The sequence below is a fragment of the Apodemus sylvaticus genome, chromosome 1 (genome assembly GCF_947179515.1).
Source record: "Apodemus sylvaticus chromosome 1, mApoSyl1.1, whole genome shotgun sequence".
NCBI lineage: Eukaryota > Metazoa > Chordata > Mammalia > Rodentia > Muridae > Apodemus > Apodemus sylvaticus.
Genome location: NC_067472.1, coordinates 3,759,866 through 3,831,796, shown reverse-complemented (window position 1 = coordinate 3,831,796; position 71,931 = coordinate 3,759,866). Strand labels below are relative to the sequence as shown.

At 45.1% G+C, this 71,931-nt stretch overlaps 1 protein-coding gene across 2 annotated transcripts; it reads left to right on the top strand.

Moving 5' to 3' along the window:
- Positions 1-34,524: 34,524 nt before the first annotated feature.
- Trub1 (TruB pseudouridine synthase family member 1) lies at positions 34,525-69,899 on the top strand. Of its 2 annotated transcripts, XM_052182713.1 has the most exons (8): positions 34,525-34,792; positions 39,779-39,877; positions 45,120-45,175; positions 53,272-53,353; positions 64,574-64,646; positions 66,101-66,240; positions 68,277-68,333; positions 69,030-69,899. In XM_052182713.1, exons 1-8 carry the CDS (start codon positions 34,543-34,545, stop codon positions 69,290-69,292), a joined length of 1,020 nt encoding a protein of 339 aa, XP_052038673.1. In that variant the 5' UTR covers positions 34,525-34,542; the 3' UTR covers positions 69,293-69,899. The 2 variants fall into 2 exon arrangements, with proteins under 2 accessions (XP_052038673.1, XP_052038681.1); XM_052182721.1 differs by lacking the exon at positions 68,277-68,333.
- Positions 69,900-71,931: the final 2,032 nt, after the last annotated feature.

Genomic DNA, 71,931 nt, shown 5'->3' with positions numbered 1-71,931 from the left:
TTTTTCACTCATTGAATTTGCTTGTGGGGTCTAAGAATCCTTAAATCCGAGTTCTGAATATATATATTCAGGTGTATACATATATATATACACACACATTTTTATGTGATTATTGCAGATTCTGGAGTACTAGTTTAAATGAAAGGAGTTTTGGAAAATGCATGTGACATGTTGGCCAGTGCTCACCTAAGGTAACTATCTATTCAAATATTGTAGTTTGGGGGGGACTACAGGCTCACCTACAGGATTGGTAAGACACTGAGCCCTTTGCCATTAAAAGTTGTCTCAAACTGAGCCTAGCTTCAGGCAGGAAGGCTGTGGAGAAAACTTAGTGGGTGAAGCATTCGCTGCACAGGCACGAGGACCTGAGTTCAGATTCCAGCCCACACGGACTGGGTAAAGACGCCGACCACCAGAGGGCGCTGGCTGACTAGACTCGCCGAATAGGCAAGCTCTGGGTCCAAGTGAGAGGTCCTACCTCAGAACATAAAGTAGACAGCAATTGCATTGACCTCAAACCTCCATACACACACAGGCTTACATGAACATGCATGTGTGCATACATGAAAACGTATGCTCACATGTAGGCATATGCTCATATACATGTGCAGAAGAAATCATTGTCCTCATGTCGCGTTTTGCTGCCGTTCTTTGTGTCGAGGAGGGTGGGCGGGTGCTATCAGAACCTGACCTGAGGAAAATCGCCCCTCCCGCATCAGCCTTCAGTCCTGCTCCTGCAGGTCACTCCGGGGTCCCTCACTCTGAGTCTCCCAATTCCCTATGGTCTTTCCCCATGGTCTCACATGACTACCAAGCATTGTCATAAGATGGCAACTTCCAGTCCAGCATCTTTGCCTCCCTTTTCTCTGTATCACTTCCTCTCTTTGGGAGGAGGGGACACTTTTAATCTTTTAATGTGACTGTGTCACTGGCCTTTCCAGCCTCGGGAATGAAGTTGATCTCAGATTGAATCGTAAATGAATTCCTAATGGATCAGAGCAGAGATTATCGCGTACTCAAAGGGCCCAAATGGCTCCTTGGGCAGCAAAAACGGATGAGCCAGACGGAAGATACAAACATGTGTCTACAGAACGGGGCCGGGGATTTCTTGTCAGACGTAGACCAACAGAGCCATGTATTGCTGAGCAGGGGTGGAGGCCCATCTGACAGCCTTCTTAGGAGCTGCCGCCGACTGGACAAGCTATCAGTGCCACCCGTCCCCATAGCTGCTTCCCTTCTCTCCATCAGCTGTCTAACACAGCTGCCTGCCCATGTTGCTTGTCTGTGCCGGGAAGATGCACGGCTTGTGTGAACAACGAACCTTCTGGAGGTCTTGTGATTGTTTTTTTAATATTGAAAATGTATAAGCAAGCACCTTGGCTATACAATGGTATGAGGCAAACTGCACAAATCCATCACCTCTGGGAACCCCAGAGGTGCCTGAGGCTGGTATAGAATGGATATCCCAATGGAACTGGTCCACAGTGATCCATTGCGGACGATAGGTAGAGATATTGTAATGATAGCTGTCACGTGGTCAGTAATTACAGAAAGTGAAAACTTCTCAGTACTATGGGTTGAACTGTTTTCTTCCTGTAAGATGTATTGAAACCATATATACACTCAACTTGTAGTCTCTCTCCATTTTGTAAATATAGTCATCAAAGGAGTTAGTCAAGCTAAAATGGAGTCACATTTGCATAAGGTGGGCTCACAATCCAACGTGACTGTGTCCCTGTAACAAGTGAGAAGTGTGAACAGACACTGGGAGGAGATGCCATGCAAAGATGGGGGCGTGATTGGAGTGATGTCGCAACCCAGGAAACAGCTAGGACTGTCAGAGTCTAGAACAGGCAATGAAGAATCCTTCCCTACAGACCCCAGAGGGACACAGCTTCTGAGACCTCGATTTGAACTTCTATCCTCCAGAACAAGTGCCTGGTTTGTGGCATTTCTTATAGCTGCTCTAGAAAGCTCATATGCATCCTTATGAAGACGTGGTCAAATGGTCCCACACTGCAGTGTATCATACCTGTAGTTAGATCGCAAAGGGATGGATGAGGAGGAGAATTGCTGTCAGTGAACAAGAAGTCCTACCCTCAGTATATCTGGGCTGCTGTAACAAAATACCTTAGACTTGGCAATGTGTAAACAAAATAAAATTGGGCTTGCGGTTCTTGGGTCTGTGGAGTGTAAGAGCAAGGCGTCAGCAGACTCAGAACTTACTGAAGGTCCACTCCTTATAGACCAGCTTCCGCGCCCTCACATGGGCAAAGGACTTTTATAAAGACACTAATCCCAGTCTATCCCTCCTAGGACTCACCTCTGGCCCCTAACGACAGAGTGTGACTTCACTGTGCCAACAGCAGAGAACGCCTTTAGAATATCGAATTGAAGTCTCAGAGCATAGAACCCACCCATATTTCTAGTTACCATGCTCAAATGAGAAAATCAAACAAGAAATCAATACTCTAAGTGTAATACCTTTCTAGTTTTCCCTTTAATTAAGTAATACTATTTAATTAATACTAAAGTCTTTGATAGTAACAGAGAGTGAAGCTGAGAGGGAGGGTGGCAGTGAGGGTTGAGTGCTGGGGAAATTATTGCATCCTGTAGTTTGTCTTGGAGAACAATGTCTAGAGCAAAGCAGAGAGAGGGAGAGGGAGGAGAGGGAGGAGAGGGAAAGGGAGGAGAGGGAGAGAGGAGGGAGGGAGAGGGGAGAGAAGAGAGAAGGAGGGGGGAGAGGGAGAGGGAGGGAGGGAGATATGACAGTCCTACTGCCTTCTTCTCGTGAGCCTCCTCAGAGTTGTGGAACTCTGTCCCCCAGGCACGACATGGTTACTGCCCTCTTGAACACAAACAGCTGTGGTTACTACACGTAACCCTCACAAGATTTGGACCCACATCCCCTTGGGGAAATGGGGAGGGTTCCTGAGTCAGGGGCATGAGGCTCCTTCCATCCTTGAGTAGAGTTGAGAGCTGTGGGAGGTGGAGCTGCATCGTAAGGGCACATGCTCCAGTAACTTAAGCCGTCACTTTGATCTGACATTGGCGCCCTGTCTGAGGAGAGCAGATGCCCCAGGAAAAGCAATGCCACATTTGGCGGTCAAACTGGAGCACAACAAAACCAGAGATGAATTTGGGAGAAGTGTCATCACCTCAGCCATGGACGACGAGACGTGCTGAGTGGTGTGGAGGGGTACACCGCCTCAGCGATGAGATCCACATATGACACAGGGATATGACACATATCCCCAGCCTAATTGACAGACTATAGAACATACTGAAACCTTGGAACGCAGCAAGAACTAGACAGGAGAGGAAGCAGGCTGTGACGGCAGTTGTGTGGCCAGTGCTGTTGGCTCTATGATTCGCACACCAGGCCCAGCTATCTGCCCCAAAAGACTTGCCTGCTTAAGGGAGGACTTAGAAGAGAAGGACACACAGGCGCTGCTTGCTGTGCTGTGGCTGTGTTGGCTTCTGGGTTGGCAGAAAGTCTGGGAGGAAGAGAGGGCAAAGTATAAGCATGTGTTGCTTCTCCTCATGCCTGGTGTGGGACGGACGCAAGAGTCCATATTAAATCTGTGAAGTAGTTCTTTCTAGGACCCCAAACCTTGGAACCCATGGAGGAGTAAGACAGATGTGAGGAGAGAGTGAGGCAGATGTGATTTCCGACACCCCTCAGGGCTGACCTTTAATATGGAGGGAAGGAAAATCCATGGCACAGTATGCAGGCAAGCTTTAATAACCCACAGGAAACTGATCAAACTGAAGGCTCTTTTTGTTTTGTGTTATTTTGGATTTTTATGTTTTTATTTTATTTGTTTTGAGACAGGGTCTCACTATGCAGCCCGGCTCTCTTGAAACTCAGAGATCTTCCTGCCTCTGCCTCCCAAGTGCTGGGACTAAAGGCGTGTGCCACACTATACCCAGTAGGCAATATGTGTATAGGTCAAAGGACAGCCTGTGAAAGCTGGTCCTCTCCTTGTACCTTGTGGGTCTTGGGGATTGAACTTGGGTCACTAGCCTTGGCAGCAAGCGCTATTACCAGCTGAGCCATCTCACAGGTCCAGGAAAGCACTTTCAACAAGACATCAGAGAGCCTCTCACAGCCTTGTCTGTGAGTCTGTGGGTCATGGGGGTCGGGGGTCGCTCTGAGCACTGCACTTCAAAGTGGAGAGGGTGAGTAATATAACTCTGCCTCCTGGAGACAAGAGCTGCTTCATTTGAGACGCCGTGAGAGAAGTCTGTCCATGACACACTGACTCAGAAGCTGTTGTGGATGCTTGGTCATCACTGGCTCAGGTCCTCACCAGTGTCAGGGACAGGAGGGTGATGGAGGAGGCACATGAATAAATCAGGAAACTACACACAAGAAGGGTGATGTCTGATGGCAGGCCTCACTGGTCCCGAGGACTGGAGATCTAAGAAAGACGTTGGTTTGGAAGAACCCTTGGGGCTGATATGAGAACTCAGCGGCTTTCTCGAGCTCCATGGTGGGACCTGATCTTTGTGAAGCAGAAAAGGTTCTGGCAGATCTGAATGACAGACTAGCATGTAAATTGGGTTTTTGAAATGCTAATACAGTAAAAGAGGATGTGTTCTTATGTGTGTATGCAGGCACGAGTGACACAGCTTGCAGGAGGAGGCTAGGGGACAATTTTGGATGAGGGTCTTTGCTCTCTACCTTATCTGAACTGGGGCCTCTTGGTTGTTGGCCCCTGTGTGGACCAAACTACCTGCCCATCAGGTTTCCAGGCACTCTCCTGTCTCAACTCCCGATCTTTGCCACAGAGTGCTGGTATTAAGGGCATGCTGATGTGCCCAGCTTAATGTAGGTTAGGGAGATTTAAAGGCAGATCACACTTGAACAAAAACTACCCACTGAGCCATCACCCAGCCCAGTCCAAATATCTTTATTTACCAAGTCTCACCCACATATATAAACTATGTTGTCCCAACCCACAGGACAGTCAGCAGGGTCCCCAGACCACCTAGGAGAAGGCGAGAGACAAGAGATATGAGAGACAGACAGTAAGACAGTATTCTGATCAAGCTATCAAATTTTATTTTTTTCACAAGGCAATATAAAGGCAACCAAGCAGGTGTAAGGAGGGGCAAATGGGGAAGTCATTGTATTTGGGGAACAATCTCAGGGGGCTAGCATCATTTCTCAGGAACAGTTTCTCAGAATTGTCTCTCAGAATCTCAGGGAAGAGTTGGCAAGTGCTGTAGGAACTTGGCATCATAATTCGATCATGAGGAGGTGAAGGGGAAAGGAGTTGCTATGTAACCTAACTATAGGTGAGCTTTGTTTGTTTGTGCCCACTTGGGTGAGTTCTGCATGTACTGACCATCTAGATTACTTGGCTAATCTTTAAACTAGTACATTTCCTTCTAAAAGCAGCCTAGAGAAAGCAGGCTAGAAACGGCTGAGAGGAGAGGGTTTTGAGATCTATGTGAGAACAGCTCCTAGCACTATGTAACTGTTCTATTACTCAAGCCAGACATCTAGCATCATTCATGATTTTTTTTCTTCTCTTCAATCCTTACTCCCACATATTAGACAACTCCACAAAAAGGCTAAAGAGAAAGCTCCATCAGTAAAGTGTTTGGTTACTCCTGGTTAGTATTTTTGGTCAACTTCGTGTGAACCAGAGTCATCTGGGAAGGGGAACCTCAGTCAGGAAAATGCCTCCATCAGACTCCTCTCAGTAAATCTGTAAGGCATTATGTTAATTAGTGATTGATGTGGGAGGGCCCAGCCCATTGTGGGTGGTGCCAGCTCTGGGCTAAGGTTATATAAGAAAACAGACTGAGCAGGCCGCGGAGCGTGAGCCAGTAAGAAGTGTTCCTCTGAGGCTTCAGTTCCTGTCTCCAGGTTCCTGCCCTGACTTCCCTTCATGATGAACTCTGATTAAAATGTAAGCCAAATACCCCCCCTCCCCACCATTTACCTGTGATCATGGTATTTTTTTCCACAGCAACAGATAAAACTAGGATAACGTGTAAGCGTGAAACACCAGAACTCACATGAAGAACTGGGTACAGAGGTGTGTACCTGTAATCCTATCACTGAAGAGAGGGGCATGGGTGGATACCCAGCTCTACCCATGTCCCTCAACAGACAGTCACGAAGAGAATGTGGGCCTGGAGAGGTGGATGGCTCAGTGGTTAAGAACATTGGCTGTTCTTCCAAAGGACCTAGGTTCAAGTCCCAGCACCCACATGGCAGTTCATGGCTGTCTATAACTCCAGTTCCAGGGGATCTGACACCCTCACACACAGGATGCAAACAGTCAGAACACTATTAAATAAAACATTACAAAATTAGAGAGAGAGAGAGAGAGAGAGAGAGAGACAGAGACAGAGACAGAGAGAGAGAGAGAAGGAGGAGGAGGAAGAAGAGGAGGAGGAGGAGGATGCCCTACAGTAGGCTCTCATGGAGGTACTTTCTCAGTAGAGGCTTCCTCCTTTCTGACAACTCTAGCTTGTAGCAAATTGACATAAAACTGTCCAATACAGATGACATCAATCAGGGACTTCCAAGGTCATAGGAGCATTAACTAAACTCTCTACTGTCTATTGGCTGTATCTTGGGGTAGAAATTCTAGAAGATCACTTGAGTATTGGTCCTAATTTTCTGGCTAGCCTGTTGTTAGCATGCATATGTTCTTTATCAGTTCAGGTAGTGCTTTAGAGTTTCTATTGCTGCAATGAAACACCATGACCAAAAAGCATGTTGGGAAGCAAGGGTTTATTTGGCTTACATGTCTACATTGTAGTCCATTATTGAAGAAATCCACAACAGAAACACAAATTGGGTAGTAACCTGGAGGCAGGAGCTCATGCAGAGGCCATGGAGGGTGCTGCTTATGGGCTTGCTCTTCATGGCTTGCTCAGCATGCTTTCTTACAGAGCCCATGACCACCAGGCCAGGGGTGGCACCACACACAGTGGTTGAGTCCCCCTCATCAATTGCTAATTAAGAAAATGCCCTATAGCCAGATCTTACAAAGGTATTTTCACAGTTGAGGCTCCCTCCTCTCTGATGACTCTTGCATTTGTCAAGTTGCCGCAGAATTAGCCAGTACAGGTGGAAGCCCCACCCCTGCAGTGCTAGCCCTCAGTTGTGCATCTGCCAAAGCAACTCAGGGAAGAGGAGGGGGAATCTGGCTTGGCACTGGTCACAAGCAGTTTGCTCTATTCTAGCTTCCCGTAAACGGATCTGTTATTTCCATTTGAGTTCTGAGACTCTACTTCCAGAGATTTAGGGGAAGTTTGTAACCAGAGTGCTCCCTTAAGCCTTCAAATAATCAAAGTGACCAGCGTGACCAGATAATCCTATTTGTTATATGTTTACAAAAAGCCAAGTTACAAAGTAGCAACACAAAGAACTCACTGCAACTTTCTCCCTTTAGTTTTCAAACTGCTTACTTTGGGCTGAGAGCAACCGTGGCTAGTTGAGTAGGGTCTGACAGGTGTCAGCTTCTACTCTGGAAGAGGTAATCAATTCAGTACACTGCCTCCTTTGCCTCATTTTAGAAAGAAGAGGGGGTAAACTCATGAATACAAGCTGAATTGTTTGAGAGGCCCCAGAAATGGGCACAGTTGCTACATGGTTTGCTACATGACAAGGGCTGGTTCGTTGATACAGTTAAAAATTCTGTAGGAGTCATGGTAATACTTTGTTGCTGCTTTTCACTGTTGTCTTTCTCTGGCAGATGGAGTTGCTGGGAGAAAAGGGCTCAGATGGCAAAGTTCTTGTTGACTATAAGGAGAGATTTAACCTTCCTTTGTACTGAGGCGTGTCCAACTGTGCAAGGAACATTCTAGCTGAGTCATTCTATAATCATTGCTGCCACAGGCTTAGATTACTCGATAACTGTAAAACCAGTGGAATATTTATGAAAATCTGTGCTCGAAATCCATACGGTGAGAGTTTAAAAATAATATCATATATTTAGATGGCTTAGGTGTGCACGAATATTGAGTTAAAGATATTATCTTGATTCTAGGAGTTATAGATTAATATTTCATGCAGCAACTTGCCTTCACATTTCAGAAAATGATGTGAATATAATGTTTCTTGTCAGGAGCCTCAAGTTGGAATTTCACAATGAGGTTTAGTTGCTGAGGCCTTAAACTATAAGGGCCGGCACTCTGAAGGAAAGTGGATGTTTCAGCCACAAAAATTGATTAAAGAGAAATTTCTGAGAAGGAAACCTATTGATAGAAATGATGTAGTCGAAGATTTAAAAAATGTGGGCAAGGGACTTTTTAATGTTCTCAGCCTACATGATTAATACTCGAGAGCCAAATTTAGAGACATTCCACCCAGAAAGAATTATGTTATCCAATTTCTGCTTGCCTAAGTAGCAAGCTCATTAAAAATGAATGAAGTAATCAGGCAATCTCTATGTGTGTGCATGTGCATATCGTTAATGTTTCACGAGACAGCAGTAGGAGAAACTAATGGTACAGTACCTAGGATACACCAAGGCTGCTGTAATTCCACAAGAAATAAATGGACTTCAAAAACAAAGCCACTTGATAACCTTCCAGTAAACACAGGCTGGACACAGAAAAGGTAAAGGTGTCTTAAGACATATCCACTACAGTTTTAAAAACATGAAATAAAATAGGGACATTCTCAGCTCACTTTGATACAATGAGACAAACTTAAATATGACTTTTGGGGTCTTGGGTCTCAAAGAAGTGATTGTACTGTTGTAAAAAGTTTGTTGAAGTTTGGTCTATTGCTATGTGATGTGTTTATAAAAAGATAAAGGGGGGGATATGTTCTATGGAGGTGTGGGGAAAGGGGGTGCCTTGGCAGGCCCATGCTGAGGCCTCCCTTCCCTCTGAGGGACCAGACACACGATGGTATAGTATAGAATAGAGTTTATTCAGGGCATGGGGAGGGGAGTTAAGAGGGTAGTAGAGGCAGAGAAAGGGGGGGGGGAGAAGAGAGAGAGAGAGAGAGAGAGAGAGAGAGAGAGAGAGAGAGAGAGAGAGAGAGAGTAGGCTGGTCATGAGCACATGGAGAGAAAGGGGGAAAGGGAATGGGGAGAGTGCAGGAGCAGGAAGGGAAGAGCAAGAAAGCAAGGAGGGGCAAGAAGCCCCTTTTGTAGTGACAGGGCCAGAAAGCCAGATAAGTGTGGGGCAGAGCTTACACAGAAGGCTAGCACTATGTACTGTAATGCTAAATTCTTTAAGGAAGGTCTAGGCCTTAGAGAGACTCCTCTTGTTGACAAGCTTTTGTTGTGCAAACCTTATTCCTTGAGTTAAAACTATTGGTTAAATAAAAGGAGTGACAGCCTCTTAGGGAGGGATTAGAGGTAGGTGGGTTTGGAGGAGGAGCAGCGATTGAGAGGAGAAGGAGGAGGAATAGGAAGAGAAAGGAAGTCTCCATGAGGAGACAACAGACCCATGAGCATGTGTGTGTGTGTGTGTGGGGGGGGGGGGGGTACAGCATTTTGGAGGTAGCTAGGCCAGCAGTTAGAGCGTAGACTGGGGGCTAGGTCTCCCCCCCCCCCCGCCCCACACACACACAATGATTGTCCAAGCCAAATAAAATAACCATAGTTGGTGTCTCATTTATTTGAAAGTTAGTCTGGGATAAACTTAAATTGCTTGAACTATACATGTTCAAGCGGCCAGATCTTCCCTCCTAAGTTCTGCTTGAGGAGAGCCCTGCCTCTCAACAGCAGCGGTTGCCTTTCAGTCTGCTTAAATCTCCACTGGGAGCAGCATCTTCTGTGCATCTCAGGGTGTTTAGCAGCCACCACCCACTGGATGCCAGTATTGGCGCCTACCTAGTCTTGGCAACCTCTCCACATTAGCCAGTGTCTCCTGGCCTTTCTACCCCATGCTGCTGAAAGGTGTTACCCCATTACAACAAGTACCACGAGGATACGAATGGTCCATTTCTGGTCGGACGAAGGACCTTCCCACAACATAAAACACAAGGATTAACTTGCAATTATTTGGTCAATTTAGACTTCGCAGACAATTAAACTAGTTAATTCGGATCAGAATTTCTTCTTTGGGATTTGACTTATCAGGACCAGAATCTAAATTAACTCAATTAGTGAACCAGCTGCGAAACCAGTTGCTTTGATTCCTAATGTGAAGTTTGTAGTTCAGGAAGACCTCAAGTGCAATAGTCAGGTCTGACAAAACAGAAGGGGCAATGTCATCTGCTAAATGGTGTTTCACACACACACACACACACACACACACACACACACACACACACACACAGCACACACACACACACCAAGATCCCTTCCTACTGGCTCTGATTTGGACATGTTCTGTTCACTTGATGGTGAACCGTGCCACATTTAGAGTCAGATAAAACTGTTCAGACTCTGCACTTACCATCTCCCCCTGCAGAGGTGTGGGGCAGGAGACTTGTGTTAAAGCAATGGACGAGGAGGGACGCTCTGGTTTTCAATGCATGATGAGCCTTTGTGAGTCATTTAAAATCCAAACCGGGGCTGTGTTCGAATGTTTTGCATGCACGAGTCCTTTTATTCTGTGTCCAGCATCATATAAACCAGGCAAGGTGCTGCATGCACACCTTAACCCCACAAGATCAGGAGGGGGAGGACTTGGAACCAGGAGTTCAAGGCCATCCTCACCTATGTAAAGAGTTCAGTGTCAGCCTAGGCTAAATGAGAGCCTGTCTCAACCAACCAACCAACCAACCAAACAAACTGATACAAATTATAAAAATACCCACTCCTCCATAACATCCTTGAGCCTCTGTGTGGGAGCCATTTACTACTGAGGATTCTGCTATTTGCTGCCAAATGAATCTTAATTTTCTTTTCTTTTTGTTTCTTTCTTTTTCTTTTCTTTTTTTTCTTTTCTTTTCTTTTTTTTTTTTTTGTGGTTTTTTGGATTTGGTTTTTTGAGACAGGGTTACTCTGTATAGCCCTGGCTGTCCTGGAACTCACTCTGTAGACCAGGCTTGCCTCAAACTCAGAAATCTGCCTGCCTCTGTCTCCCAGAGTGCTGGGACTACAGGCGTGTGCCACCGCCACCCGGCTGAATCTTAACTTTCGAATGAAGTAAGAATTTGCGATGGAAGACAAGATGGCTGGCTGGTTGCCTCCACAATATCTGTTGTCCTCTCTTTGTAAAAATTCTTGGTTATGCCTTTGGTAGCAATTGGCCTCGTTTTGTAGCTACCTTTGAAGCTACAGCTGATCTGAGGTGTGACTAAGAATGGATGAGATCTCTCTCTAACAGGCCACTCACTCAGCCAGGGTGAGATGTAAAGGGTAGAACTCCAGCCATCATCCTTGAGTCTAAGTGACTTTTGAAATGGAAACTGCATGGGAAAGAAAGTAGATAGAACACCTGGGCGCAGAGGCTGTACCTGCGATGCCAACACCGGCATAGGCAGGAGGAATGGAGTTCAAGACCAGCTTTGGTGATACAGTGCATTCAAGATGCACTTGAGCTGGTGAGACCCTATCTCAGAAAAACACAGGCAGGAAAGAGAGAGGAGGGGAGGGAGGGAGAAAAGGAGGGAGGGAGAGAAAAGAAAGAAAGGAAGAGAGGGAAAGAAGGCAAGAAGGAAGGAAAGAGGGAAGAGAGGGAGGGAAAGAAGGAAAGAAGGAAAGAGGAGGGAGGGTGGGAGAGAAGGAAAGGAAAAGGAGGTAGGGAGGAAGAAGGAAGGAGAAAAGAAGGAAGGGAAGGAGAGAGGGAGGGCAAAGAAGGGAGGCAAAAAGAGAAACAGCAGCAGGAAGGAAGGAAGGAAGAAAGGAAGTGAAGGAAGGAAGTGGAGTCTTCCAAATGCCTCTCTACATGTTCCTGTTCTTGGTTAATGCAATATTCTTTGGAATTACTAATATATGCCACCAAACACCATTGTGATTGCTTTGGTTCCTAACAGACATTTGTAACAGATCTTTCTAAAAGAAATTAAGATGGGGATAGAAATTTTACCTCTTAGAAAACAGCTTTTTTAAAATTTAGAATTGCCACTTAGCTATTTAAGGATTTATTTTTATTTCATGTGTATGAGTGTTTGCCTGCCTGCATGTATGCACACCATGTGCATGCCTAGTGTCTGCAGAGGTCAGAAGAGGGTGTTGGGTTCCTTAAAACTGGAGTCACAGGCAGTTGTGAGCACCCAGTGCTCCTAACTCCCGAGCTATGTCCCAACATCCCCCCACATTTAGTTATTTTAAAAGATCAAAGAACTACTCAAATTGTATTTAATAATTCAACTTTTTAAAAATTATTTATTTTATGTATATGAGTTCACTGTAGCTGTCTTCAGACACTCCAGAAGAGAACATCAGATCCCATTACAGATGGTTGTGAGCCACCATGTGATTGCTGGGAATTGAACTCGTGACCTCTGGAAGAGCAGTCAGTGCTCTCAATCGCTGAACCAACTCTCCAGCCCCATATACATATATGCATATATATATTATTAAATTTATTTATTTATTCACTTTACAATCCAATATCAGCCCTTCCTCTCCTCCAAGTAGCCCACCCCTCAAGCCTCCCCCCATTCTACTTTCTCCTCCTCTTGTGAGAAGCTCCCCTCTGGGTGTCACCTCCACTAGCCCCACCCCCTCCACCCCTCACATCAAGCCGTTGGGGGGTTTGGTGTATCCTCTCCCACTGAGGACGGAGAAGGCGGTCCATTTAGGGGCACAGGATCCACAGACAGGCAGGGAGGCAGGCAACAGCCTCAGAGACAGCCAGCCCCTGCCCCAGTTGTTGGGGGACCCACATGAAGACCAAGCTACACACCTGCTACATATGTGTGTGGGGTCCTAGGTCCAGCCCATGCTTGCTCTTTGGTTGGTGGATCAGTCTTTGGGAGCCCCCAAGGGTCCAGGTTAATTTACAACTTTTTATTTATTACTATAATTATCCTAATTTTTTTAAATGACTGGAAAAAAAAAAACAAGAAATAAAAACCATCATGACACTTGTCACTGTGTATGCAGGAGTGCCCAGGAAGGAGATGAAAACTAGGTCACAGAATGTATTCAGCCTCTACATGTCTACTGAGCACAAGCCCTGCTAGAGACATGTGTGTGTGTGTGTGTGTGTGCGTGTAAGAGAGAGAGAGAGAGAGAGAGAGAGAGAGAGAGAGGCACAGGCCCTTCCATACCCTACATTTGTAGAACAAAATCATATTTATTAGCAGAAAATTATTTTAAAAATATAAATCCAACAAAAAGAAAACATAAAATACAAATAACCTATTGCGGGAAGCTAGCTAAGATACTAAATTTTTATCACATATGATTTTTATTTTCTTGTTCATACTTTTCATACTTCCTATACATCTTTTAGTTTGGAAAAAAATCACTCTATAATTTTTCTGTTATTGAAAAAGTAATTGTTGCAAGCAAGGAATTTAGAGGACAGCTGTGGACTCTCTTGGCTGGCTTCCTGCGGCTTTCTCATGACCACTGCGTAGCTTCCACTGACCACGCAGCTCCAGTCACAGGTCCGAAACAGCAGCACACATTCTAAGGACGGGTCAGAGATCCCTCCCTCTCGGTCACTGACTTGTTAGGTCTGCCTTAGGACCATCTCTGTGTGGCTTATTCCTCATGCCACCCTGTTGCACATCGTGAGCAAGAAGCGTGCTTTGGGTTGTTATCAGTTACGTGGACCTTAGTGTAAAGGAGGAGTTCACGAGACACCTGATGCAGCGGTTCTCAACCGTCCGTATGCTGTGACCCTTTAATACTGTTCCTCATGCTGCGGTGACCCCCCAACCATAAAATTATTTCTGTTGCTGCCTCATAATGAATTTTGCTAGTGTTATGAAATTTAATGTAAATGTGCGATATGCACGATGATCTTAGGAGACCCCCTAGAAAGGGGTCATCAGATGCCAAAGGACGCATGACCCCCAGGTCCAGAACCTTTGGCTTAATGCATATAGCTCTAGCAAGCCTGCTGAACTCACATAAAAACCGGAGAGAACATATCTCCAAGTGTGCGCTCTGGCATGCACAGGCACACACCCTATAATAATGATAAATATATTTTTTTTAAGAGTTCAAAACTGAAAGCTCAAATAAAAAACTTTATGGGGGCATGAGAAGCAAAAGGGCAGACACCCTTGAAATTGAAGGACGTGGATGTCAGCCTTGGCGAGAAACAGCCGAATCTCACCTGCGCAGACGGCCTTGCCTGCATCAAGACAGACCCCTATGAGGCAGACAGACGCAGGATAGTTCAGTACCACAAGGCTCCCATTCATTTTGGTTTACGAATGCGCGTAACAGGCCCCGCTACCAGCCTCAAAACAGCTTCCCTTGAATCCACGGATAAAACACACACACACAGTTGTTCAATTTCAACTTGCCTTTTGACACAATTGCTGGATGCTACTTATTTCCCCCTTGGAAAAGCGCCCCTTATCTCCACACCTTTCCACCGGCCCTAAACTCTAGTTGCTCAGTTAGATCTAGTCCCTGCTAAATATTCCTGACCACAGGCCTGTAGGAGCCGCCTGGGTGGCCACTCCATTTTGAGATATAGCATGTCTGGTCACCTTTTCACCATCAGAAGCATAGCAAACTCTGCTGTCCTCCTCTCCTTTCCTTCCTCTCTTGCCCCTAGGGACCTGGAAGCCCCGCCTATCCCTTCTATGCAGTAATTGACCCACAGCTTCTTTACTGACAGATCAATTGGGGAACAGGACTTTAGCATTAGACCTGCTAATTAGACAAACACACCTTAGATCCCCTCTCCCCTCCCCCCTCATCGTGCTACAGATACCATCCCTCAACGGTATTATGAATATCCCCTCCCTGGCAACAGTCAAATCTAGTTTCTATCCCAGTGTACAAAGGCATGAAGACTAGGAAGGCAGAACTCGGGTGTGTGTAGATAGAGGTGAAAGTGTACCCTCTAACCGATTGGCTCATCATCTTATGCAAAACTGGATGTGCATGTGATTAAAATTGGAAGGGATATGTACAGCCAAAAAATGATGATATAACCTAAACTACTTTTACTAAAGTAAAAACCACCCAAAGTAAGCTTCTTCGCGGTAACCAGTTCCCTCGCCTCTCGGAGCCCATGAAAGGCAACTCCAGACAGTGCTCAGTGCTCTTGAACGATCTCATACATGTTAAATCTCCACAGCGTCCCTCTTTAATCTGCCCTATCACATTGTTCAAATTACCTTGCTGCTTTTGAGAATCTGTGTGAACCATTATTTTCAGTTCTTTGGACGAGAGGTCAAGAACCCGAGACATCCAGCCAACCTCGGGACACAAGCACGGTGCTGTTGTGGTATGCTAGAGCAGCGATCCAGCAGCTGAGGCCTCGCTGTGTAAAACACGGGGAGAGAAAGGATATGCGGTCGGGTTATGTGACAGACGATGAGAAATCACACTGAACATGCCCCTGTTTTGAAATCTTGCATCAGAACCAGAGGTCAGGAGAGGGTGGGTCACCAGGGACCCACTCAGAGTGACTGGACATCTCCGGTTACTACAAAATGAAAAGTGACCTTGGGACAGAGCTTACTTCAGCAATTTAAGGAGTACATCTGGGACTCATCACAGTTTGGATGCAGAGCCAAATTCTGTCCAAGGTTTTTATGACGGACTCAGGATGAATTGTATGCATGTATGTCTGTGTGGGCCCTAATCTCTTTCTCTGTCACTGACAAAGGAGGATGACTGACTGTAGGGGACATTTTCTCTCTCTCATGTCTTGCCAGAACTTGGGAAGATTCATTTCCCGCCCAGAATAACCAGTTGTTTACATTGCTAATTCTTTGAAAGCTCTTGAAGTGCTACATTTCATTGTATTCCAGGACTTTCTTCTTCCCTTCTTAATTAGGGAGATTACTACTTGAAAAATGAGCGTGTTTTTATTGCAAGGGGAATTATAATAAATCTTATAAATTTAAACTAGGAATCAAAGTCCCACTGAGTTGGGAGGAAATCAAAGGACTATAAAATCTCTCTCATTCATTCTCCCCTGGGCAGTCTGATGCTTCTAATGTCAGCCTCAGCCTGCATTCTTGTCATAATGGGCTGAACTCTGCAGCCATCAGAACAAAACATTGCTAATGATATATGCAGTGCCCACAGTTACAAATATTTAATGTGTCATGCGGGAGAAGATTGTTACTAAACACCTTGGAGTCTATCAACTTCCAGGACTGAACATCTTAGAAGGTTGTATCCAATTAAAGAATTAATTTCTCAGAACTCCCAACTAAAAGGTGATGGGAAACTTCCAGAACTCAATATGATAGAAATTAGAATTTTATATAAAAATGAGAACCGGTTCCTTTGTGCAATTGTAAACCTGCATATTTTCTTTTACTCCTTCCTAGAAATAAAAGAGAATTACTTCAGAGAGCAGTGGTCATTATCAATTCTATCCAGAGAAATAATTACCATACTAAGTATTCTCATAGCATGGGGCACAGTGTTGTGATTGGGTGAATTGTTTTTGTTTGTTTGTTTTATTTTCAAGATAGGGTTTCACTGTATAGCCTGGGATGTCCTGAAATTCACTCTGTAGACCAGGCTGGCCTCAAACTCAGAAATCTGCCTGCCTTTGGCTTCCAAGTGCTGGGATTAAAGGCATGTGCCACCAGTGCCTGGCTGGGTGAATGTTTTACTTCAACCTCAGCAAAAAGATGAAACTATTCTCTTACTGGAAGTACCAAATCAAGTAGTTCCTTAAAAAACCACAGAAACGTTTTCTGTGTAAATGCAAGAAAGGTGTTGATGGGGTGCATTATAAACTTTTAGGGAATATTGAGAATGACCAAGCCTGTGTCTTTCTTAGACTCTAAAACATAGCTTGTCTGGTGGCCAATCCATCCTAGTAAAGGAGACTGGATAGAAGGCCATTGTCTTCAAACAAGTCGCTGGACAGAGATGCCCAGCTGTAGGTTTTATTTCTTTAACTGCAAAGGCCAGAGCCCGGTTTCATTTCCTATTACATCTGTGACTAGTTAAGAGAGAGTTAAGAGCATTTGAAAAAAGACATTATTCCAAGAATGCACACCACATGCTTAAGTCGTTTGAAGGAAGAAACTAGTTCTCTGCTGTCTCTATCAGCCCCCCAGAGCCATAATAAATGGCCTTGCTTGACCAGCAGGGCTGCTCTGTCTTCAGTGTAAGCTTGGCCCTGAACTCTGACTTTGTGTGAGGTCATCGGCACTCTTTTTAAAACAAGATTTATTTGTATTTTTAATTATGTATATGTATGCGTGTCTGAGTAAGGGTGTGTGCATATGAGTGCGGTTGCCTGTGAAGGCCAGAAGGGGCCTTGGATCCACTAGAGCTGTAATCACAGGCAGTTCCAATTGCCTGAGGTAGATGTTGGGAACTGAATCCGGGTCCTCTTAAGAGAGAGCTGTATGCCTCTTAACTGAGCCAGGTCTCCAGTCCTAGGATACATAATACTTGTTCATAAAGACCTGCTAAGGTCTCTCTTAGAAGCCATGGATGATAGATTCTAACTTTTAAGATTCTATCAAGCTTTGGATGTGTTTTCTGTGGGTGTGCTCCCTGAGTCACTCTGCCTCATTCTTTCTCTTCCTGGTACATTACTAAGGGCCTAACCACTGACTGACAGTCAGTCCAAAAGCTGCAGTGTGTTGCCCAAGGCCAAATGGAAAGAGTGACCCCACCCACTTTAATCTCTCATGGGATGCTGGTCAAGGAGTGAGCATCTCATCCACTCCAGTTTCTGTGGCTTACATAATGAAGCACTCTCCGAGGCTCATTCAGGAGAGAGTTCTGTGCACACTGCGGCACATTCAAAGACAAACATGTGGGGTTTTCTCACTTCCGATTTAACAAGTCACTGTCTTGCATATTTTTAAAAGCTTAGGTTATTTACTTATGCGTAGTTTTAATTTTTTTGTGTATGGGTTAGGTGTGTGGCTGTGTGTTATGGGTGTATGTTTGGTGTGTGTGCACATGACTGTGTCATGTGTGCAGAGGCCAGAGGAAGGCGTCCAGTGTAAGCTTTTATTAGTCTCTACCTTGTTTCTTTGAGGCAGACTCTCTCCCTGAACCGGAATTCAAGTTCCATCAGCTAGGCTGAAAGCCTGTGAGCACCAGTTCAGAACCAGGGTCACAGGCAGAGGCAGGGCCACACCCAGCTCCTTACTTAGGAGCTGGGAGCTGAATTCTAGTGCTTGGGCTTGCATAGACAATGCTTTAACCCCCTGAGTCATACCTCCAGCCCCTTTGTTTTGGGCCTAGACTGGTCTTAGTTTTGCCACATAGCTGTGATTGACCTTGAACTCCTGATCCTCCTGACTGTTTCAGGTGCCGGGATTACAGCTGTGCACCACCATACCGGGCTATGGATGCCATTTATTTATTTATTTGTTTGTTTATTTATTATATGTAAGTACACTGTAGCTGTCCACAGACACACCAGAAGAGGGAATTCCGATCACATCCAGATGGTTGTGAGCCACCATGTGGTTGCTGGGATTTGAACTCAGGACCTCTGGAAGGGCAGTTGGTGCTCTTAATCTCTGAGCCATCTCTCCAGCTCTCGCTCCAGTTCCACGCACTCCAGCCCAAAGATTTATTTATTTATTGTTTGTAAGTACACTGTAGCCGTCTTCAGACATTCCAGAAGAGGGCATCAGATCTTGTTATGGATGGTTGTGAGCCACCATGTGGTTGCTGGAATTTGAACGCAGGATCTCCGGAAGTGCAATCAGTGCTCTTAACCACTGAGCCATCTCTCTAGCCCTAAGCTGCCATTTATAATTATGATAGTTCTACTCCAACATATTTATCTCATCCCACACAATTACATTTAATCATCATGGCAATCTTAAGAGGAAGTCCCCCTGAACATTCTGCTTGCTAGAGTGGCTAGCCACTTTGCCAAAGGTGGCACAGCTAGTGAATAACAGGATGGGCTTCAACTCAGGTCTGAACCAAAATCTGTATATATTAACCAGTAACATTCCAAGTCTATAAAGCAAAAGTCGAACTTGGGGTGGGTGGGTGGGGGGGTACCTCACTAACAAGGGGTTGCCTTTCTTCCACTGAGGAGAGGTTTCTGTAGGAAGGTTTGCATTGCTGTTAGATTACAGAACATTAAAGTTTGTACTTGATGTACTTGAGTATATAAAGCAAAAAGACAACGGTTTGGCTTGGTCTGGCTTGGTTTGGGTTGGTTTGGTTTGGTTTGGTTTACCCAATGCTCCTCAGAGCTGATCTGGAGAATGGTATCAATCCATGGTATTTGTGATATTAGTCTCTGATGTAATGAAGGTAGACCCTAAGGATAAGCGATGGAGAACCATTAAAGCAATATTTTAGAGAATAATGAAATGCAGCAAATTACATTTGGGCTTTAAATTTTACATTTTCTGTAGTTCATATATAGTGTATTTATAAAGTTACCATTCTGGGGGTCCAGAGATCACAAGCTAAGAGCATGTACCACTCTTGCAGGAGACTGAGGTTCAGTTCCAAGCACCCACATCAGGAGACTCACAAATGCCTGTAACTCCAGCTCCAGGGGATCTTATGCTCTCTGATAGCTTCTCGTGGCACCTCTACCTATGTGCACATAAACACACACATATATACGCATACACATAATTAGAAGAATCAGTAGGTATGTCATCATGTCAGGCATTCTGGAAAACACTCATGGGCACATGCATTGTCCAGGGTGTCTCTTCCAAGTTCCAGATTTTACCTCTTCATCCTGCCCCAAGAAGAATCTTAAAAGAAACACCACCCTGCCGGGCAGTGATGGCGCACACCTTTAATCCCAGCACTTGGGAGTCAGAGGCATGCAGATTTCTGAGTTCAAGGCCAGCCTGGTCTACAGAGTGAGTTCCAGGACAGCCAGGGCTACACAGAGAAACCCTGTCTCAAAAAAAAAACACCACCTTGTTCTGTTCACTGGGATACTCTGCCATACCCTTCACCACATAGTTAGAGAAGGGTTGCTTTTGGTCATTTGGTGTACACACACACACACACACACACACACACACACACATTCATTTTAATAGGTTGTCAATGTGATTTTTCCAGTCACACTACTCTGCATCCCAGAACATATCCCATTTTCTCCTGTCCTTTGGCCACACCCATGAGCACTGGGACATACTGGAAGAACCCTTCCCTAGAACCATATGTGCACAGTGAAGTCTGCCTTCAGGAATGTTCGACCTATGTTGAGTGGACCAATCAGTCAACAGTGACCCATTGAGTTAGGAAAAAAAAACTGTTTCCCGAGTTTTAATTTCCATTTTTCTTTCATGGAACAAAGAAAAGAATGTGTGGGCATCCTGGCCAATCTGGCAGCAGCTCTGATCATGGGACTCATGTTGGAGATATTTGTCAGCCAGCGCTGTGATTTTTTTTTTCATTGTCCATTGACCGAGTGTTGTGTCCTTCTGCTTTCCATGGTAGAATATTTCAGAGAATAATGCAAGGTGATGTGTTTTCCAGGGCTCCTCTTAGGGCAGAATACAGACATATAATCTGGTACTTGGAAGAGACATCCTGGACAATTCATGCACCCAGGAATCAGGATTGGCTTATTCATGATTTCTTGGGGAAGCCATGCATTTAAAGAGTCAATTACTGCGACTGGTGATAAAATGCTGCGGTCGGCAGAAAATGTTCTTTTACGAAAGCTTTTAAGAGAATTCTTTCCCCACCCTCACATGCTATTTCCTTATTTTAGGAGGTGTGTCCCAATTGCAGAAACATCTGGGGACACCTACACCTCCTCTGGAGTTGATAGGGTTGATTTTTTACCAGTTGGCGACAAATATGAATGCTTTGTGACAAGAGTGGAGAGAATGTAGTCTTGCAGTTGGCCCTGTCTCCAGAGACCAGTGTGAGAGCACAAGACGGGCCTTTCATGTACACTGCAGGAGTTAGCAGGGTGACTCAGAGGCCTGTGCAGCGCTCTAGGGAAGGCTTCCTTCAGAGTCTGAATGGGAGGAAGATGAACGGCTCGTGAAGTCACACTGCAGATGATAATTCTCCCGGGCAGGTTATAAAAGTCCACTGACAAACTCTGAAGGTGTGGGAGACAAGGACCTGGAAGGCAACGTGACAGCTTTCAAAGCCCTTTATCAGGGAGAACGTACCACTGGATGAAATGACGTCCTGTCTGTGACATGTTGTCCTGTGCGTGAAACGCACCTTCCCGGTTTGTGTGTGTGATATATAAATACTCGGCACACATGTTTAATAAGGCAATCCAGCTATACACTCAAGTGGATCAAGGCAAAAGTTCATGTCTGAGCTTGTCTTTCTGTTGATGAATCAGATGAATAGCTAATTAGTTCTTGTTTAAAGTAGGAAGGGGTAGATAACACTTATTTTGGACATATGGTGTGGGTATAGCTCATATCTTATTTTTATGAATCTTTTGTGTGGTCTATAAAGTAAATGTATACAATTCAGTGTTAAATTATAAATCCAAATTTTAGTATCTAAATGCAAGCTTTGATTTTTTTTTCAATAAAAGGTGTCCATACTTAACAACTAACTGCAAGAATCTAGAAACTTAGATATGCCTTGGCTCCAAATACAAGGATACATTCTTCCTTCTATATGGACTAAAATGCTCAGGTGGAATAGATACCAAATAACAGTCCAGGAGAATCATCCAGCTCTCTCTCCAGCCTCCCCCTAAGCCAACCTCACATTTTAAAATATGTAGAATATTAAAAAGGCAGATTATGCTTTTTCTAAATTCAATTAAGCAGTAATAGGGGAGGTTGAAGCCTTCAGGATCTGAGATAATGAATGGTACAGGCAGTGTCTTTCAGCCGCAGGCGGTCCATGCTAAATAAGAGGCTTTCATTCAACCTGGTAATGGGAAGCATCCATCTCCCGTGCCTCTGAGCCCAGCCTCAAACTCTTCCTCAAGTGGAGAACATTATTAAACGCTTAAAGAAGACTGAAGTCACAAAAAGACATTTCCCTGGCTCATGATAAAATAGATTAATCAATGGAGACAATTTGTACGTTATCTTCAGAATGGGAATAGAGAGTGGCTTTAAATATTCCCAGTCCTCAGAGCCTACTTACAAATAATCCTCATAGCACCGTCTCCAAGTTCTTCATTAAAACGGCCCTGTAGGGATACAGGAGTGGTCCGTACGTAAGCTATTTTATGTGCCCATCAACAAATAGGTATATAATAAATATATGCAAATGAGAAGATGAAAGATATTTACATAAAAGCCATCAAATGTAAGAGATGCTGCTACATTTCACTGGCCCATTAGTCTAACCTGTGGTATTTGCAATCTAATATACATATGTGGTTTATACTTAAAATTGCGTAGGAGAGACAGAGCACTTGCTGCTCCTCCAGAGGTCCCAGCACTCAGGCCAGGGGGCTCACGGTCACCTGGAACGTCTTTATCTGACTTTATCAGGCACGCTCACACAAGAAGCACACACAGAGAGACACAATAAACAGAAGTGTGCACACTATGATTGCAAATTAATAAAAGCTCAGTATTTATAGTTGTTAGATCTCAAGGGCCATTCAAATATCCAGAAATTTGCTAAAGCTGGGCTATTGGAGGGTTTCTGGAGGTTAGAACAAGGCTGGCATTCCTCAGGAACTTGTGAAACTGGTTCCCAGCTGCCAAAAGGAGTCCTTTTCCTTACCTCTGACAGAAGGAACATAGATGGTGCCAATCAGAGCCCACGTGGGCCTCAGAGCCCCTCACTGTCCCAAGTGCCTGGTACAACTCAAAGCCTCAGCACTGGCAAACTGGCTGGCTTCTCACCCCCAGGTTTGTTTACTCTCTTTTTTATAAAGGCAAAGTTCTTCCCCTGCTCAGGAAATTGTCATCACCTCTCTCTCCCTCTCTCCTCCACTCACCCCTCCCCTTCCTTCCTCTTCCTTCCTCTCTCTCTCCTTCCCTCCCTCCTCTCTCCCTCCCTTCTCTCTTTCCCTCCCCCTCTTCCTCCTTCCTTCTTTCTCTCCCTCCCTTCCTCCCTTCCTCTCTCTTTCTGTCCCTCCCTCCCTCCTTCTCTCTCTCCCTCCCTTCCTTCCTCTTTCCCTCCTCCTCCTTCCCTGCCTCCCATCCTCCCTCCCTCCCTCTCTCCCTCTCTCCCTCTCTTCCTGTCTCCTTCCTTTCCTCCCTCATCGTCCCTGACTCTCTTTCACTCTGGTTACATGATTGTGCTCTACACTCTGTCTCCTGCTCTCTCTCTACCTCTATTGTCTACTTCCCTAGCTCTGGCCACATCCAGTCTGCTGGCTGTGTTCAGTCTACTTCCTCTCTCTGCTCTGGATTTTTCCAGATGTCCCCCCCCCCCCCATGCATCTCCCCACAGAGCAATGAAAGCCTTAATCATGTCAGTGAGTGGTTGGGTGTGAGGTTTCTTTACTACATCCCTTTGGATTCAGTAGTTGTATATATTTGTTTAATTGGAGATTTCTCTGTTACCTCGAACATCCTTTGATAGTGAATTGTGCTTTGCTGGGAACTTACCGAGCCCTTTGCAAGAATGGTTTGGGAGTCTGGGAGTAATTATAGCTTTTCACCAAGGAGCTCCAGAGCTAAAACTTTAAGTGCTCTTGTTTTATACATTATAAGATGCTTTATGGCCCTAGGTGTGTCTGTGTTGTATGCTATCTGTTCTACTTCTGTGCCCTTAAGAGTTTTTATCTCTGATTTAAATGACGGGAGGTAAATAGTTATGGCTTGGATAAGAGGTCTCCTCTCCTAAGGCTCAGCTTTTGGTCTCCAGCTGGCAGCACTATTTTGAGATGTTCTGTAAGTTTTAGGAGGTAGAACCTAACTAGAGAAAGTAGGTCACTGGAATTGGGTCATTAAGTCCCTACCCTCTCTCCTTGTCTGCTGTGAGGTGAAGGACTCTTCTGATGTCCTCCCAACTCCCACCACCGCATTCTGACCATTCCACTGAGTCAGGAGACTCCGTTATCTGAAACTGTGAACCAGAATCCATCCTTCCTTCCTAAAGCTGTTTGTGTCTTGAATTTTCTCCACAGCAATAAGATCCTCACAAGCACAGGAAAAGGTACAGGGCTCAGTGGTAAAGAACTTGCCACATACTCAGGAAGACGTGAGTTCAGAGCCCCAGACATGTATAGCTGGATACAGCAGCCCACACGTGCAATCCCAGTCAGCGCTCCATGGGGAGACACAAGGGAGACAGATAAAGCAGAGTCCCAGAGGCTAACACCCTACTGTCTGCAGCAAGGGACTCTGTCTCAGATGAGGTGCAAGAAGACCAACAAGTAAAGTCCTCTGACTTCCACATGTCTCTGTGGCACACAAGCGCATGTATGTGTGCGCATATGCACAGAGAATTCTTTTTCAAAGCCTAGCAAACTTGAGGGCATATTATTTCTTTTTTTGTGCACAAATTCAAAAACACACTGTGTGCTTTCTGACAGGTGGGTTGTGTGCGCCAGCTGGTGCACTGCTAAATGAGCTAGCTTTAGCACCAATGAGTTGGCCGAGGCAGCAACATGAATTTGTTTAGTGGATGTGGACCAAAAAAGCTGTAAATCGGTATTGTTATACCTTAATGGAACAAATTGTCAAGAAAATGTGGGTCAGGCCTGGTGAGCCTTGGCAGAGAGCAGAATGTCTCTGTGCATGCAAGCATCTCCCCTGGCTATCTGGACCCCACTGAGCTCTTGGCTTCCTTGGCTGAAATGCAAATGTCTCAGCAGAGGGACTCATCAGACTACTCACAGGTCTGAGCTCACTGACGTCCGATGTTTTGACTTACTTCACTTGGCTCACAGAATTCTTTCCTGGGGCTCACACTGCCTTGTCAGGCTGAGGAGAGGATGGGGGCGGGGGGATACAAAAGATTACCTAGAGTCGGCTGCACATTCAGGGTCTAGTAATATCTCCCAGATGGACATAATTCTGTTATTGCTTTCAAGACGATAGACAGACATAGTGGTTCACAAATATAACCATAGCACTCAGTGGTTGGGGCAGGAAGAATGCTCTGGGTTCAAGGCCAGCTTGGAATATGTAACACAATTCTGTTTCAAAAGCTGAGGAAGAAAGAGAAGGGGGAGGGAGAGAGGGAGAAAGGGAGGGAAGGAAGGACGAAGGAAGGGAGGGAGGGAAGGGGAGAATAGGGGTGGGGTGCGGTGGATGGATAGAAAGTATGGGAGGAAGAAAGGAAAAAGAAAAACAAACTAGCATTAGTTAATCTGATGACCCTTTTATATTCATATAGAATATTTATGGTTCATACTACACCGAAATCCCATGATTTTATTTTATTGTTGATTCTAATCTATGCTTTCTATGGTCTGCCCCTGAAACTTAATTTTTAACTTTTATATTCCAGGACCCTGTGGCCATCTCTGTATTCCACCCAACCTGGGCCTGACTCTCCTGCATGGGTACTTGGCCCACTGTCCTGTCTGCATGGGTACTTGGCCCGCTGTCCTCTTTGCATGGGTACTTGGCCTGCTGTCCTCTCTGCATGGGTACTTGGCCCGCTGTCCTGTCTGCATGGGTACTTGGCCCGCTGTCCTGTCTGCATGGGTACTTGGCCCGCTGTCCTGTCTGCATGGGTACTTGGCCCAGTGTCCTGTCTGCATGGGTACTTGGCCCAGTGTCCTGTCTGCATGGGTACTTGGCCCGCTGTCCTCTCTGCATGGGTACTTGGCCCGCTGTCCTGTCTGCATGGGTACTTGGCCCGCTGTCCTGTCTGCATGGGTACTTGGCCCGCTGTCCTGTCTGCATGGGTACTTGGCCCGCTGTCCTGTCTGCATGGGTACTTGGCCCACTGGCCTGTCTGCATGGGTACTTGGCCCGCTGTCCTGTCTGCATGGGTACTTGGCCCGCTGTCCTGTCTGCATGGGTACTTGGCCCGCTGTCCTGTCTGCATGGGTACTTGGCCCGCTGTCCTGTCTGCATGGGTACTTGGCCCAGTGTCCTGTCTGCATGGGTACTTGGCCCGCTGTCCTCTCTGCATGGGTACTTGGCCCGCTGTCCTGTCTGCATGGGTACTTGGCCCGCTGTCCTCTCTGCATGGGTACTTGGCCCGCTGTCCTCTCTGCATGGGTACTTGGCCCGCTGTCCTCTCTGCATGGGTACTTGGCCCGCTGTCCTGTCTGCATGGGTACTTGGCCCGCTGTCCTCTCTGCATGGGTACTTGGCCCGCTGTCCTGTCTGCATGGGTACTTGGCCCGCTGTCCTGTCTGCATGGGTACTTGGCCCGCTGTCCCGTCTGCATGGGTACTTGGCCCGCTGTCCCGTCTGCATGGGTACTTGGCCCGCTGTCCTGTCTGCATGGGTACTTGGCCCGCTGTCCTGTCTGCATGGGTACTTGGCCTGCTGTCTCCTGTATGGGTGCTGGAACCTCATGGACTTTGGACCCAGGACATCCGGGTTTTACCAACTGTCATTTTCTGTCATTGTGCCATCGGGGACCACTTAGCATCTTTAGACATTGTTTGCTTATCTTTTCTTGGTGATGCTATTTCTCAGGGATGCAGGTGAGTTGCCAGGGGCTTGGCTGAGCTTTCCTGCTGATCACTCTGCATGTAATACATGCTTAGTGCACAGAGCTCATCTTTCCTCACCTTCCTGTCAGGGACAAACCGCATACACATATCTTCTACATTCCTGTCAAAGTCAGCAATCTCAACATTGCATCATGATAGGACCCCCAATGCTGCCTGTTACAAAACACTAGAAATACCTCGTTTGGGTGACATTCATCTATTAAGCATCTTCCCCCCTCAAACTATTCCTACCTCTTCTTACAATGAGCTCATTCATCATCTCCTTGAGAACATCATAACAAAAGCCCACACAGATGTCTTAGGCGTAAATAAAGCATAGATACTGATTTTGTTCACTCTCCAGTCCCATGAGCCTCTGGGACTCACTCAGGAGGAAGTGTGTTAGTGTACCATGACTTATTTAAAAGGAGATCTGCATGGCTGGCAGCAGAAAGTCACTGTGTGTTTACTGAATCCCAAAGCCGAGACACATTCTGTTTGCTTGCTGGTGATCCCCACTGCCTTACTAGCAGAGTCTGGATATAAATATTTATTATTAACTCCACTCTGGATTTTTATAATCAGTACTTCTTTTTCATATACAATTATCTTCCTGAGAACTTCGAGAATATTTTTTATTTATACTTTACTGTTTATTTATACTTTACTGGGTCTCTCTTCACTTCTTTTGGACAGAAAAATAATTATCCAAATTCCATTACTGCAATTGTTTGTTTTGTTTTGTTTGCTTGCTTTGCTTCTTTTGGCACAGGGTTTCTCTGTGTAGCCCTGGCTGTCCTGGAACTCACTCTGTAGACCAGGGTGGCCTCAAACAAAGAAATCCACCTGCCTCTGCCTCCCAAGTGCTGGGATTAAAGGCGTGTGCCAGCACTGCCCTGATTGTTTTGCTTTTTGAAACAAAAGTGTCACATGGTAGTCCAGTCTGGCTTTGAACTTGTGATCCTCCTGCCTCTGCCTCTGGAGTGCTGGGATTATGGCCCTCTCAGATCTTGGGTAATGATCTATAATACGACAAACTCCAGATCTCATGTCAGCCTTTCTCCAATGTAGTAAAGTGTTAATCCAGCAAGTCTGCTTTAACTCAAATCCTGAACATTCCAAGAAAAAAACTGGCCCTTGGGAGACTCAACCTCAGCGCCTTGGAATAACCTCCCTGAAAAGAATACAAAGGCACGTCTCAGGCCTCAGGCCCCTGCAGCGTCGTTTTGACCTCTGGAGTCTAGAGACTGAGTAAAGTCAGTCATGCCGAAACCTTGTCTACATGACTGCCAATAAAGGCCCCTGGCACAAAGGCTCAGACGAGTTCCGCTGACTGACAACAACCGTGTTGGAGGAGTTAAACTCTGCGCTTGCACTGGAAGAAGCTGGAAGCTTGACATAGCTTCAGCTGTCTGCTTGGCCTCGAGCATTTTGACCTGTACTTTTAAATACATCCACCTTTAACCATGAGAATTAGAGGTTTCCTGAACCCCAAGTCTTTCTCATTAATTGCCTTGAATTGCTTTTGGTGACTCCCAAGGTACTACTGACTCTGTTCTAGTCATGTGCCTTAGGTCAAATGAACTTCATTTAGGTTCATGGTCTTCTCTTATAAGATGGGAATATAATTATCACCATCACCATCACCACCACCACCACCACCACTACTAACTACTCCCCCCACCCAACATCATCATCCTGTTTCATGGCTGTTTTCTTCAAACTGAAGCATTCCCTACCAGAAGGCAGAGGGAAGTGCATGAGATTCAGGAAGTAAATGAAACTTACAGGACTCAGAAGCTTCTAATCCACAAGGCTCTCTCCCCAAGGTTATCTAATCAGCAGCAGTTGGTGAGGAGTAGAGACTCGCTGCATCCTAGCCACCCGCAATTGTGCAGGGAGCTCTAATAGGGTGTAGCTTTCATGATTCTTTGGCTTTCCTAGAGTGGGCTGTCTGGTGATGCAGCTGCCTTGGAGTCACCCGTCTCCTGTGACACTGAAAAACTTACTGGTTCACTAAGCTCAACTTAAGTAGAATTAGTTTTGGGGTCTTGTGTCTGTACTCTATCTGGGATGAACTGAAAGTTGTTCAAATGTCCCCAGGAAAAGTCACACAGTATCTACTTTGCAGTGAAGTTGTGCTATCAAGTTATTTTTAGTGAGAATTATTATAGAAACGCCTGGAAAAAGCTAAGTGTCAGCACATAATCTGTGCAGCAGCTTTGGATTCAACTAAAGCCTGTTTCCTGTAGCTGCCTCTCACATGAACTCCATGGTCTCCATCCCCAGGACAGAAATAAAATTCTCTCTCTCTCCCTCTTCCTCTCCCTCTATCCCCCATCTCTCTCCTATCTATCATCTATCTTTCTATAATCATCTATTATCTATCAATCATCTATCCATCATCTATCTACTTATCTATCATCTGTCTATCCAAAGTTCATTCTCTCTCTCTCTCACTCTCTCTCTCTCTCTCTCTCTCTCTCTCTCTCTCTCTCTCTCTCTCTAGACCAGGAACACTAATCTCATTAGAGCAGAGAGTCCTGATCTGTCTTTTCAGCTCCTAGAACATTTTCTCTCTCTTGCTCTTTCCGTTTCTCCCCCAAAGCTTTCCTGATGAAAAAAATATGTTGTCAGCATTCTTTATCTTTGGCCACCATTGTCTTTATCATATATGGTACAACTCTCTCTTTCTCCATCTTTTTAAAAGTCCCTGTTGTTTTCATTGAATGTCCATCCCTGGGATTTCTTCCCATTCCTGGGTCATTGGGCGTGAGTTTTTTGGTCTTACTCCTACATGTCTGTGATGCTATGATGCTTCTAAGATAAGCCTTTTGTCATGGGTCCTTTCTTTTTAAAACAAAAGCATTCTTTGCTTAATTTTAAGTTTCATTCATTGCAGTCGTTTTTCTTTTTTAATTACAAAAGGAATGTGAAGTCAAAGTAAAACTCTTACATATATGTATACCTTAGAAAGGTATGGGATGCTAGGCAGCAAGCAGCAGGCTGGGCCAGGTCGCCAGGGCTTGACTCTTGAACCACAAGTAGGAAGCAGCATGGAATCTGAGAATTATGTAAGGCTTTTCATCTCAGAGCTTGTCTCCAGTGACATACCTTCTCCAGGAAGGCCATACTTCCCAAACCTATCCAAACAGCCACCAACTGGGGACCCTGTATTCAAAAATCTGAGCCTGTGGGAGACATTTCATTCAAACCACTACACAATGCATCATTGTATATCCCAACTGACTTGGAACTCACTCTGTAGACCAGGCTAGCCTGTATTTCCAAAGAACTAACTTCTTTTGCCTTTTGAGTGCTGGGATTAAAAGTGTGTCACCACATCCAGTAGAAAGAGCCTTCTTAAATGACACAAGGTAGTTTTATTCTTTTTTTCCCCTAAACTCCACACATATAAAAAGAGATAAAGGCATTTGGATCCATGTACGGCACGCTACATTTATAACACATATCTGTTCTTTTACATGCTAGGACTCCACTCTCATGGAAATTGTTCCTAACCTCCCTTTTCGGAGGTTTCTATGGGAGCTGTCAGATGCATTTGTTAATTTATTCAAAACATTTATCAAGCGCTGTATCTGATGCTATTCCAGGCCCTGGAGACTGAAATCAACAAAGAACTCTTGTGCTCGTGAAGCTTATATTGCAACAAAGGAGGTCAGACATTAACAAAATAGTAAAGTATGTAATATGCTAGCTGAGGAAGTGCCATGGGAAAATGAAGCATCAACATGAACTGCTGTGGAGAACACTAACACAGAGAGCGGGGCAGGAAAGGGTTGTCAAGTGAGATGGAGCTGTTATAAGATATTTCCTATCCAATCACATTGAGGCACAGAGAGGCCTGTGATTGGAGAGGAAAGGGGAGGCAGAGCTAGGGTTGGGAGGTCAGAGAGAGACTCAGGAGCACTTGTGAGAGAGATGCATATCAAGATGGAATCAGATGTTAGATTACCTAAAGGTTAGAAATTGGGATAAGACTTTCATCATTGCAAACTGACATCATAGCTGGGCAGCGGTGGCACACACCTTTAATCCCAACACTTGGGAGGCATAGGCAGGCAGATTTCGGAGTTCAAGGTCAGCATGGTCTACAGAGTGAGTTCCAGGACAGCCAGGGCTACACAGAGAGATCCTGTCTCGAAAAACCAAAATAAATTATTCTAACCTTATGATATCATAACTACTTGTGGCTATCTAAAGCCACGCTGGTTCAGGTTCTTCTTCCTGTCCCCCGCCTCCATCTTGGCTTCCCCCTCTCCCTGAGATGCTCTCTGTCCCTGTAACTCTTAGCTCCACCTCCCTTTTCCCTGTTCAATCACAGGCCTTCTGCTGTCCTAATATTTTAGTGTGATTGGACAGGAATAATCCTGTCATATGTTACCCTATCTGTTTAAAAAAAACAACAACAACAACTTTTCTTTCAAAATATGAATTGAGCACAACTATTACCATTTTGTAATTTATAAGGTATGAGATAGACCTAACACCCAGCCATCACTTTTGTCATCCAGATAGGACAATGTCATCTGTCCTAGCTTAGAAGACTTATTATTTTACACCTGATTCATGTCCTGGCTTCAAATTGTATGTCATCTGAAAAATATCCTCTCAAATCTATATCATCTTTCTCAATGCTAAACAACTTCAATTGGCTATGAGACCTCCAGTCTTCAACCCCATCAGAAATCCAAGAACAACTAATGTTACCTGAAAATATGAGAAGCACAAAATATAGCTTCCAAAATTTAGCCAATTTATAGATACTGCTGATCACCTGGACAGTCCCTATACTTCAAAACATTGGAGCATCTGTCTTCAGCATTCTGGCCATAATCATACAGGGACAGAGAGTTACAGGGACCTTAGAGAAACAGTAAATTAAGGACTAACCTATTCTGTCTCTGCAGAACTAATCTGTTCTCACCTGTAAATTGTGTCCTTTTTCTGAACAGTATTAGGTCTGTAGATGAAATGAGGCAATTCTTGCCTAGTGGCTGTCTCACCACAACTGGAGCAACTCCATAGATGCTCACTTTCTTCTTTGAATCCAAGAAAGGGAATGCTGTCAGGAGCAGACGAGTCTCAACAACTAGTGAATAAATAACATTAAACGTCACATTCTGTGGATTTCTGATGTTTTTGAAAACCAACTATCTATGTACAATAATGAGGACTGTTCTCTGTTAACTACTATCAACTATTTCTAATTATCTAAAAACACCCTAAGTATGAACTCAGAGCCATGAATTTGCTATTTGGCCCTTAACTCACAGAGTTAATTATCTCAGATCACTTTATAAAAATAGTAATAGAAGAACTGGATCTAAGCCCTGTACTTTTAAATTTTTAGTATCAATAGAAGAAATTTATACCAATGAAAATGTTGATTTTATATCAAAATAAATTCTGTACCAAAATAAGAAATTATGACTTCAGCTTAGTAACAATTAAAAAGATTTCTACCAAATGAGTTATGGCTATGCAATCAAGTCCATCCATTCCCTCCATGTTCCAATTATGACCATTTCTAAATTCTCTAGAAAGACAATTTATAATAACCACCCCCCAGTCCCAAAGCCCAGGGAACTGGGTCGACAACTCTTCATAACTTCTTCAAGATGAATATCGGCATTGAGACATTATGAAGGGGAGAAGGTTCAGGAAAATAGTATTGAGTAGTCTCTGATGTCTGTGTCTTAACTGGGTCCAGCTGAAAGTCCAGGACATCAGAAGTTCAAACCGGTCAGTTCTGCATTTCTGATGAGATTCACCAAGGCTGTGTATTCTGTAATAAACAAGTCTCAAAACAAAATTTAATATCATCTATTATCTATCTATCTATCTATCTATCTATCTATCTATCTATCTATCTATCTATCTACATGTATTGTTTGTTTGATTCTCTGGCTTCTAGTTCTCTAGGAGTTCTACCTCTATCAAATCTGATCCATATTACTCTGGAAGATGTATAGACACTAAACACCTTTTCTAAAAATGCAAAAACAAAACCTTTCACCCAAAATAGCACATCTTTGAGCCAGTAACCAGAAGACCCTTTATTGATCTCTCTCCCAGAGGAATAATATAACCACAAAACTCAAAATCATACCCATTTTGAGAATTAAAACAATCCAAAACAAATGAAGTAAACTAAAATACTGTTTGTATGGGCTGCCTTGAAGTTCAGAGGTTTAGTCCCCTATTGTCATGGTGGGAAGTATAGCAGCATGCAGGTAGACAGGGTGCTGGAGAAAGAGCTGAGAGTTCTACATCCAGATCAGCAGGCAGGAGGGAGGGAAGGAAAGAGACAGAGAGGAGAGAGAGGGGGAGGGGGAGAGGAAAAGGGAGAAGGAGAGATTGTGCCTGACTTGAGCATTTGAATCCCCTAAACCCACCTCCAGTGATACACTTCCTCCAACAAGACCCTTTCCAACAAGGCCACACCTCCTAATCCTTGTCAAGTAGTACCACTCCCTTAATGAAAAAACATTCAAATCTATGAACCTATGGGGACCATTTCTATCTAAATCACCACATAATTAGAGAATGAAGACTGCAGATTAGAGTGTAGTGGAAAAGAGATATGGTGGGGGTGGGGGAGAAGGAAGGAGAAAGGAGAAATTACAGACTATCTTAGTGAGTCTGAAATGTAATATTAAATAAAATGACCTGTGAGTTAAAGGCTTGTTGTGTAAGATGTTGGCTACTTTAGAAAAATTAGAGCTTGATGCTTCTAATGCCCAGAATACTGTATTTGTAATGATTGTTTTGACATATATTTATTGCATGAATAGTAGACATGTAACTGGTATAGCCTGACTGGGACATTAGGCAGAGAGGCATCATAAGGAAAGAACGTTGGCCTGGCAGAGCACTGTGAGAAAGGATGGCTGTAAGGCAATGTGGAGAAACAAGGAAGACAAAGTGCCTACCCCATAATAACCACACTTCCATTTAGTGTATCTGGGGAAGAAGTAAAGAGATTTTTTTCCTCTCTTAGAGAGATGATCCAATGTCAGGTCTGCAAAGAATTTAAATATTAATTTAAACCTTAGGAGCTTTTGTTGTTGTTGTTTCTATTTGTTTATTTGTTGAGGTAGGGTCTCAGTATGTTACCCTGGCTGGCCTGGCACTCACAGAAATCCACCTGCCTCTGACTCCTAAACACTGGGATTAAAGGCATGCACTGTTAAGGGGGGTAGAAGGAGTCTGAGCTACAGTGAGTAGGTAAATCCTAATTGGATATATTAGTCAAACAGTGACGGCTCTCTACAGACAACTTTGATTGTTGGGTCTTGGTGTTTTGTGTTCGGAGTAAGTTGTTGTCCAAATGAGGAAATGGACCTTGGGGTTAGCTTTAGGAATGTAATCTTCAGTTTAGAAAGGGAGAAGGAAAAAGGGTAAGGGGAGAACAAAACCTGTCGATGCCATGTTTGCCATGCTCTGGCCTGATAGAGAGCCCTTCATGCACCACCATGAATGGATCAACTATATAGTTTTTGATACCTAATCAAAGTCTATAAAGGAATAGAAACTCCAAAAGAACATTAACCTTTTTTTTTTCTAGAATTGTCAAGAACTACAGTCAAAAAAGTGGAGTTATCAAATAATTTCAAAATCCACACACACATATATATTATATATATATATACATATATATATATATTATGAGCGTACACACACACATACACACACACACACACACACACACACACACACACACATATAGGGTTTGGGGGGCGTTCTTTTATGGAAAGTAAGTGACTTCCTCGCCTCAGATACACAAATTAGGTGTTTGCGTTGTGCAGTTGTGGAGTCGGCAACTCCAATGTACTTCTGTTACAGGGAATTAAGACAGAAGCAAAGATATAAATTTCGTCCGAACCCTGAGGTGCCATAGAAGCTATTGGCCTATAATGAGCATATGGACTACAATTCCCAGAAGGCTTTGTGGAACTATTGTGTCATCTCTGTGCGCCTCTTGGTCCAGGCGGTGAAAGCATGGCAGCTGCGGAGATAGAGGTTGTTTCACCTGTGATTCTGGACACATCCCCAGACACTTTAGGATCATCCGCGGCCTCTGTAGCCACAGAGGTAGCTGCGGCGGCCAGGACTGGATCGCAAGCCCAGGTCTCCAAGGCCGCCCTGGCTGCTAAGCTCATGTCGCTCAGCGGCGTGTTCGCCGTGCACAAGCCCAAAGGACCCACTTCAGCCGAGCTGCTGAACCGGCTGAAGGAAAAGCTTCTGGCAGGTACTGCCGCCCGGGTTGGGACCAGGCTGAGGCTTCTCCGCCGCAGGGCCAGCGCCCTGGGATTATTATCTTTAGTCTTTCATTTTTTACTTACTGACTTAATTTGCTTGTCCATGGCTCAAGAGAGAAAAAGAGTGACCAGCGAATTAATTAACTCTGGACAGAAACCCAGGGCATCTTGGGCTTGGATTTATCCAAGTGCAGACTCTTTCAACAGTGGCCATTTGAGCTTCTCACGGGAAGGATGTGTAGAGTTGGGGAGCCAGTCTGCATACACAAGTCTGCATTCCATCCTGGTGCTTACAGCTCAGTTTTCTGTAGTTTGATCCCTCCCAGGGTTTTTGTTTGGCTCTTTCGAATGAGTCCCACCAGAGGAAACGCTGGCTCTGTACCCCCCAAGTTGCAAACTTAAAAGTTTATTTGAAAAGCACATAGGCTGAGTTAGCTAGGATTTAGGAAGGACACCACTTTCACCTTTTAGTGGGCATGGTAAGTCATTTTCTATACAAGTACAGGTTCCTAATCTCCAAATTCCTTCAGAATTTGCAGACCCTGAAATTCTGAAGATCTGGGATGTATTTGGGAAATTGCTGTCTATTGCGCCAGATTCTGCTTTTTTTTTTTTTAAATGGGAGTATTTTTTGAGGAATATTAAAATACAAGATGGTCATTTTTCTAACCATTCTTCCTCTTGATCACTTATAACAGTAGCATTAAAAAGCAAAACAAAAACCTTTAGTTTTGTTTTGCCTGTGAATGTGGATGTAGTGTGTGTGTGTGTGTGTGTGTAGGTGAGAGGTGATATTGACCATCTTCAGACATGGCTTTCCATCTTGTATACCGAGCCAGAGTACCTCACTTGAACTGAGCTCTTACCAATTAGGCAACTCTACCTACTCAGGTTGTTCTAGGGAACAACTAGCTGCCTCCCTAGCACTGGGAATCAGGTAGCCTTCAATGTCACCCTCATATTTATTTGGGTGCTGGAGATCCAAACTCTGGTCCTCACAATTGCTCGGCGAGCACTTTACCCTGTGAACAGTTCCCACAGAGCCTTTCTTTTACTGGATACTCGTGTTAAGTTATATCTGTGCTATCCTGTAGGGACCTAGGATGAACAGTGGTTGTCTCTTCTAACTAGGCTTACAGTCCTGTGTTCTCAACAGTTGTTCTAGAATTCTCCAGAGCTGCAGCTTAGCTCGTCTTGTTATAGGTAAAGAAAAACCTCTCTCGCTGCTCAGTGTCACCTGGAAGACTTAATCTATTTTTGCTCGTTTTGAGATAGGTTTGCCTTGAACTTACTCAGCGATCCTTCTGCCTCAGTTCCAGAATGTGAGACTTACAGGTGTGCACCTCCATCCTGACTTAAATTTGTCTTTTAGCCAGGAGCCAAACTATTCTGATAGAAACTTGCTAATTTAAATGTTTATTGACAAATGCATACATTCTTCCAGATGCTAAATGCTGGTGTTTTACTTGCTCATTGTTAAGTGTGGTGGTTAACTTTGATTGTCTCCTCAACATCATCTAGAATTCTCTAGGTAGAGAATTTCAGTAAGGGATAGGGATTGTCTATATTGGGTTGGCCTTGGGCATGTCTGTGGGGGATTGTTTTTTTTTTTTAATTTTTTAATTTTCAATTTTTTAATTTTTTTTTTTTTTTTTTTTGAGACAGGGTTTCTCTGTGTAGCCCTGGCTGTCCTGGAACGCACACTGTAGACTAGGCTGGCCTTGAACTCAGAAATCCACCTGCCTCTGCCTCCCAAGTGCTGGGATTAAAGGCGTGCACCTCCACTGCCCGGCGGGGGTGGGGTGGTAGAGAGGAGGATTGTTTTAATTAAAGTTCATTGGTACAGGAAGCCGCAGCCTGCTGTGGGTGGCACCCTCCCCTAGACAGGGCATTTGAACTGTGTGAAAACGGGCACAAGCGTGCAAGCCTTCATTCTCACTGATCCTCACTGTGGATGTGGTGACCAGCTCTCAAGCTCCACCGTGGTGGAGAGTAAGCCGGAATTATAAGCTAAAATTGTGAAGGTATTTTATTACAGTGTTAATGACACTAGAGCATGGAGTTTTCTCCATATGCTACTGTCTGCATGTCACTTAGGGCATATTGACCTGAGGACTAGCATCAAAGGGAAGCATTGTGATGTCTTAGGAGTTTTGTTTTTTACCTTCACAGATGTGTCACTTTCGTTTGGCCTGGTCTGTTAGTAAACTGACTTTTTGGACCAAAGACTACAGTTCTTAGAGAAGCTTTTCATAGGATCAAAACTCTGAAGTTTCTTGGCTGCACTTTATTGGGATTGATTGTTTCGTGGCTATCGCTAGGGTGGTTTCTGCAGAGCAGTCACTGAGATGCTGAAGCCTTCCTCTTCTACAGTGCCTGTGATTCTGGATTCATTAGAGCTAAGCGAACTTCCCCAGTTCCTGTGATTGGGCGAATCTGTATTCTCTATTGGCTAACCCAGGCTTCAGTGCCTGTGATTAGTCGATCCCATATTCGTATTAGCTAAGCAAGCTTCCCCAGTGCCTGTGATTGGTTGATCCCCTTTCGTATTAGCTAAGCGAGCTTCCCTAGTGCCATGCTAACCACCAGTCAGAGTCGCCTTGCAAGATTCTGTTTTGTTTGTTTTTTTGAGATTCTTAGCGATAGTAAGTTTGACAAACACTGATTTACTCAGCCAGGAGGCATAGCCTCTTTGCAACCATTCCTTGCCCGTCTTTACATTGGTTTCTCCTGTTGTAGAATCCCTTCTTCTCCGTGACTTTGAACCTTTCAAGGCCTGAAGCATGATAGGTTTTTATAGTTAGAAAGGACTTTAAGTGGTCATCCATAAACAGCCATCTGAATATTCAGTTCAGTAGAGTGAACACAATTTTAACAGTGCCAGTGAGTTAGAGACAAATTGGGGCTCAGACAAGATGATTGAATTTATGGGACTTTTATAAGGCGTATCAAGTTAAAAATACAGAGTTCCCCAATGTACTTTTGTAATTTCACTGACAGAGATCCATGATGCATTACAAATGAAAGGTGAAGTACTTAAAGTCGAGGCCTTAACCGAGAGGCCTAACCCTGAGGATCTTGTTCCTCCAGGCTTGGTGATGTCAGAGTCCAAGTATACAGATCCCGAGGCTCTGAACCATCGGATGGCAGTCAGGCTGTGAGGTGGCAGTCAGTCAGGCTGTGAGGTGGCAGTCAGTCAGGCTGTGAGGTGGCAGGCAGGCTGTGAGGTGGCAGGCAGGCTGTGAGGTGGCAGGCAGTCAGGCTGTGAGGTGGAGTGGCCCAGCATAGCCATCTGAATGTTTTGTTTTGTTTTAAAGATTTATTTATTTAATTTATGTATGTGAGTACACAGTTGCTGTCTTCAGACACACTAGAAGGAGGCATTACAGATGGTCGTGAGCCACCATGTTGCTAGGAATTGAACTCAGGAACTCTGGAAAAGCAGTCAGTGCCCTTAACCTCTGAGTCATCCTTCCATCCCCCATCTGAATGTTTAATCTGGCTTCTCCTGTCTCTGCCCTGCCCTCTTTTTGTGTGTGCTTTTTTCTTGTCTCCTGGTGTCAATAGTTATAAAGTAGGATTAATGGGCTGACATCAGGGTATCTCTGGGACTGGCGTCATATAGTTCATCTATAATGATGGGGATCTGAGGTAAGCTATGCTGGGATCCTCTTTTCCTTTTATTCAATGCTTCAGAAGTCAAGTGGTAACTTAAGAGCTCTGAGCTGACAATCTCTTTTTGAAATTAGCTTCTTTAAGGAATTGAAAGTTTTGATCATGAGGACAAATAATAAAGCTAGATGACACCTAGTAGAAATAGTCCTGTATGGAGATGTGCTCCCAGTTAGTAGACACCAGGGAAGGTCAGAGGACATCACAAACATTTAGAGACCTTAGCTGAGGTCTTTTAAAAACTATCTGCATATGCCAATGCTAACTTGTTGCTTTCTCACTATTGAGATAGCACTAGAATTCACCCCGTTAGCTTAAATATTGAAGTATTGTGTTTTTCTTGGGGCTGAAAGCTGGCTCCACAGATAAGGACATTGGCTAATATTCCAGAGGTCCCAGGTTCGATTCCTAGCATCTACTTGGTGTCTCATTTCCATCTTTAACTATAGTTCCCAGGGCCCTGCTGCCTTCTTCTGGCTGCCTTGGGCACTGCATACACATGGTTTACTGGTATACATGTAACCAGATTGTCCATACACATCTAGATATAGATAGATATATCTGCACACATATAGATGGATAGATAGATAGTTACATACATACATGCATAATTGTTTCTCTTAAAATGAATTCTAGTTTCTATTTGACTAATTTTGAAATACTGTTCTTTTGTAATTTAGGAACTTTCTCTCTCTCTCTCTCTCTCTCTCTCTCTCTCTCTCTCTCTCTCTCTCTCTCTCTCTGTGTGTGTGTGTGTGTGTGTGTGTATACATTTGTGTGGAAGTCAGAGGTCAACCTCAGGAGTAATTCCTCTGTCCACATTATTTTTGAGACAAGGTGTTTCACTGGCTTGGAACTTACTAAGTAGATGTCAGCAAGCCCCTGCCTCAGCTCAGGGATTATACATTCATGTCACCACCCCCAGCTTTCTCTTTAACATGGATCCTGGGGATTGAACTCAGTTCTTCATGCTTGAGTGGCAAACAGTTTCCCAGCTGAGCTATCTTCCTAGGCTTGGCTATATAGTGTTGCTGTGTTTTGAGACAGAGTCTCACCATCCTTGGCTATCCTGGGACTCACTGTGTAGACAACTCTGGCCTCAAACTCACTGTTTAAAAGCATGCACCACCACACCGAGCCCACTGTACATTATAAAATCTGTCTTTGCTAGTTATATAGTTATATAGTTATATAGTTATATAGCCTTACACTTGTACAGAACCTTTTGTTTTGAGTAGGTTATCTTGTCTCCCATGCTCCTCCTGACTTGTAATTACCTTTTTTCGTCCTGATTATCCCTGTAGAAGCTGGAATGCCTTCTCCAGAACGGAACAAGAGGCAAAAGCAGACACTGAAAGTCGGACACGGAGGGACTCTGGACAGTGCAGCGCAAGGTGTTCTGGGTAAGAGACGTGAGGGAAGTTTAATGGTGCTCTCAGAAATGCTAGTTTAGCCCTGTTGCCTCACTGTACATTGGAGTGTTCTAGTTGTACTGTGGTTACAGTCCTTTTTCCCTGAAGCCCTTGAATGGTGCAGGCCACAAGCCCCACAGAGCATACAGCATACAGCACCACAGAACAACACAGCACCACAGAACAGAGCACACAGCACCACAGAACACACAGCTACACAGACCACACAGCACCACAAAGCACAGGACACCATTGCCTCTTCTATGTGTACAGGGAACTTTCAGGAAAGGTTTGACTCTGAGCAGAACGGTTAACACACCAGGAGTGAAACTTGTGTTTGGAAAGGCTTGGACATGGCTAGCATCTGTGAACTTGGATTATAGGAACTATTCCACTCTTTGCTAGGTCATAGTCCTGGTTTGCTGTGCCTTGACTATGTGAACTACTGTTTCCTTGCAGGAATCTGGACTTCTGGGCTACCATGTAGGCAGAGGGTGCCTGGGGGACACTTCCCAACCCCAAATAAAACTTGGGAACTATGTTTTTATGTATTCCATGGGGAGAAGCACTGTACACATTGTTGCATTTTATCATAGTTGTTGAAGGAGTAAAGCAATTATCTCCTCCGATAAGCAGGAAGTAGAGAGGCCGAGGACCGCAGCTCTCCAGTGCCTCATCCCTGGTGATCCAGAGGTACAGTCTCACCATGCCAGGACATCTTACTAAGGCACAAATGCAGCGTAAATCATAAGTCCTAGCTACCTATGAATCTTTGGACATAGGATGGTTGTGGGGCTACTAACAAGGTATACCATAAGCTTTGGAGGTGCTGCCATATCTAATCTAATCTCAGATTAATTTTCTTTAGAACATAGCCTGATAAGTCTTGAGGAGAATCCGTTTATTCTTAACAGAGATTTACTGGCTTAATTGCTTGTGGAGGGAAACTTGGAGGTATTGATTAAGAGGAGAAATTTTAAACAAAAGTTTTTGTTTTAAAACTATGGTAGAGGTTCTAAGGGTTGTGTTGTCCTGGGACTGACACTGGTGTGTTGTCCTGAGACTGACACTGTTGTGCTGTCCTGGGACTGACTGGCGTGTTGTCCTGTGGTTCATGTGCTGTCTTTTCCTTTGTGTCCTCTGCTTCTCCTTCCCTTGCCAGGGAGCATCAGATGGAGGCCCGGATGGTGGCTGGCATTTCTTTTTCACTGAGTCACCATGCTGTGGCTCTGTGCTTCTCAGATGCCCTGTCATTCCTCTGTCCCTCAGTGACTTCCTGTGTTCTTTCTCCCTCTTCCATTCTTTCCCATCCCCACTCCGCTCCTGCTGCGTGTCACACGGGGCAGCGTTTCATCCGCCATATTACCGCCAGTGCTCTGTCCATTTTACAAACCGTGTGCTTTGTAATAATGGTTTGGGTTCAAGGTCTGAGGCAGGGTTTTCAGCCTTCCTAATGCTGCAACCTTTTAATACATTTCCTCATGGTGTGGTGACCCCCAACCATAAGACTATTCCATTGCTACTTCATAACTACAGTTTTGCTACTGTTGTGGATCGTAATGTAAATGTCTGATATGCAGTCCATCTGATATCCAACCCCTGTGAGAGGGTCATTTGACCCCAACGGGGCTGCGACCTACAGGTTGAGAACCACTGATATAAGCTGACAATTTAAGAATAAAATAAGAATTTTCATTCTATTTTATATATATGTGTGTGTATGTATGTGTGTGTGCGTGAGTATGTGAGTGTGTGTGTGTGTATGTGTTACAGGAGAGCCTGAAAAATGAACTAAGATATCTAGAGGAAAGAGCAGTTCATCTCTAAACTCTGGAGTTTGCTAGGCTATGTCACAAGGGAGTTAAGATTGCTGAGCAGATGGTTTAATAAGATTACCTGGAGTTTCCAGGGAAGCCCAGTGAGCATCCTTATCAGTGGAAGAGGCACAAGAAAGCCCGGACATGTGGCAGGGTAGGCTGCAGGGATGTGATTGCTGGCTTTGAAGGTGGAAGGGACCACAAGCCAAGAATGTGGGCAGCTGGTCCCTGGGAGCTGGACAGGCAAGCCGTCAGCTTGGGGATGTGTTTAGCTGGCGTCTCCCTTAGGACTGCAGAAGGAGCACAGCTAATCCCTACAGTCCTTTTAAAATTGATATTAGTCATGGTTGTAGCCCACGGTAGGCTGCTTTAGATTTCTGACCTGAGGACTGTATGCCAGGAGCGGTGGGGTATCTTTAGACCACAAGGACAGTTTGTTACAACAGCTATAGGAAACTAACCTGCACTCTTACCATCAGCCCCTTAAGATAGGAACTAAGATTCTACTTACTACTTTAACTAGATATGTTTAACTTTACAAGCTATAAAAGCACGGTGAGAAGTTTCAGAAGCATCACAAACAAAGCTGATAATTATTTATGACCACTATGTCCACCAAATGATCATTCTTCATTCTGTTTGCTGTATTTCTTAGTTCTGTTCATGCTTAGTTTTTTACTTTTATTTTGTGTCTCTCCCAGAAACATAAAGTGTCTTTTGTGTCACCCTCCAGGGGAGGGTGTTGGATTTCCTGGAAATCGGAGTTATGGTTCGTTATAATCTGCCTTGTGGGTGCCAGGAACTGGACTCCAGTCCTCTGGAAGAGCACTCAAAGCTCTTAACCACAGAGCCGTGCCCCGGCCCGAGCCCTGTCTCCACTTCTTTCCAGGCCTATTCCAAAACCAAGCTCTGCTTTGTGGTTTCCTGCTCTGGTTTACACTTAACAGAAATATTCTTCATGTTAGTTTTTAAAAAAACTTTGAAAACATGTTGTAAACATTTTTTTTTTCTTATCTATGTGACAGTAAAAATACAATTGTGTCATTGGTTCTCCAGCTGAGGCCATGGAGGTCGTTTCCCAGCTCTGTGCAAATGGCTGCCTTCATTAGGGTCTCGCTTCCGCTTCCAGTGGACCTTTCAGTCGCTTTGCGTTGCTAAGGAGATCCCTCCAACTGTAATGGCACCTCTGCCTCAAGGTGTTAGAGACTTAAACACCAGCAAGAGCTCCCAAGTGTAGGAAGCTGTGGAGCGGCAGCACCGTGCCCTTGTCTGTGGGCACCGTGCGGACCCTTATCCCTAGAAACTTGTGTGCTGGTGGGACCTGACACGGGCTGGTTTTTTTTTTTTTCTTTTAAAGTTTTAAAAAAAATTGATAGAAAATTTGGAAAATAAAGTAGTAATTGTAAGGAAACCTTTGCATTTTATCCGCCATGTGCTCCACGTTTTCCAGGCCAGGCATCTGCTTTCCTGTGACTGGACTGCAGTTTCTCTTGTCTCCTATGTTCACTTTCCCAGGTTTGTCTGAGATGCTCTCTTCTGTTTCTGCCCGTGAGGGCTGCCCTCTTAACCTTGGTAACATTTGTCTCCCTGTTAGTTGTAACTCGGACGGTGAGGCTCAAGCCTTACTCGGTTCTGCACCTATACACTGAGAACAGAATGGGATTCTGCATGATCAATGATCGAATGAGTGCAGAGCTTGGGGGTGGGGTGGGGAGAGACCCCACTAAGTGAAACTGCAAAATCCAGCCCTTGACTCCGCCTCCAGCCCCTCCTCTTTCTAGATCCATTGTTGGACGAGCCTTCTTCGACTTCTGCTCCCGTGAACCACCCAAACTCTGGCCTTGCTTCTTCTTGAATACACAAGAGGGTTTTCCTGGGTGGCTCTCAAGTGTCTCCTTGACAGCTCATCCACCACCCCAGTGCCGCGTGAAGCTGAGTAGAGAATCACACGTCGGCCTGCTTGTTAGGTTGATGAACGCCCTGCCCGACTCTGGTCCCGAGACTGAGTGCGGTTTCTCCTCGAGCAAGCTTTCCTTCTTCATGTGTATCCTCACCACCTTCCTCCATCTGCAGTGCCTATGGATGAAGCCTTCTCTGGCCCCAGACTTCTGGGTGTTCCTCTCTGACCTCTCCCTGCGGCTCCTCCCCCTGTTCACGTTGACACTTCTATACACCATCACGTGACATCCAGTAGTATTCCCCTATGACGTGGATAGCATTGTTCACCCACTATTTGGGACAACAGTTTTGAGCACTTTGATTTCTCCCCGTCTGTCATTTGCTCCCCCCCCCACTCCCCAAGAATATTTAAACTTCAAAGTCAGGAAATAGTTCTACAGCTCCGTGTTGTCCTCTCAGGACAGCGTATAGTAGCTGCTCAAAAACTATCGATTCATCTACATGTGATCAGATTACATCAAATCTTTGCTACTGTCATACAAAGTCTGTGCCTTATCAGCAGCATTAGCAAGCACTGCTGTTTGAAGAATATCGAGCTCTTCGGAGCTACTGAAGGCCAATGATCTTTGATCTTAGTTCTTGAACGATTATGACTCTACTTAGAGCTGGAGGCATCCCAGTGGGCGTCACGGGAATGCGGGATAGACTTCATGAATGAGCTGAGGCTTGAGCTGGATTCTGAAGGTTAAGGCTGAGTATTAAGGAGCCGGGACTTAGGAATTGGGTTTGCTGTGAACTCTGTAGCATGCACAGTGAGGGTTTCAGAAACAGTTCTGAAGTGGTCTGAGCTGGGAAAGGAGGACTGGGGTGCAGATGCGCAGTGGCCAGGCGTTTAGATAATGATTAAATCACAGTCGTCCCTGGTGAGCTGTGGCGTGTAACATCTGAAATAGGACGATAGCAGTGACTGTGCTTTGGTTAGCTGGTCTGGGTTAAACCGGTCCTGCTGGCCCTCTTTCCAGCCGCAGCCTTCTCTCCGTTGGGCTGATTACAGTGTTTCTCTCTTCTTGCCTGTGTACTGTGTGCTACTAATCATCTTTAATGGTTCGTTAGCTGCGATGATGGCTTTTGCTTTGTTTGCTGATGAAGGCTGTCAGGGTTTTATCAGCTGCGCGTACATGGCTAATTGTACCATGTATTTTTTTTATGGTACCCATATAAAGTCCCAGTGCGTCCTCTGAGACTGCTCTGACTCTTCATCCTCTAATTGGCTAGGTTGAGGCATTTGCTGTGTCTAATATTTGGGAACGGGAAGATATTCTTTTCTTCCTTTCCATATTCAGAACATCTTAGTTGTCTGGCATCATCTAACTGGATTAAAAGTGGCCCCAGATCTGTTAGGTGTCTATCCTGTCAGCCTTGTACTACATAGGCTAGTAAATTATGACTAAGATATGCAGATGTCTGACAAGCCGCATTTCAGAATACATTGTCAAAATATTTTTTTTCTTTCGTAGTGGTTGGGATTGGAAGAGGAACGAAAATGTTGACCAGTATGTTGTCGGGGTCCAAGGTAAGACCGTGAAAACACAATTCTTTCTTCTTTGATGTTTTTCTCAGGGACTGTCTTGCTTTTCTGTTGCTGTGACAAACCACCATGACCAAGGCAACTGAGAGCTCTCATCTCAAAACAGCAGCAGGAGGTGTGGAACACACTGGGAATGGAGGGGGCCTTTGAAACCTCAAAGCCAACTTCCACCTCTTCCAACAGGGCAACAGTGCCTAGTGGCTCCCAGCTCCTGTGAACATAGAGGGGCTGTTTTCAGCAGTTATACAATGGAGGCACTGCTGGGAAGACGATTCAGACCTCAGGCGGCTCGGACTTTGACCTGGACCTTGTCGAGGGGTGCAGACAAATGGATCCAGGAGCTTGCTGGTCACTCCTGTCAGCAGAAAGCTGAGCTGCAGGCTCAGCGACAGACCCAACCTAAAACAGATAGTGAAGGGACACGCACGCATGCACCACAGAAGAAGACAACAGGACCCCTTTAAGATGATAAATGATGTTGTTTGTCTATGAAAGTCACCCTGACTAAATCCATGTGTACTTTTTTAGGTACTTGGGAAGGGAGGAGGAAGAAGAGGAAGTTGGAAACCTCGGGGGTGGGGTGGGGGGGCACTTGGGGCTTTCAGCGTGATTGAAGGGATACCGTAGAGAAAGTCAGGTTGTGAAATTTGTCTGCTTCCATAGGCTAACACCCCCACCCCACACATACATGCAGGAAAAAAATGTGTTTAAAATGTAAGTCATCGTTTTCAGGTAGATTGATACATTGTTCTTAAACATTACCATGCAGAGTTTGCAATCTGTTTTTGACACAAGTTTTTGCCAGTGGCTTTGCTTCTTAACTACAAAATGTAAATGATGGCTGATCAGTAGGGGAATTAGGATTATATTTATTTTATTTTTTATACTACCTGGTATTTTCTAAAAGTTTTACAATCAATAAATCACTTTCATATCAGTAACAAAAAGACATACATTAATACTTTGTTTAAACTTTACCCCCAAGCTAAGATTGGTTGAGGCCGCTGAAATATTTGCTATTCATCCTTCTCCGCAAAATTATAAGCACGCACCATGCTGCACAGCACTGAAAGAGTTCACTTGTAAATTCCAGGCATATTTTTGGAAAAAATGATGACTGAAGACATAAACACATCTGGTTCAGGTTTTATTTGGTACAAACTGTTTTGGTGTTGAGCTAGAGAAGTTGGATGTCACACACTGAGAAAATCAGGGATCCTCAGATGACTGTGACTGAGATAGAACACCCCAGGTGGGTCTCGTCCCGGGAGCTGGGCTCCGTGGTTCTTGGATTGTGGGGCAGGCGGGGAGGTGTGGTTTTTCTCACACTTTCCATTTATGTTGAGTATTTGTTAAAAGGATGGAGTCATCTTACTTTGACTTGTGTTGAAGATTACATTTTGTTAGAAAATAATTAGTAGCTGTTAATAGATACTGTTCTGATAGACTGTATTTCTTACTTTGTATGTTGCTGTGATAAAATACATGACAAAGGTAAATTAAGGGTCTCTTTGGGCTCACGGCTCTTGGGTTCAGTCCATTATGGCGGGGAAGGCGTGGTGGTTGGAGCAGAGGCTGCACTGTGTAAATGAGGACGTGGATGGTGACGGGTGCTTGTGCTCAGCTGGCCTGGGACCTCATCCCAGGGAACCGTCCCACCTACATTAGGACAGATCTTCCCACCTTACATAACCTCATTTCCACAATCCCTAACTAATCAGTTCAAAGATTTGTTTTCATTGTTCTTCTGAATCTCATCAAGTTGACAATAGAGATTAGCTATCATGTAGACTGTAGTAAATTCACCTTATTGTGAAGCTATGTACACAGACTTCTACATAAGCAAATAGTTTCAGTAAATAATTCCAATCCTACATGTGGGATTTGAGGCAGGGTCTCATGTGGTCAGGACTGGCCTTGAACCCCTGATTGTCCTGCCAGTACTCATCAAGTGCTGGGATTAGGGGCATGCAGCACCATGTGACTATGATGCACAGTCCCTGGTGTACCTTTGACATTTTGCTTCTAGTTCATTCAAAACGATTTCAGTGACTGTAGCCCCCTAACTTGACCTGGACGTAATGACTGAGCTAATGTTGACTCTCTCTACTTCTTAAATGTACAGATGGATGGTCATCTGAATCCCTCATTGCTAGGTTACATGTGTATTATTGTGTATGCTCCCCTCAAGAGCTAGGCTAGAAAGGAGGCATTGCTATTCCAACATGACTGCATGTCTTTTTACAGTCAGGAAACATCATTGGAAATCTTTTCTGCCTGGTACCCTTTCATACAGTCACTCTAGATCAACAGGCAGAGTACTGGACTTTAATTTATTACTTTATTAGAGGCAGAGTCTTACTACATAGCCCCAGCTGGCCTGGAACTCACTGCTTCCTGAGTGCTGAGATTAAAGGTTGTGCCACCACGGAACTCTTAACATATAATCTTTAGGCCATCTACTATTGCTAATGTCTGTGGAGAGACACCCAGCTCTTTCCCTGCAATCTCTTCCGCCGGCCCTGCACGCTTGGGTCCTTACCTCTAGGCCCAGCCCTGCACTCTCAGGTCCTTGCTGGCCTGTGGTCCTCTTTTTCCTCCCACCAGTCTTGCATTTCTCACTGTTCAGTTGAGGTTGTGCGTATAACATGTGCTAATCTCGATTCTCCTTACGGTTCTTCAGTGCACATAAGTAGTTGCTCTGTTCCTGAGTGTTTCACGGGTCATTGAGTCCTTTCTCTTCTGAGTTCCAGGATGCCTTGATTGCTCTAACTGCATGTTCTGTATACTCCTGAAGTCAATTTCATCCAAACAAGTTCTGGTGGGAATCTTGAATACAGTTAATTTTTCTTCTTTTTAAAAAATCTCTCTAATTTCTTACATTGTAGAGAAAACAGCAGTCATCAGAAAGAAAAAGCTTTTCTTAAAAAAAAGAAAAGAACAAGAATGGGAACTGGGGAGGAAGAGGGGAAGAAGGGGAGGAGAGGGCGAGGCAATTTCTTTAGACTGAAATTTCATGCAGTAAAGGATTTAGAGTGAGGATATGTGTGGGTCTTAAAAAGAGTTCACAGTCCAGGCATGTTGCTACATGCTCTTAACCCAGCATTCTATTCAGGAGGCAGAGACAGTAAGTATCAAGACCAGCCTGGTCTACGTAGAAGTGTCATCTAGAGCTATACATTGAGACCCTGTTTTAGGAAGAAAAAAAAAGAGGTTTGGAATCCATGTAGAAATGAGTCTGCGTAAACTATAATTTATTCTGGGAGAGTGAACTGATGTCTGGTGTGTAACGTGTGGTGTGAAGGGAAGCCAGTGCCTCCCCCACTCCCTAAATTAACTCTTTGAACCAGTTAATTCAGCAAAAGCTGGGTAGCACATGTACTTTGAAGTCTCCGACTTTGATGAGGTTCTGGAGAACTGCCTTTACAAGCTTTCTAAATGACGATTAAAGTTGGCCACTTTATAATGTCTTAGAGACCAGATGAGCAAATCAAAGAGTTGACCTACGACGAAAACTTGAATCTAATTAGTATTGCTCAGATATGAGGCTTACCCATATCTCCAAGGAGGAAGAGCACAGCGGTTTCTCAGGTAAGGCTGGCATGTCTCACAACAAGTACCGTTGGCTATAGCCTCCCACCCTGGGTGTGGTCAGCGGGCAGAGGTTTCTCCGAGAATGCCAGTGTTTTGGGGTTCAGCAGTCATGACACACCAGTTCGTAGGATTTGGCCAGTTCTTTAAGATTTTGGCAATCCATCGGTCTTCTTCAGAGGCCAGTGCACTTTGTTCCTTTTTTATATCCTCTTAATTTTCAAATATTTGATTGCTGCCGCCCCTCCCCCTCGTGCAGTTTTGAATTGTGAACTTCCAAGTCAAGCTTGAGATGAGAGACAAAAGTTATCTTAGCTAGAAACCCCAAGTCCTAAAGAACACAAACTTCAGTGGAATTTTCTACAAGGTTTTGTCGTATGAAATTATGCCATGAACACAGCCGAGTTCACAGGTCCCCGCTGCCATCCTGGAGAATAAATAACTCCAGAGCCCAGTTCTGTGCGCTGCGTAGGCAAGTGAGAAGAAGCACCTCACTCCCCACAGGAGGACGCCCGGCTGTGTGCGCTCTGTGCCCTGCCTCTTCTTTCCCATATCTTTTTGGTGGTGAGCCCGAGGTTTGCTTTGTCTGAATGGCTTCTCAAAGTGGCTTATCTTATCGATTACTGAGTAGAGCATAAGATTTATTCTCATTAGATGCCAGCATATGATAAAGAGAAAGTAGCCATCTTTTAGACAGTCTGTTTGCAAGGCGTAGTCATGACAGTCCTCAGAGGCTCCGTAGAAATCACAACCATGTTAATAATTTTGCCTTTTTTCTTCCCTTTGCAATCTCAGAACACAAAACCACACAAGCCACCATTCCTACCTGACGTGCACCAATGGTGTGGCAGGGACTGATGCAGGCGGCACTGAAACGTACACTCTGTGTTTGAGATTTTTATCAACAGGACCAGAGCAGTGGCTCAGTGGTGAAGCACATTTGTTCATCCTGTGGAGGACCTGGGTTCCATTCCCAGCACCCACACTGTGGCTCCTACCCGTCTGTAACTCCGGGTCCGGGGATCAGACACCCTCTTCTGACGTGTGCTGGCAGCAGCACTCAAATGGTGTACATACATATGTGCACACAAAACGTTCATGCACATAAAATACAAATAAATAATTGTTAACTTTAAAAATTAAGGTGTCTCAGTCAGGTTTTTACTGCTGTGAACAGACACCATGACCAAGCCAACTCTTATAAGGACAACATTTAATTGGGGCTGGCTTACAGGTTCAGAGGTTCAGTCCATCATCATCCAGGCAGGTATAGTGCAGGAGGAGCTGAGAGTTCTACATCTTCATCTGAAGGCCACTGGGAGAAGAGTAGCTTCCAGGAAGCTAGGATGTGGGTCTTAAAGCCCAAACAGACAGTGACACTTCCTCCAACAAGGCCACACCTCCAAATAGTGCCACTCCCTGGGCTAGGTATACTCAAACCATGACACTAGGCTTTTAAGTGAGTCTTACGTAGGGCTTCTGATACCAAAAGGTTTGAGAACCGTTGGGGGAGGTATCCTGTCCTCTTTAGAACTCCCGTGTTGCAGGACAGAGGGAAGACCCAGGAGCTCTTTGAGAGTTGCCAGCAATAGCCTAAATATCTAATGTTATGACAGCAGAAGTGTGAAGAATTGCACACACAGACACTCCTCAAGCCTGTGTGTATGTCTACACCAACTTTGTGTCGAGCTGATACCATTTCTGGTAGGGAAACAGCAGAAGGACAGTGTAAAATCCCACTAACTATAATTTTGGAAAGTGCGGATCAGTTTCGGGAAACAGTGGTTGTGCGCAGGTGGTCACGTGCTGAGCAGACCGGCGGGAGAGCCCAGGAAGATGACCCACCCAGAGTGTCCCTTTCCCTCGCCACAGTCGTCTCTAATGCCTTCCTTCATGGTAACTTCCTAGAGGTGTAGGATCCTCGTGACCTGCTGGATTGGTGTCTAGGAACTTTACACACACTGTCCTCCCATGGTTCTCAGGAAGTATGGCTGCATCTAGGTTTGAGGCAGCCCTCTGCTGGTGTATATGTTACAGTTTGTATTGACTGCCTACTCCTGGGCAGGGGAGATTAACGGGGCAGCTTTGAACAATGAAAGGCTTCGATGTTTAGTGAAGAGAAGAAAATGGAGATTGTTTACTTGGCTTGTTCCAAGGACAACCAGAATCCGGAGACCAAAGTAATGGATGCCAAATACTCGGCAAGCATAAGGCGCCCAGTTCAAACGTGTTATATAACAGTCTACTGTAGATGCATTCAAAGACACAGTATATAACACATTATGATTTTCTTATAAGTATAGACAGTGGATTACCCCTCACCTCCACCCCTACTTCGAGTTTGTGCTGATCTGCATGCATAAGGAAGCCAGAAATCAACCTTGGGTGCCTCCCTTCAAGAGTCATTGACCTTGGTTTTTGAGACAAGGTCTCTTATTAGGACCAGGACTTGCTGACTAGGTTAGCCTGGTTGGCCAGTGAGCCCTAGGGATCCACTTAACTCTGTCTTCCAAGCACTGGTTTTATAAACACACACCTTAATGCCTGGCTTTTTATGCGTTTTTTGGGTTCTCCAGGTGTAGCAAGCGCTGAACCATCTCCCTCGCCTGCCTCTGTATTACCTGTGAGAACTCACTGTAGCTGTGTGAATCACTCTAACACCGCTAACTCGGAATCCTTCTGTGTTTTTGTATGGTAGCGATTGTTACCCATTGCTTACTGGGGACAGAAACTGTTGTTTTAAATTCTCTGCTGCTTCTCACAAGGCACATATTTTCCCTACTTCAAGATTAACCGGTTTTGGAGCAGTTAAGATGTGCTTAGGTGCTTCACCGGCTGCAATGGAGCTGTAATCGCCTCCCACGAGTCTCTGAGTCTGCGTCTCTGCTCCTGCTTCTTATCCTTTTGTGCCCTCCCCGAGGGACGCTGACTCAAGGTTGCCTGCCCTTAGCTGAAAGGCTGAGCCGTGTGTCCCGGGCGATGAGACAGAGTGTGGAGTTAAGAGGAACTCGTTTTTGCAGCCATAGCGAAACTTTCAAAGCAATGACTCAAAATTATCGGGAAATTTTCTCCTGCATTGCATTTGAGCTAAGGGATAGGAAGGCCATTTGCTTTTACGTCTCTGCGTATTTGTGGATGCCATGATTTTAATTTTCTTTTTCTCATTTTAGTTCTTTTACTACCACAAGTTTATCATTAATAACTTTGCATTTCTATAAACTACTTTGAGGCTCTGTTCCCAGACAGGAACTCTCTGTGCAGCCCTGGATAGCCCAGCTCACAGCCTTCTGACCTCCACTGCCTCCCCATGTGCTGGGACTAAAGGGTGCAGCCACACCTTCAAGAAACTTCACTGTAAGGGTCACACAGTATAGATTCTTTTCTCCAAGAAACGATAGCACTTCATGTCAAACGCTCAACCAAACCAGAACTGGTCCAGAAGAATGAATGGTGGAAAGATTGCATCCTGTAGGTGTGACTTAAGAGAAGACGTGGCCGGTCCTCAGCCAAGGCGGCTTAGTTCCACGAGCGCTGACATCCTTTACAGAGCAGGATCCATTCTAATGCCAGTTTCCTTCAGAAAGCTTTAGTGTCAGCCCTTATTGAGAAGACAACACTGCTGGGTAAGAGTGCTTCTCCTGTACCTGGTGACCCAGCCTAGTGTTCCCCATGGGTGTCCAACACATAGCTCTTCTCTATGTGAGCAATCAAGTCACTAAGAGCGGTAGGTATTAGTGCTTCATGGAGAAGTGGCAGATCATTCTACTTGAAGTCACTTTAACTTCATGCCACTAAAAGGACTGATTCTTGGGATGCTGTGTTGTGGTTTGTCATGACATTCTTTCTGTGTGGGCATGTAATGTTCCCGCTCTCCAAAGAGTCTTGGTTCCGGGCCTCTGTGGGTCCACGGTCCTCACCCCCTGCTAAAATGTGATGTGATGTATACAGCTCCGCCCTTCCCCTCACATGTTTAACCGTCCCGAGACTTGTAGCACGTGGCACCTCCTACAAAGGAAACGCTGTGTAAGCAGTTTTTAAACAGGGTTATTTAGGGGATAACGACAAGTCTGTACATAATTAGCACAGATCGTTTTTATTTTTAGAATATTTCAGATCTATGGTTGATTGAATGCGTGTATGTGGAACTCATGATGCAGAGAACCGCCTATGTTTGCAGTTTCTTTAAAAACCCGAGTGCCCAGTATAAAATGGTCTTCAAAATTTGCAATAAAAGTATACGTATAAGCCATAAAGTCATCTTAAGGGGTTTTATTTTCTTTCTCTGGTTGGCGGCTGTGGAATGTTTTTGAATGTTTCTGGGCTCACAGATGCTTTCCACAGAAGAGAAATGAACAACACAGTGGTCTCCGTGCGGTGCCCCTGCCTTCTCTTTGTTTCAGGTTGGCAGTGTTCATAAAATTCTCTCTGTTAGGCGGGATGCCTGACAGTCCTGTGCCACTCAGGGCCACTTTTGTCATTTCCTTTCCTAGAGGTACATCGCCATCGGAGAACTGGGGAAAGCTACGGACACGCTGGATTCTACCGGGAAGGTAACAGAAGAGAAGCCATATGGTAAGGAGCCCCCAACACCACTCTCCTGCAGTTAAAGAAAGTTCCAGTGATTGCAAAATGCAGAACTTAAGTGGCATGTGGTAGTATCCGTTGGTAATCCCAGCACTTGGGAGACTGAGGCAGGAGGATTACAAGTTCTAGCCCAGCCTGGCCACACAGGCGAGATCCCCATCCCCAAAAGAAAAGTCCCAGCAGAATTAAAGCACACCTGTGGCTTGACGCTGTCAGGTCTCAGTGTATTCTCGCGCAGACTGGACCCCGCTCACCACACTGCAGCGCGTTTGCTGTAAGTTTAATAAAGACTTTGTAAGTACTTTTCCCCCACACGGAGTGTTTGTAATGTTCAGAATTACTTGTATGTGTAGCTGGGATTTAGGCTATTTTTCCCCATGAGCGGGTAACAAGACAGTACTGTCATGTTGGATTTGACCTGTATCGTGCCTCTGTTTTTTAAGTGACTTCCCAGCTGTTGAAGTAAATGTGCCCGAGTTAGTCCCCTGAAAGTCATCACAAGCCTGTGTTCTGGAGTGAAAAGATCCAACAGGGAGAACTAATCCTCTGAAGTGGAAGGAACTCCTCAGGGCCCTCCTTAATTTGTCTGCTATTCTTTTCACTACTCTCAGACAGGGTAGATAAACGAACCCAGTTGCCTAGCAACTCACACAGCGCCAGAGCTATTTATAATGTAGCTCTTGCCCTGTCGCCAGCAAACTCACCTGCGTGGCTATGTCACCAATGGTGAATTATTCGTCAGCATTCTGGTTTTCCCCCATGTCTCACATCAATTCTTCTTGGCTTGGCTGTAGACAGTGATGTGTCTGCTCCCTGTGCTTGTGTGTTGATTGCCCACGTTCCATATCATGCTAGTAGCGAGGCCAGGCTTCTCTTGCCCCGCTGATACCCCTGTGGTACTTGTTCTCTCGCTCACTTAATCAAGCAATACAATGAGAATTAAAACCACTCATTTATTTCCATACTTTAGACGTCGAATTATCCTTGACATTAGTATTAGAATTAGTAAATGCTAGCAGATCCTTATCTAGCTGAAGTCCAGCTATAGCTTTCAGCCAGTGCAGTTTAAGAGGACAGACACAAGGCACATGACGAGAGGCGACACAGACTTTCTGAGTTTGCCAGGGGTCCTGCTGGAGACAGTCAGTGACACATAGACGTGTTCGCCTCCTGTGTCCTCATCCCCATTCGCCAAGCACAATGGGGAAGGGAGCTTCGGAGCTGGGGGAGGGCGGCGTGAGGAGGAGGCACAGCGGAGGAAGATTCAACTTCTGTCCACCCTGTCCTAACCTGGGCTGTCAGCATTTCCCAATCTCTGTATGTGCCGTACTAACAGGTGGCTGGGTGCCACATAGACACGTCATGATCATGAGGCTGGCCAAGTAGTTGAGGCTGAACTGAGAGAAATTGGACTAGGGAGCTTATGGTCGAGCCAGAGACATTAGTAGTTGAGCCTAGCAAGTGCAAGCGATACTCCCTGATTATTGATGGGTTGTGGGGACAGTAAGGAGGCGATCGATCCGCTGTGACCCGGGCTTGAGGTTATAAAACTGGCTAGGGAACGCAGCCACCCATGGGAATACTTTCTTCCTAGCCTTAAGCATTTTGGGATCAAAAAAAAAAAAAAAACCCTCTGACCTCTGCATGTGTGCCCTGCCACATGTGCATGGGGGGGAAACGCATGCATTCTCAAACACACACTTACACATGGACATATACATGTTCTCTCTCTCTCTTTCTTACACACACACACATGCACACACACATACTTACACATGGACATATACATGTTCTCTCTCTCTCACACACACACACATACATACACACACACATGCATTCTCAAACACACACACATGGACATACACATGTTCTCTCTCTTAAACACACATGCACACACACATAGGCACACATGCATTCTCAAATACACATGGACATACACATGCTCTCTCTTTCTCTCTCACACACACATGCACACACACACACACACACACACACACACACACACACACACTTTTAAAAAGTGAAAGAAAGCCCATATGGTGACTTCTAAAGAGGAAGAGTAGCTTTCATCTGATGCCCAGAGAGGCACACCCGTCACACCGTTCGCCGAGCAGTATTTGAGATTGGAGGATGATAGCTCCAGATGTTCTTAGCAGATTGGCACGATTTTTCCATTTCCTTCAGTAAATCATCAAATATTTGCTATCTAAGCTACAGTGGTGAAGCCACCAAGGACCAGAAAAGGGGGTTTAAAATCTGGCTTCTGCCTTAAGGGGGAATTGCTTCCAGTCTTCTGAGGCAAGTGTTTCATATGCCTTTATAGTATTATCCTGAAATAAAATCAGAAGCCTGGTCCTGTCTGCAGACACATAGATCTAAATCAACACAGTGCAGTCCAGAGACTATAAAGAAGGAACAGTTTGCAGAAAGTAGTTGATATGCAAATGCAGACACAGGACCCTACAGCTCCAGGAAGTAGCAGCTCCAAACCACCCACTGCACAGTGACAGGCATTGTGTCAGTGACTCGGTACGTGTAATGCTAGACAAAAATGATTTGTCTTGAAGGCTGGGATCCTTGTACTTACCTGTATTTAAGCCTTGTTATTAGCTTTTCTAGAGTGAGCAACAGATAAATCCACAGTTTAGTTCATTATCATGAGGCAAACTCCCAGAAACAGAGTTCTGGAACCCATCCTTCCCTGCAACACAATAGGAGCTATGGCCCTTCCTCCTTTTCCCAAGGTAGACTCTAACTTCCAAGTTATGGTGCTATATATATCTTGAATGAATGTATTGAATGGATATGTATCACCATATCTTGACATTTTTTTAGTGCTATACTTGCATGCATATACTAACATGTAACACATACAACATACATTCTCATTTTAAAAAGGTTTGCATTTTGTTTTAGTGAATATGTGGGTTCCTGTGTGGGCATGTGTATACATGCACCTGTCTACACTCTGTGTATGTGCCTTTGATCCCCTGGGACAGAGTCCTAGGCACTTGTGAGCCGCCACCGGTGTGGGTTCTGGGAAACAAGCCCTGGTCCTCTGCAACAGCAGCCAGTGCCTGTGACCACTCAGCACCTCTCCTGCCTGCCTGGTTTGTCGGTTCTTGCTGGGTGTTGGATCCAGGACCATATGCCTGGTGGCAGGGGCTGTATATCACTGAGCACTGGACCTAGACCTCTTCTGTTAATAGACGCGTGGGTTGTTCTCAGTTTGGAATTTCACAAAACAAAACTACACATTGTGTTTACTTCTCTTGTGTTTAGACTCCTAGAGCTGCCAGGTTCCAGGATGCTGGGTGTGTAACTGCACTGGAAACGGTAAAATGGTTTTCCAAGGTTGTGTTTCCGCCACTTTGTTCCACCCTGCCCTGCCATGCCAACAGTGTGATTAACTTCATGCATTCCATTGAGTGGGCAGCAAGCCACTGGCGCTGTGGTGGCTTTTGGCAGGGATGGGGCAGGACAGAGCCTTAGCAATCTATACGAACAGTGTGGGTGTGTGGCCTGCTGCCTTCTCTGGTGAGTTGTCTCACTGATGTGTTTGAGTAAAGAGCCCACATCCACCTGCATGTGTACAGACACACATACACACACACACACACAGACACACAGACACACACACACACACACACACACACACACACACAAGCAAGTTTTTAAGCAAGAAAATATTTTTCTGTGTTCTAGAAGTCTTTACTGCTTTGCCTCTAACATTACATGTCCAGCCCATCATTTTCCTTTTGAGGGTATATAGTTGGCCTCACTCTTCCTCCATGATTCTGCACGTCACAAATCAAGCGCCTCAGTAGGTGTGGTCTTGTCTAGAATCTGCTATGTCTGCTCTGCAAACCGATCCCCCCCTCTTGTCTCAGCACCAAAGGATCCACTATCTTAGAGGAAAAGTAGATCTGCCCACCTTGTTTATTACAGATCCCACCCCTTTAAAAATAGCTATTTTATTGAAAGAAGTCACCTTTTTTTCTTTTGCCGAAATTTTATTTGCTTTTAAATCACAAGCAGAAAGTGAATTTGCGGAGGGGTGGGAGGCAGATCTTGTTCGGGTAACCGTGGCTTCCCTGGGTTCATGAGCGGGATAGCCTATGTTGTGTCCAGAAGACAGCCTTAACACACTTTTTCTTTGAATTGTTTTATTTTGTTTTCTCCATATTCAAATGTTAAACCAACTGCACATTTCTGGAGTTGAATCAGTGTGGTCAGCATGTAGTATATGCTGGACTTTGGAGGTGAAGATTCAGGGGGCTTGCATCTGTGTGTGTGAGTGTGGGACTTTGGAGGTGAAGATTCAGGGGGCTTGCATCTGTGAGTGGGACTGTGGGATTTGTAGTTATCTTCTCTCCCCTGGCCCCCAACTTTACACTCTCAGAGTTCTGCCTGGGCCCAAGAATTATGGTTGCTGTGAGAGATGTTTCTTTCTTCTTATTTTTTTTAATTATTTATTTTATGTATGTGAGTATACTGTCTCTGTCTTCAAACACACCCGAAAAGGTCATCTGATTCCATGATAGATGGTTGTGATGTGGTTGCTGGAACTTGAACTCAGGACCTCTAGAAGAGCAGCCAGTACTCTTAACTGCTGAGCTATCCGTTGTTACTGTTTTTGAGCTGGCTTTGTGGTGTATAAACCCAGGCCTTCACGGTGGCCTTTCCTCTGTGCTGTGCCCTTGGCCCTGTTTTTCTAGGCTTTTTAACAGTTTTTCTGTTTTCAGGAAAACTTATGTCCAGTTGAAATTGCTTCTTTTTTTACCTTTTGGTAGTGTCTATTGGTAATGCCAGATGTGCTTTTTATAAGGAAAGTTTCAGATTACGGACTTTGCTTTAAACACATTGCACTGTCCAGTGCGCTGTCCTGTGCTTCCCTGTGCTCCTGTTTCTACCGGTGGTCCTGACGGGTGGATCTCAAATTCCAGACTTAAGCGCTGTGAGGTTGTTCACAATATTCTCCCATGAATCTCTTATTTTGACGTAACATCACCTTCATAAAAATGTAAGAAGAAGAAAAAGTAACTTTTCCCCATCAGCCAGGAGCAAGCTCAGCCAGTCTGCCCTCCCTCCCCTCCCCCACTCAGCCAGTCTGCCCTCCCTCTCCTCCCCCCACTCAGCCAGTCTGCCCTCCCTCCCCTCCCCCACAGCCCTTTGTGAGCCTGCTTCACTGGGAGTTAGTGTTCAAATATAATCTCAAACGTGGCTCTCAGAGGGTGTGTGGGTGTGTGAGCGTGTGCGTGGAGCTCGGTAGTTAAGTTATTTCAGCGCCAGTTTTTGAAAACTGTTCCTTCTTTCCATACCTTTGAGCAGAAGCTACCTGTCAGAAGCTGGCTTGCTTTTGTTCTAAATTCTTTGCTGTCGCTCTTTTCTGTTCGCTTTTAGACCTGATGCTCTATCTGATGGCTGGGACACTGAGCCATGGGTTGTCAGTTCTCTGACTTATTTTTCATTATTTTTTTCTGTACGAATTTTGAGTAGGCCTCTCTCTCTCTCTCTCTCTCTCTCTCTCTCTGTATCTCTCCATCTCTGTGTTTCACTCTCTGGCTCTGTGTACGTCTCTGTCCTTCCCTCCCTCCCTCTTACCTCATTGTTCCCCTCACACAGCAGACCGGATGTGTGTGTCCATGCTTGCAGAGATTTCCATATTTAGTTGATCCTGTTTATCAGTTTGAAGAGTCTCCCAATTCATGAAACAAGATTAGCTCTCTCTGTGTGGGGGTCACTAGTTTGGGCAGCCATGCTTCCTAGATATCAGAATGCTTATTCGTGTCTTCGGTCTATGAAATTGTTGTGCGTTTCATATTTTGTTGTTCTTGGGAATAGGGCCAGATATTAACTTCTGATTATTCATTGCTGCTCTATAGAAATGGAGTTGATTATATATATTAATCTTTCAGTGTTCAGCCTTGTTTAACTCATCTGTACAAACTGCTTTTTATGTAGATTCTAGGGATGAGTCTAGACTGTTTTTCAGGCCTGTGCTAGTGGCAACTAGTGTTTTTAGCGTCCATGTCAAGTGTCTAAGGTTTGAAATTCAGACCTTTATAAAAACTTTTGACAGTGGTTACGTTTTTAATGTTATACTGATTCACTATATGTATTTATAGCTTAGAACTCAGCCAGTTCTCAGAAACCCTCCCAGTCTCTTTCTGTAATCCTGCCTCATCCTGGCTCTCCCTGACTCGCCAGCCACTGACCTGGTCAGGGGAGTCCTGATCTTTGCCTGGGAGTTGCCCTCTGCCATTCCAGGCAGAAGCACATTTTAAAGGTTTCGGCCCTTCTCCTCACAGAGATCACAGTCCTGCTGGACCGAATGGCGGGAAACGGTGGTCCACCAATGCTCTTCTGGCTTAGCAGCTGCTGTGTGACAGGACTGCCCAGTAATGGCTTAGTTCGGTAGACCATTGCCCTCACCTCGGTCATCCTGCTCTTAGCTCAACTACTAAAGCTGTGTGCACGGAAGGATGCATGCATTGTAAGCCGTGATTGTATAGCTTGTTCACGTATATGTTAATTTCATGGGGATGAAGTGTATGTGTGTGGTGTGTATGTATCTATGAGGGGTGTGTGTGTGTGGTGTGGTGTGTGAGCATGAGTGTCTGTATCTGTCTGTGTGTGTACGCATGTTTAATGCTGGAGATTGAACTCAGAACACTCTTTTTCTTGTTAGGCAACTGCTTTACCACGAAGCTACACCCCAAGCCTAGAGAAATACTCTTTAAAATGCAGTTGAAATGATCGCTCTCACACGGATGGCTCTTTATTTACTCAACAAGGCGCGAGACACCCAGGCCCCGTGGCACTTGAGGAGTGTATGCTCTCTTCTCTGGTTCATCACTGGGTATCCTCGATGTGGTCTGCACTTTGAAGGCCTGTGGTAGAGGCATTGTTCCATTAGAGGCAGCTACCTGATGGACTGACATTGGGCTTTAGATTCGGCCAGCATGCACCACTCCATGCGCAGGTGCCATGGGCTTGGGTTTTATTATAAAGCGCCCTGTTCTGTGGGCTGTCTGGTTGCCTACATTGGATAAATGATTGGCCTAGGTGACTTCTAAATGTCCTTCAACCTGGAGATTCTATTACCTTGAGCAAATTAAATTTCAGCAGGAACGTCTCGAGTGCCATCTTTATAGTGTATGTTATCTCAGGAAAAACTGTCTTTGTCTTCAAAAGCCCAAGATGTCAGTGGTGAGCTAATAGCTTAGCATGCTGTGGAAAATGGCAGAACAATCAGCACGTATCACAGATGCCTGAGCTAGAAAGTATGATGTCTCAGAATCTGTATGTCTGTCTGCATGTCTGTCTGTGTATGTGCCTCTTTGTGTGTCTTTGCCTGTTTCTCTCTGTGTATGGTGTCTTTTTGTGTGTGGTATCTGTGTATAGTGTGTATGTGTATGTGTGTGTCTTTGTGTGTCTCTGTGTGTGTGTCTTTGTGTGTCTCTCTTTGTGGTGTCTGGTGTGTGTGTGTGTATGTCTGTGTGTCTTATCTGTCTTTGTATTAGCCTCTGTGTGTGAGTGTGTCTGTGTGTGTGTGTGTGTGCATGTGTGTGTGTATGCATGTCTCTGTGTGTGTTATCTGTCGGTCTATATGTCTTTGTGTGTGTCTGTGTGTGTTGTGTCTGCATGTAGTATATATGTGTGTGTGTCTGTCTGTGGTGTCTGTGTGTGTGTGCATGTGTGTGTGTATGCATGTCTCTCTGAGTGTTATCTTTCAGTCTGTATGTCTTTGTGTGTGTCTGTGCGTTGTGTCTGCATGTAGTGTATATGAGTGTGTGTGTGTGTGTGCGCGCGCGTGCACATATGCATACATCAATGAGAGAAAGCCACTGAAGCAGCACAGAGGCAGCACATTCACAGAAAAGGAATGTCAGGGCAGAGCGGAGCCTGGCAGAATGGAGAACTGTTTGGTCTTGTTTTGAGCCGCCTGGCATTTCGTTAGCAAGTTCAGCCTGGTGGTAGCATAGGCACCTAGATTTGGCAAGCTGGGATTAGCCTAAGGTGCCACCTGCATTCACTTTTTAATAGAGTGAGAATCTTCTACGCAGACTCTGAGCCAGTCTTTGCAGCAAACAAGGCTCTGTGGTGCTGAGGCTGCTGCAGCCTCACTGTCCAAGTCTTGTTTGTGTTTAGCTTACAAGGTCACAGTGAGGCTAAGACTGTCGTGCTGAGCGTACACAGTATTCCCTGATGTCCTTTAAAGTTTTACCATGGTGTTGGAACAATTCAGAGCCCAGTAACTTTTGATTAATATTTTCAAGTAATACCAAATATGCTTTACCTAAAAAGTTTAAATTTTCTGAAAAATAATAAAAACATTGACTGTGATCTAAATGAGTTATAGAACATCTTCAGGGCATGGTTTGTCATCGAAGCAGATGTGAAGACTCATCTACGAGTAGAAAACCCAAATCCTAAGCTTGAGTTCTGTGCTTGTGACCATCTGCACCAGAGAGTGATTTCAACACGGCGTCCTTCTGTCAAGTGCACCAAACAGACCTGAAAATGTGCCTGACATGTGGAGAGCTTTCTATATAAGTCTTCACATTTTTAAGATCCACCTTTAAAAATGCTTACTGAGCATGCCCAAGTCCTTGCTGGGCATGTTCCCTCTCTGTGCTGGTTTGTTTTTAAGCCGACTGAGAGTGATCATTTAAAAGCAGAGGGAAGTCCCGAGAGCAGAAAAGGGTCGGGAGACAGATCAATAGCTCTGCTTGGAGACAGAGCCGAATGCGTGTATGTGGAATTCATTCCATAGCTTAGACTGGTTTTAAATTCTATCAAGTGAAACCGATGGTACAGCTGCGCCCGCTGTCCTCTCTGCTGTAACAGGTACTGGACGCAGAGCCCAGAGGGACGAAACGCAGCGGTGCGGGCATTATCTGCCTGCCCTGTGATCACCCTGTATTGATCGCCGTAGGACCACGTCTGTAGCTAATTTCATATCTTTCTTGGGTTTTCTAAAGTCACCGTCAGAATCACCCGATACATATATGATGCATTCTTTTGGAGTGAGGAATAACTGGTGGGAAGGATGGGAATTGAACTAAAGGAAATTAAGTGTCTATTAAAAAATAAGTTTCTTTGCTTTTCGTCTCATTAATGTGTATTCTTTTCAACAAAGGCAGCATTTGACCTATGGAACGTACACTGTGGTTTATACTGTTTTCATTCGTTCTTTAATTAGTTTTAATTTCGCACATGCCTAATTCACCATACATGAACTAGACAGTGGGATCAAGGCTCAAATAAGGAGCCTAGAAAGACTGGGGCCTCATGATAGGACAGAGGCAGGTTGGCAAACTCAAGTTTTGCTTTTTGGAACTGTTTGGATTTTTATTTTATTATTTGTTGTTGGTGGTGTTGTACCCTGTCCCCTCGTATCTACCGTCTGTCCTCGCAACACTCCCCACAAAATAAACACACAATCAAATAAACAAAACAAAAATAAAAAACCCAAATCGTAGAAAGCACCTGCTGCAGAAGCTCTAGTGTGCCCCACAGACTGTCCCTCTGTCCACACATCTCACTTGCATTCATTGCATTGGGTCCTCAGTCTGGTTCAGGATCTCCGGTTTCTGTGACACTCACTGGGGCTCCCCTGGTTGCTGTTGCCCTGTGTCATGGAGATCCTGCAGTTTGATCAGCAGGACTGGCCAGCCCTTCTATGTGCTCCAACAGTTCACAGATGATGTAGATTTTGGGGTGGGCCAACTCAGAGCCCTGGATCTGGGCCTGTGTGGTAGCTGAGCTGGCCAGGCCCCTGGGTGGTAGCTGAGCTGGTCAGGCCCCTGGGTGGTAGCTGAGCTGGCCAGGCCCCTGGGTGGCAGCTGAGCTGGTCAGGCCCCTGGGTGGCAGCTGAGCTGGCCAGGCCCCTGGGTGGCAGCTGAGCTGGCCAGGCCCCTGGGTGGCAGCTGAGCTGGCCAGACCCCTGGGTGGCAGCTGAGCTGGCCAGGCCCCTGCTCTCCCTTATCTGCACCACCAGGGCGAGCAGTCAGGTTACTGCTCTGGCTAGGCCACCTAGTGCCACCATCAGCAGGAGGCAGGGTCAGCTCTCCTGCTCTCATGCCCTTAGGACCAGCTTAGCCACACCCACATCTCCAGAGCCAGCTGTATAGGCACATGGCCACACTCACAAGTGTTGCAGCCCTCGAGGGGCCCGGCCAGCCCTTCCGCCCTCACACTCATGGGCTGGCTCACCCATGCCTTCCCTCAGCCAGCTCCACTGGGCTGCCCAGGTGAGGCTCAGGGCCTAGTCTCCCAAGTGCTGCTGCCAGTGAGAGATGGGGCTAGCTCTCCAGAGTCCCTCAGCCTGAAGGGCACAGCCTTGAACAACTCCATGGTCCCAGGCAGCTGCCCCAGACCAGGGACGTACCCATGGTCTCTAGTGGTAATATGAGCCGTGGACGTTGACACAGATATCTGTCTCTGTGTGACCACAGACGTGGCCATGACCCTCAGGGGCAGCATGGGCTGGGACTTCACCATGGCCTCAGAGGGTCACTGGCCACTCACAGGCTACTCCTTCCCTCCCTCATGTCTCCAGTTCCGTCTCTCTTCATAATGCCCACACTGTTCTGTCTCTCTTTCCCTCCTGTCTGTCCACCACACACTTGTATATGGTAGCACCTCCCACTGCAGGCGGGCCTCTGGGTGACCTCTGTCCACAGTGCATGTCATGGTAGCAGTGGGCTTCTAGGTGGCACGGTGGCTGGCAGGTCTATGGACATCCTCCTCCTGCACAGCATGGTGTGGCCCTGCGTGGTTTGGTCTCTGTGTGTCCTCTGCCCCGCCACTCTGTGGAGCGATTGGTGGGTCTCAACTGTCTTTCCTCAGCAGCACCTCAAGGCCTGGCATGGCAGTTGGCAGATCTCTGAATGTCTTCATTTAGTTGTTTATAAAGATGTTTTGCCTACATATGTCTACACTACCGTGTACCTGTGCCTTCTCCGGCCAGAGCAGGGCATCAGATCTATGAGGACAAGTATCACAGAGCGATGTGAACCACCGGGTGGCTGCTGGGAATTTAACTTAGGTCCTCTGGAAGGACAGCCAGTGCTCTTAACCACTGGGCTGTCTCTCCAGCCCCTGTAATTTGTGTTTCATTAGGAAAAAAAAATGACTTTTCACAGTTGGGGCTGTTGCCTCTGTGGCCATTGTCATCTTCCCTTGGTTCGTTTTTGGCAGATAAAATAACACAAGAAGATATCGAAGGCATTCTGCAGAAGTTTACTGGGAATATAATGCAAGTACCCCCCCTGTAAGTTCAGTTACTGAATTTATGTTTAATTTTATCATCTGTTGGTTAACCACGAGTTAAAATAAAGTGGGCTCTCTTTTGCTGTGTTTTAATGTGGTCGTTGCGTATAAGAAAAAAAAAAAGAGAGAGAGAGATGAGCCCATCCAGCCTGGGTGTTAGGCTCTGATCCCAAGGAAAGGTGTGTTTCATTCTGTGCTGGCTGGTAGCACAGCCTGCCTCTGTGCATCCCGTTTCACTGGCTTTTCAAGGTCTGTCTGTAGACATCGGGGCAGTGACAGAGTCCAGAGAAGTCCCTGTTCCCCCTGTCCCCCAATTACAGTGAAAGTCTGTAACTATGCAGGAGTGACAGACTGGCGACTCGGGGTCCCAAGTGCTGCCCGTTTGGCCCCAGAATATTTTAATTTTTTTAATAAATCTTTTTACAGGTTTATTTATTTATTTATTTTACATATGAGTGCCCTATCTGCACATGCACCTGCATACCAGAAGAGCGTACATATCAGACCTCAGGACAGGTGGTTGTGAGCCACTGTGTGGTTGCTGGGAAGTGGACGGAGGACCTCTGGAAGAACAGATAGCTGCTGAGCCGCCTCTCCAGCACATTCAAAAGATAAAAGTTACAACTCTGTAAGGACACAGTACAGATTCCCTCACACCTGTCTGGGTGCACTAGAGTATCTGTCTATAACAAAACACCACAGACTAGGAAGCTGTTTCATGTGGTTTTGAAGGCTGTGTCCAGGACTGGCAGAGTGTTTTGCTGGTGAGCACCTGCTTTCTTGAGGCAGAGAGATGAAGGCATTTATCTGTGGTAACGTCCCCTGCCATGAGGGCTCTGTTTCTGACCTGGACACCTTCCAAAAGGCCTCTCCCCTTGCCGCCTTCATCTTGGTGCTTGGGAGCTCAGCAGGTGACTGGGAGGTGGAAGCACTGTGTGCACATTGCTGTTTGACAGAAACGCATGCACACCTACAGGATGCATCAGGATGTGCTGCTGATGGTTCTTTTAGAAGTTAGATTTCTTCAAGATTTTTCCCAAATATAAAACTTTTGCCTCTTTCAGTAAAACCTGCATTAAAGGTTTGAATTGTTTGTTAAACTAAGTTAAATATATGTTCATCATATATGAACTGCTTTGGCATTATTCACAAGTTTGTGGCGTTTTCCAAGTGAGACGTTTTTTAGGGAGAAATTATCTCTGAGCTGGGGACTAGTGAAGGGATCTGATGAGGTCTTCCCCAGGAACGTTAAAGAAAAAGGTGGATGCTGCTCCCTGCCTACAGCAGTCTCAGAGATACGCGGGACTTCATCCCGAGACAAGGGCAGATCACGAGGAAAGACTAGCTGGATTTCAGGAGTGCTCCCAGTGGGAGGAGCTGCTCACCACCCTTCATCCCTGGGATTCCCCCTCAGCCCCTCACCTTCTCATTCCCACTCTCTCCTTATCGCACAAGCTATTCTGCGCTGAAGAAGGATGGACAGAGACTCTCAACGCTAATGAAGAGGGGCAAAGTGGTTGAGGCCAGACCGGCCAGGCCAGTGACCGTCCACAGCATCTCCCTCCTGGAGTTCCAGCCGCCGTTCTTCACGCTAGGTGAGACGGGAGACAGTCTGCTTTGCCTGCATCTTCGCTTTGCGTTTGGCTAATTTTACACAGTTGGAATGGCTCGCTATGGTCTTGAATCTTTTTGGATGTAAGAAAAGTTATGGTTTGATTCCATGGGTAAATGTAACTGTTAGAGGGACAGCACGAGCAGGGGTGGGGTTTCATGTCTTACAATCGTCTTACTGTATACTGGGGAGTAAATACTTAGGATCTCTTTAGAGAAGTACGTAGAGAATGTATGTTTTCAAGATTTTAGGGTCTGGACCTGCAGAGATGGCTCAGCAGTTAGGAGCCCTAGCTGCTCTTCCAGAGGACCTGGGTTTGACTCCCAGCACCCACATGGTGGCTCACAACCCTCCGTAACTCCAGTCTCGGGATCCTATACCTTCTGACCTCTTTGGGAACGAGGCACACGGTACTCAAGACATATGCACAAGTAAATACCACACATGTAACAAAGTAAATATAATTTTTTAAAAAAAAATCTTAGTTTTTATCTTACATATACTTTTTCTTTCATTTTTCATTCTTAATATATTTCATTTTAGAGTAAATATTGATCATTTAAACAAAGCCTTTTGTTAATTGGGGATAAGAGTCTATAAAAGCAGACTGATTTCTATCGGCTGGCCCCTTCTTCATGAACTGCAAATTATTGATGTGACAAAAGTATTGTTGGACACCTGGTTACAGTTTTAGTTCAGGTTGTCAATTTGAATATGTGATGCATACTTGATGTAAATTAAAAAAGCCAAAATACTTGTTAATACAATTTTAAAGTTGTTTGTACTCAGGTTCCTGAAATTGATCCATAAATAATTTCACAGTAACTGTGACCAGAATCCCTTTCCCATGGGGTTTCCCAAAGCCTTTCCTTCCTCCACCATCACAGTATCTCCTTGTGTTACACAGTAAGTTCCTACAGATGCTGGTTCAGTTAAAATAGGGCTCCGTCTTATGTTCCCTGATTCTAAACGACTTGACAAATGAACTAAAACAAAAAACAAATAAACAAACACACCCCAGACCCACCAAGTGGTCCATTCCACTCATTCCATGAGAGTGCAGACTCCACTTAGGCAGAGCCAATAAAATTCGAGGGGTCAGGGCTTCCTGGCTGCCTGTAAGTCAGAGACGTGCCCCACGGTATTGACTGTAGGGTGCCTGCCTTTCTTCTGCAGAGTCGGGTGTCATGTAGGTGTTGCCAGCACAGCCCTGCTTTGTTCGGTGCTTTACCCCCTTCCTGCCTCAGTTGCCCCGGATGTGAGCTGTAGAAAAGAATTTAAATGCAACTAGAAACAAACAAGGAGCGTGGCGTGCGCGGCCGCCCCACTCGGGTGCAGATGAGCACTTGCTGTCCGCCCTGCTTTCCACCAAGTGTGTACTGTGAGACAGACGTGCGGTCAGCTCCACGGCTGGGGCAGCGGCTTAGATTTATTTTATGCTTTGCTTATGCTTTTTTTGGGAAATATTTCCAAGGAAACATGTTAAGTACACAGGACTCACTCCGTGTAGTGTACCACCCCACGCACAGTTCTTCTCATTGGCAAAGGGATTTTTGGTTGGTGTTTGGTTATATTTTTTTCCCAAATGTTATAAAATCTGAAGGTATTTAAGAAACCTATGCTCACGAAAGGAAAGCTGAGATTGCTGACCATTTCAGGCATAGTAAATGAACAAAGTGTACAATTTAAAGATATTCTTTTTAGCATCTCTAGCTCATGAGAGCAGAGCTGGGATTTCTGTTTCCAACCCATTAAATGAACAAGGCTGAGGTATTAACGTGGTGCAGCTTACCAGATAATTTAAAATGTGTTCATGACTTTCCGCCTATTCCACACTCAGACTTCTGAATCTCACAAACACATATGCTGCTGGATGAATAATTTATGGCGTAGCACATAAATATTTTATGGCTCAATTGTTTGCATAGCCATTTTTACATGTGTCGAAGAGGGTCGTTTTTATGTAAAGTGGGGCTCTCAGGAGGTCAGCCTCTCACCACAGCACTGCTAACCTTCCAGATGTTGAATGCGGAGGAGGCTTTTACATCCGAAGCCTGGTCAGTGACATTGGCAAAGGTAAGCAGAGAGTGAATTGTGAGCCACCATTTAGAGGGTAATGCTCCTTTCTGATGGGAGAGGGAAATTTCTGTTTTTCATTTTCCCGAGGGACTGGCAGAGGAGCCGAGCTGCTGCTTTTAGCTCCGACGCGTTGTGGGTTTATAGCGTGCACTTCTGAGCCCCAGCGGGGGCCTCGAGGAGCTGGTAATGGAGAGGGAACAGGGAGATAGGGGCAGAAGATGAACACAGTGAGATCAGGTGGAGAGCCCACACTTTTCAAGTAAAAAGCATTTTAACTCAAAGTAGAGATGAGAAAAAGAAAAGATTTATCCTTCTAAAAATTATTTACATTGATACAGATTTTAAAAAACAAACAAACAAACAGCTAGGAGCTACAATCTTACAAACCCAGAAAACTCCAGCTCTGCCCCTACTGTTCCCTGGTCACATGACAGTGGACAGGTCACATTACCCTATTTGCAGAGTAATGGGAATATTTATGTCCTGGACTGGCTTCAAAGGCCAAGTAGGGGAAACAGGTGTAAGTTTAGAGCCCTAAACTATCTTTCCTGTTTAAGCATTGACTTACCCCAGGCTCTGGGCTCTGCTGGGCTGGCATCCTGGGAGGTCAGAGGTGAGTTCTGTTGACTGGAAGCCTGAGGAGGATCGTGAAGTCACCGCTCACTTTGTGGTTTTTCCTTTTGGGTGCTGTAGAACTCTCTTCTTGTGCCAGTGTGCTGGAGCTGACCCGCACCAAACAGGGGCCCTTTACGCTTGCACAGCACGCCCTCCCCGAGGACAGATGGACCATCGATGACATCGCACGGTCCCTGGAGGCCTGCACGTCGACCCTTCTGCCAGAGGAGCTGACGTCTAAGAAATCAAGATCCGAGAACTCCAGTGACCAGGTTTTAAGCTGTGGATATATAACTCTCAGGGAGACAGAGAGAGAGGATGACACAGCGAAGACACTTTGAGCCTGGCCTGGGACGATCGTTTCCCGGTTGGTGTGTATCCTGACCCAGGAATGCCCATATACTTCTTGAGTTCTTTGCAAGATATCTTAATGTCTCTGGATGATGGATCTGATTGGATTCAGATAAATAAGTTTTCTGAATTTGATCTCCCCTTAGTCTTTTTCCTGTGAAAAAGTTAGTATTTTAACTACAGAAGCGTGAAGTCTGAGCTACAGATTCCACTTGTGTCAGACTCTCTTTGCTTAGATGGGGGAGGGGCCTTCACTGTTGTGAAATTCTCTGAATGTATCTGAAGTGCTCAGTGTTGAGCTGTCCTGTGTGCGTGTGCCGCTGGGAAGCGCTGGCGGCCTGTGGTCATCTGCGACTGTGTTTCTTAGATCTTGAAAATGAATACGTTTTCCCGATAAATATCTGTAAATGCACAAACTTCTGCCTCGGCCACTGGCAGAATGTAAATGGCGTAATTCGTTTCAGATCGTCTTCTCGGCAGAGCTCAGCTCCTGTCACTGTGTACCGTGGCAGCTGTTCTGTGGACAGCCACATGAAATCAAAGCACTAGAAATGTGATTTTCTTTTTAGAATATAAAGAATTTATCTTGAATTAAAATGTTCTCCTGCCTGTTCTTTCGTGCCTCTCTGTGACTGGGGAACCCTGATCCAGTGACATGGTTTCTGTAGTTACTAAGACTATGATCACGTTTTAAAACAGCAAATTTTATGAGTGCTTCATTGTTTTGTTATGGGAGTATCTATTCATTGATTGTGTGTTTTGGGTCCTTGAAGACAAGGATCCTGGATACTGGAGCTGAGAGGCATGGACTTGCTGCCTGTCCAGCAGGCACGCGTGTAGGTCCTGCATCTGCCCGCCTCAGGCGCCTCTTGCTACTTCCGCCCCAAGGAGCCCAGCGCCCCCTTCTGGCCTTGCGGGCCCGTGAGCACACATGCCTCCACACACAGAACAATCACTTTAAAAGATACAGACTTAATGCTGATGGCCTCACTCATTCCATAGCCAAGGCGCCTCCTGTCTACCCAAGTGCAGAGATTCCAGGCACACAGATGCCACTGGCTCCTACAGGAATGTATAATGCATTGTGCAGCTGTGACAATATTCGAGGCTTCCTTCATTGACTAAAGTATATTTTCAAAAAGAAGATTTATTAAATATTTCATAAAATATAAGTTTTTATATTTTCATACCTTTTTAGAGGTAAACGTTTTAAATAGGCAGATTGTGGTTGATGTAATGTAAGCCTAATATAAACAGTTAGGTGCTTCAACAGGGCATTCTTAGCATACTGGCAACACTTTTAATAAAAATGTTGAAGTTAGTTCTGGGCAGGCGAGATGGCTCAGCAGGTGGCCCCAAGATCCGTGACTTGAGTTTTGATCCCTGGTGACCTATGTTGAGACCTACCCTAGCAAGTTCTCTACAGCCACTCTGTAGTGTGCACACACTCATGCCCACCCCTACACACATAAAAAAACAAAGGAATGAAATGTTTTTAAATTTAAAAGCTAATTCTTAGTATGAGACAGAAAAATATGAGTGTTATGGTAAAGTTTTATATTATGTTTTCCTCTTTATTTACATAATTCAGGTACCTATGCTCTTTTGACTTTTCGTACGATTTTATCTGGGCGCATTTAGTCTTCATGAGTAGACCTGTCACATCTCTGTACTTATTCATTTAAACTGCTTTCGTCGTGTGGTTATTTTAGGGGAAGCAGTAAGAACTTGTGGTCCCGGGGCTGTAACATCTAGCAGCACCATTGTTCAGGATTTTATACATTGTCGCTAAAGTTTCTCTGCTTTTGTGTGACCTGTCTTCACACCCTGTTCATTTGTCTAAATAAAGGTCTCGCTGGTTTCTTTGTATGTAACAGGAGTCATTTGCTGTAAGCTCTTAGCAGAAGTAGTTTTCCTGGCCTGTCACAGTTTCTTTTCCCGGTCCTGTGATTACATGCCCTGGCAAACGGGACCTAAAGGGGAGTGCTTACTCTGCCTGCAGCTGAAGGGTCCCAGAGCAGGGAGGGGAGGTCCAGACAGCTGGTCTCACACATCTGCAGCTGGGAATAGAGCAGCCAACGGTACTGCTCTGCGGGCTTTTTCCACCTAACGCAGTCCAGGACCCCTGCCTAGGGAAGGGCCCTGCACACTGCTAACCCAGGCCTTCCTCTTCAATTAACCTGTCAGGATCATCCTCCCAGGCGCGCCCAGGGCCATCCCCCAGGGCTCTGGAGAGGCGGAGCTGGCAGCACCAACCTGGGTCTTGCTTTGTAAACATCTTAGGTTTTGCTGACTCGGTTTTCTTATTCTCCGGTCAGATGTATAAATATGAGTAATTAAAATGTATTAAGATTTTTAAATATTCTTAACTTTCATGGGTAGCTGACACCAAGATCCGAGGTCTGAAATAGTTCAAGATTCATCCTTTTGAAAATGTAATCAAAACATCAGAGAAATACACGCGACTTACGTATTTTAGGCCTTAAGATACTTGGCATTCTAAAGTCATTTTATGAGCAAAAAAGAAAGTTAGAATTTTCTGCAGATATCCCAGCCTGGAACGTAGCAAGTCACCTGTGATTATTTAACTCTTAGGTTTCTGACAAATGTTGGGCTCATGTGGATGTTT

Coding starts and splice junctions, on each gene's coding strand:
- Trub1 (XM_052182713.1), top strand. CDS start 34,543: ATGGCAGCTGCGGAGATAGAGGTTGTTTCACCTGTGATTCTGGACACA. Junction 34,793..39,778: donor GAAGGAAAAGCTTCTGGCAG/GTACTGCCGCCC, acceptor TTATCCCTGTAG/AAGCTGGAATGCCTTCTCCA. Junction 64,647..66,100: donor ATAATGCAAGTACCCCCCCT/GTAAGTTCAGTT, acceptor TTATCGCACAAG/CTATTCTGCGCTGAAGAAGG.